The sequence below is a fragment of the Drosophila miranda genome (assembly GCF_003369915.1).
Source record: "Drosophila miranda strain MSH22 chromosome Y unlocalized genomic scaffold, D.miranda_PacBio2.1 Contig_Y1_pilon, whole genome shotgun sequence".
In the NCBI taxonomy this organism is placed as follows: domain Eukaryota; kingdom Metazoa; phylum Arthropoda; class Insecta; order Diptera; family Drosophilidae; genus Drosophila; species Drosophila miranda.
The window spans coordinates 11,455,217-11,511,672 of NW_022881603.1; the positions used below are offsets into that span (position 1 = coordinate 11,455,217).

The window sequence follows — 56,456 nt, forward strand, 5'->3', positions numbered from 1 at the left end:
CCCCAGATTTTCGTCCTTTGCGGGGGCGGAAGGGGGTGTGGCGAAATTTTGAATTGCATTTTTGAGCTGGGATACATTCTTTTATTTAAGTTATAGTACTTTAACATTAGGTCTATAGCTTCTGCTTTCTTATTTGGTAGGGTATGACACAGGCATGTGTCAGGTCCGTCCGTTGCATCGTCATCACTCCAGGGGCATAGCTTATAATGAAAGCCAAACTTGGAGTACTGAAGCTCCTTTTCCTCCAGATCTTCCAAAATGCTCATCAAATTTTCAAGAATTTGTACGTGCTCCTCGAAGATCATCTCCTCGAATTGCATTAAAAAAAGTTTTATTTGTTTGGCATGCATCTTGCAGCTGACTTCTTGAATCTATTACTGATAATGTTTCAAATAGCAGGACTCTTTATATCCACTTCTTTGCTCTGTTTCCCTTATATTTTTCTTTACCCATGTATTGGAAATGATAAGTACTATATCTAGCCATCTCTTTTTTACATATGTACATATGTATATTCTTAACCTTTTTCTTTATTTTTGTCTTTACATGTATAGTTGTCTCTTCTTCTCTTACATATATATAATGGGAACTCTTTATTTACTCTTTACATATAAATTGGAAATGGGCATCTCTTTTCCTTTATATATAAGATGTGAGATTCCATGCTCCTTCAACATCTTAAAGGGTGTTTTTGTGGAAAATTTGGTAACATAACTTTTAGGTAAAAATATCCAAAGCGGTTCGTTGTCCTTATCAGTTAAATAAAGGACTACTTTATTTCCAAATGATGTTTTTTTGATTTTACATCCATTGATCTTGTACTCAAATCCTATGCACAGGTTCTCAACCTTGGTGTATCCAACCGGCTTTGTCTCGTTAAGTAATTCTAGGAAAGCCTAGGTATATATTTGATTAAGTGCTTATCATTTTCTTTATAGAAATTTAAATATTCTTACATACCATTATAGTAATAGAAACTATTCAACCTACTAACGATTTTATACTAAATTATTTAAAAGATTGCATGATCTTTTATACTCTCATTAATTCAATTTTATACAAATGTGATCTGAGCAGATTGGTAGTTGAGTGATAATAAGTAAATGGTTTTAAAGCTGTAATGGCCAGATGTCTTAAGTCTGATTGGTGGTTGAGTAATAAGGGATGAACTATGGATACACTGCTGTATATTGGTTCAAATATTATATTTACATTTTTGGTCTTATATAACAGTCAATATGAAAAAATTATAAAACAGAACAAAATGCATAGAATTTTTGTTTATATGCTGATCACTTCCTATATAAGAACTGTAAGTTACTGAGATAGGTTAGTTCACTTTTACTTCGAAATGAGGACATTTCATTGCGAGTTGTGCAATAGCACAATAAAAACATCTTTTAGTTCCCGCAATGAACTGAAAAAACACACCTTAAAAATCCACAACTTTAGTTATTCAAAATCAAAATCATCATTTTATCGATGTTACTTATGTCCAGGAACTGAACTGTTTTGGTTGAGAATTGACTTCAATATGCATATTTTATTTAAGCATAACATGGAATTAAAGCGAAAAATATGAAATAAATATTCAAAAATGAAATAATCTGTGCGTTTTTAAATATAAATACCTTTACATAAATTTACCAACTAAGTTTAATATGATGTAAAAATGACTCAATAAATTCATTCAAAAGCATCAGTATTCTACCTGAAATCCACTTATTCTTTTTGTGTAATCCTCACTTGGAAGAAACCTGTTTCAAACGAATCCTATGATTCTCTTGTAATAAGAGGAAGTGAAATTCAACCAATCAAAAGTAAAACAGCAAACATTTAAAATAAATAGTGGTTAAATGTGTTATATTTATTATATACATATGTATATATTATTTTTAGAAAAATACATAAAATATTCTTATTATATAAATATGTATTCGTATTATTAAAATTTCGCCTCAGCTAATTTTACCGCAGCAATTAAGTCATCATCATCTTCATCCCGAAATAGTTCCTGGAGTTGAGATCTTTTATCATCATCCTGATTATCTACTAAATCGAAAATTTTGTCATCATCCGGGAAAATGTATGATGGATTATCATTATTAGGCGTTGCATTCCTTGGGTCATCGTCGTCATCATCCCATTTAATGTCACTTAACCAGGTCAAGTTGCTCTCGAGATAGGTTTGGGTCTTAATCCCAAAAATCAAGGACAGGTCTACGGAGCTCGGCTGAGAGTCCAGATTTATGGTTGATTCCGGTTGGGAATCGATAAAAAATGATTTCGAGGTCATCCATCGTTGTTGAAAGATTACTAGTTTATGTACTAGCTGTTAGCTGTGAGTAGTTATTATATAGGCACTTTTCTATGGGACAGTGTTAGGTACACAAAGGAGGAATATAAATTATAGAGAAAGTAGAAAGGTTCAAGGGCATCGAAACCGTTTTTCAGGAAACACTTAAAAAATACCTCTAAACTATCACATTAGATTCATTGCAAAGGGATGACCTACCTGTTTGAGGGTTGTTTGAATCGCAACACGGGACCAATCGTAAAAACAGGTTCATTGACAGTAAGAGGGAGGAGAGAGAATATAAATAAGTGAAGGATCGATTTGAGAGGATTTTACATGGTTGAGAAGGAGGATTGAGATCGAAGTTAGTTCACATTATCACCGATAGGTGGCGCCACCAAGTAGTAAGGATAAGGGACGGCCGTATATTTACTATAAGTAGCTTTAATTAATTTTATTCTTTGTGTGCTCCTATATATATCTCCATTAATTTGTGTTCTCTTACCATTCAACCCTCTATACGGACATCTAGAAACCCAGTTTTCCAACCTATGTTTTCTATAGGATGTAAATTTCAGAAACTACACACATTTGTTTTCCCAATTCAATGTTTATAAAATATCCTATAAGTATTTATTTAGCTTGACCAGTTAATAACAAAGCAGAAATTGTTTCCCAATTCAATGTTAATAAAATATCTTATAAGTATTTATTTCACATGATCACGTAATAACATAGCAATATGATGAACACTTACATTCAACATGTTGCCAAGCTGCACATGCTTAAGCACATGTTGCTGCAGCATGTTGCGAATTTGGTAATTCAGTATAAAATGCGAGCGTCCCTTATCCTTACTACTCACGTCACTCGACTCGAGAGTCGAGAGTAGAGTCGACTAGTCGTGCGAAGGTTACACACAGAATCTTGAGACGAAACGAAAAACACTTTCAGAGGCGTGTTCTGTTCCGTTCGCCGGATCTCAATTTCAAATCAGAGAACGGACACGACTCTGTCAATAAGTATTTGTCTGTACACCGCGCGTGTTTAATGTTAATTGCAGCTCTACCCATGCATACATGTATCCCCTAAATAGTATCTGTGTGCATATCTGTAGCCTTATGCAAATCTCTTGCTGAAAGCAATAGAAAAGCATTTGCCAGCCTGCCTCTTATTGGGCTTTTTGGAGCGTTGCAAATATGCATAGAAAATATTTACCAACTGTGAAATATGTTGCGTTTTTTTGTTTTGTGGACGGAGCGGGAAGGAAACCCCACAGAAACTAAAGAAAAAGAAAAACTGATGATTGCTTGATTGGTATTTATTCCTGGAACTGTCAGAGATTGCGATTTGAAATATGTTATTAAAGATGCAGATAGTTATTTCATATATGTATCCATATTTTGTACATAATTTCCTCTCTGTATTCTATTATTATGATTATCTCTAGATCTGCATTCAAGTTTTAAATTTTTAACAAATTTCCATTGGGGAAAACTGCCAATTACTCGCCTCTACTTTGTTGATCTTCTCTACCAGGGCTAACCACATTCCATGCCAACTCATGCTGCCACATGTTTCGACTGCGTCGCCTCGCGAAATTCCAAAAGCTAATTAACGTCAAAGTTAACGAGTCCAAGCCATTTGGCTTGGGTACAGTAAACACCCCCACACTGACTCCCAATCCCTTGCCCCCATAAGCAAATCAGTTACTTAGCCTCGATCTGCAATTAGCACACAAATGGCGACCGAGGAGCCGGCAATGAAATGGCGAAATGCCGGGCCGAAAGGAGTTTCCTCGGGCCACTGTGGGCTTATCGATTAAACACCCTGAAGGGAGGAGCGAAAGTTCTCGGAAAACATGGCTATAAATGGTATAATGACGCCAGACATTAAAGCCGCACCCAGCTGGCCAGTCGGCGGTGGATGTAATATCCTTTGGCCTGGGGACTGGGGGTTGCCCCGGGTTGTTGTTGTTTGTGCTTCCGTTGTTTTCTGTTGTTGTGCGGCAAACAACTTTGAGTGGACTTGTTGTGCCCGGCTGGGGCAGCGGTGGCCATGGAGCGATTCCATCCATATGTGGATCCAGTTGTGGGTTGCCATGTGTTGTCCCTACTCCTTTTATCTGACCAAATACATCTGATCCTGCAGGGAAGCACCCACTGATTGCCTCCTTGCATGCCAACGGTGACCAAACAACCAACCCAAACGAGAGCCTACCAAAGCCAAAAACTAGAGCAAGACTTCCATATACCCCACAAATATATGGTATGTGTGTCCCTGGCCATATCTTATCGGATAGATAAAAAAAATGCATGGTAGTAGGCTAAAATCAAAAGAGAAACTGAGCGACCGGAGAACCTTATCTCTACGCTGGGCTCTGTCCGAGCCTATCAAGATGAAAACAAAATACCAACGCGGATGAGGTATGGGAATTAGCCTAGGAATGGGAATCTCTATATGAGTGCTGGATAAATACATTTAATATTTTGTTTCCAATACCTGCGCTATATTTATTCGACTCAGGGGATGATAAGGCAAATTCAAGGTGGAGATATGTCTGGAGAAAGAATAAACGATGATAAGTTGAGGCTAAGATGTATGGGTATGAAGAGAATGGAAAGTTGAACAAATAGTGAATGAAAAAAGAGGTAAATAAATAGAAAAGAGCAATAGAGCACTAGAATAAATAGAAGCTACAGAGATATCCGATATCTTTAGACTCGATCTAGTATTCCATTAAAGAAATTACACTCTTCCGCTACGAAACCTTTCCCATCATTAGATAGATACTTCATCTATAGTACTGTCTATAGTACTGCAAAAATTACGATCTTAACTTGAGAGAACCACTTGGTGTTTACTATAGGAAACTATAGCTAGAGTTTTACTAGTTGTTTGCTCTCGAGTTCTAGATGTTTACTTCTCCATACGTGGGTCTCTCTGTATGCGTAATGTTCAAGTGTGTTTACCTTATCGATACAGAAAAAACTGCTAATGAACAATTCATGGCTATAATGGTGACTAAATAATTGGCTATTAATATAGCTATTTAACTTATCAACAAATTCCAATCCGAAATGAGCTTCAAACTTACCTTGGGGCGGACGAGTATTCCTTTGGAAGAGTTGCTGGCGCTCTAAGTAATTGAAAATTCTCAAAGTCCGGTCAATGGAGCTCCCCCTTGAGATGGATTAAAGCCCTCTCATATCATATATCATATCACAATCACCCATACACACAGACACACGCACTCACACAGGTAGAACGGAAAAGTGGGATCAACCTTCTGGGCGCCACTTTCCCCCTTCCCCTTTCGATAAACTGCTGGCCCCAACAATGAGGAAAGTTTTACTTCAGCGAGTTTTATCGGGCTTTAATTTTGAAATTTATGTTATTTATGCTATTTTTAAAAGAAATCAAGTTTTATTTTTTCTCAGAAAAATATTTATTGTCTTATTTTATTTTTTTGTTTGCTGCACACACGCGACGACAACGACAGCGACGACGGCGACTCCAACGTCTCGGCGATTCAACGAGCGCACAACGAATGAGCCGCTCCGCGTCTCTGAGGCCATTGGGTGCTCTCTGCCTCTGCCCGGCTCTCTGCTCCGCCCTCGCTCAGCTGCGCGTCGTCGTCGCTGGGGCCCCGTTCAGAGCTGCGTCACTACGAAGTGAACTTTTTTGGCAACCCGGTTTGAGCCGAATTTGTTGGGCCCATAATGCGAGCCCATAAGGCCTGCAGGGAAGACAGAGGATTGGAGGGCAGAAGGTGGGGTAGCAGGGTGTCAGCGTGGGCATCTTGTTAATGTGACAGGTTTCGCCTTTGTTGCAGTCCAAAATGAATGCCTCCAATTGATCTCCACCTCCGCCGAATGGCACTTGTTGCTCGCTTTTTAGCTATTTTTAATTTTTTCGAAATTTCTCCTGAAAAAATGACACTTGACGCGTGTCCACGGGATTCTGGCTGGCAGTCGTTTAGATAAATGTTTCCGCTACTGAAATTTATTTGAAACAATTTGAACAGAGCCCGAGAAAACCGGCATAAATTACACAAAGGAAATGGGCGTGTCAGGAGGGCAACAGCTAAATTAAAACGCCGACGCGTGGCAAAGCGTCTGACAGATCGCACCAGATCGGTTCAGATCCGATCAGACCGGAATGCAGGGGCCCACGCTAAAGCAATTACGAGTATGGTTAATTGTTTGGGGAACAAATGTACACGACAATCGAAGAAAAAGGCAACAAATTGATCAAGAATCGAGAGAATTGAGATCAATTCTTAATAGACTGATGAGTATACAAAATGTACTATACTTATATTTTTCTAACACTTTACACAGAACAATCACTTTAATAAAATAGCTCTTTAAGGAAAGACTGCCTCCGGTTGGTAGGATTATATCGTAGACAGAATCAACTTTGTTGACGACGCTTTTTGTACCCTCGATTACAGCTCTAATTGCAGGTATATATAAATATTGCTTGGATAACACGGAGTTCTAGGTGATTCTAAAAACAGTAGCACTGCAGATGAAATGCTTGCATGGGTGGGAGCTGTAGGAAGAGTAGCTGAGGCAGATGCCTACTTCTGGCTGGGCGTGTAGTACATGGAGTGCAGGAAGAGGCGGGTCACCTCGCCAATTACCGAGCGGTCGGGTATGCTCTGGGCCATGCCGTACAGGGCCATCTTTCCGACCACGGGCTGGCCAGGATCCTTCATGATCTCCGCCGTGCAGCTGCGAACGTCGGCAATGAATTTGTCTGCCACTCCGGCCTGGGTGTGCATGTCCGTGACGCAGATGTGGATACTGGTAGACAGAATACCAAATTTTAAGCATGGTTAACTATGGTTTTAATAGATCTATCATACCCAGAGGGGAACTTCAGGGCATTCAGGTTCCAGCCGAGCTTGCAGAGCGAGTCCGACAGTCGGAAGATATCAAACAAATTCGATCCAAAGGCAATGACGGAAGTGGCTGGCTTGCCAAACACAAACAGGCCATCGATGTCGCGAACACTATGGAGTTTCGATAAGGTCAGCCGTAGTCCAAGTGCATTCGTACCCAGTCTTACCCCCTCTCAATGTAGCGAGCCGTGTCCACAATGCGCTTGGTAGCCTCCAAATAGCCATCGAAGCCGAAGCTCATCATGGTGGCCCAGCAGGCGGCGATGATGCCTCCGGCACGGGAACCATTTACAGTGGGTGAGCCGTAGACGCCGCCTGGCCAGTCGGTGGTCACTGTGAACTGGTGATCCTTGAACTTCTCTCAGAGTACAGGATCAAATCCGTATTTGTGCGTGTCGGCAGAGATGCTGGTTACGCCCTTAACGTCAAAGTCAAAGGGACGCAGCTTGTAGCCGGCATTGCGGACCAGTGCCACCACAAAGCTCCCCAGGCAGGCGTCTTTACTGTCGTACTTTACGCCCAGAGCGGCGATGGCTTCGATGTCGTCGATAGTGCCGTAGGGGAAATTGGGAGCAGAGCCAACCAGCTGGAGCGGCATAAGGCTAGAATTAGTGGGGATAAATTGGGGAAACATGGGTCAATCCTCACCAGAATGGTGTTCCTATTGATGGCACGCTTGAACTTCTTCATGTCGACCTCGAAGGTCTCCGGATCGACGTCCACAGATCTCACATGGATGTTGAAGTATTGGCCACCCTTGTCGAAGGCCGCATGCGCGGTGCGTGGCACGACTATGTTCGGCCTGGTGATTCCCTTGTACTCGCGAGCGTAGTCCCGGTATGCCTTCATGGCCATCACAATGGACTCGGTGCCGCCGGTTGTCATGGTGCCGCAGCTGTCGTTGCTTCCATGGAACAGATTGCAGGCCATACGCACCACCTCGGCCTCCATTTTGCAGACGCCCGGGAAGAGGTCCGCATGGAGGGGATTCGTGTACGACGCCTTGCCATACACCTCCGTCACGAGCTGCACCAGCTCCGGGTTGTAGCCGTACACGGCACCAGAGACGCGACCGTCGCGCCATTCGTAGTGACCTGTCTTTAGATGGTCGTCCACCAGCTTCAGGATCACCTCCTTGCTCAGACCCTTCTCGGGCAGCGTCACCGTGTATGTGAGGTGTGCGTTGCTCTCCGATTCGAAGTCATTGTTGGCCTTGGTAAGCTCCGCCTCCACCTGTCGCCGAACTGCGGGTATTTTCTTGGCGAACCTGAAGAACTGCCGCCTGAGTGTAGAGACCTGCAACAAACAAAGCGATGGAGGAATGATCGCCTGATCAACTAATTTCAATATTCCCCTATCGAATAACCTAATGCATGCTTATCTAAAGGCGTATCGAACCATGAAATAAAATGATGAATCATTTTATAATGAGAATGTGTCGATCGGTAGTCGCTGGAACACGATAGCATATCGTGGAAGCCAGACAGGTCTTTTGCGAAGTTTCCGAACGGAAAGGAACTTTTTCCAAGAATTCGGGTTCCAACTGGTTGCTTTAGAAAACCGATTGTAATTCCAATTTTAGAATTCGTAGAACGTTTTCCATTTAGGGGATTAGTCATAAGAAATCTCTTGTGCTTCCAAACAGGTGCCACCTGACTGATAAAGGAGCTACAAGGGAGAGCCCATTGAAAACTAAATTCCAACTAGCGGATTAGCGGATATTCTTATCGAAGCCAGAAGCTATGCCGTTTGGCTATATATAAATTGTTGTGTATATATAAATTTGGTTTCTAATCTATTGTAATCTGTTCCCAGATTAAACGCAAAAGTTCAGGAAGGGCACACAACGGGTGCATGGCACTCGAACTCTATTATATAAGGCACAAAGTACATAGTACATGGGTATACATAAGTACCGATTTCGATTTCTTGAGTCAAACTACAAAAATGGGCCGGCTAGGCTGGGTATTTACTTGGTGGGCTGCGTAGGAAAGTGCAAGCCGTGGCAGATAAGATTGTTTGATGGATTATAATTTATGACGCCGCCGACAACGGCGTGAAAGGAATCGACAGACACTAGGTGGCCTGACTTTTGCCTACGAGTGCCTACTTGTAGATAGTGATGTATTTTGAGAAGACCTCTCTCTCAGTGGAAACTCACTTTCATTCTGACAGACAAACGTCCAGAGCCAGACACCGCCGAGCACTGTGGTGGCGGTGATGGTGGCCACCTGCCAGGGCTCCCGGGCACCGAAGGCGCGATTGATGCCCTCGGTGACGGGCTTTAAGCAATCTTTGCCGGAAAACGGGCGCATCTTTCCGCTGCTGAAATGAGAATCGGTTATGGATTTTGCCAAACACTGCCGCACGCGCACGCCTCTGGCAAATAACTGATTCGAAGCGTGAATGTGGGCTACAAAGTGGTCGACTAAACGCTGATAAAGGTCTGGGCATGTAGTATCTCTCGAATTTAGTTGATACGATACGCCACTATGCTATATTATTGCACCAGCTGATGCAGGCACGCAATGAAAACAAAGGCTCGGCTAAGTGTTTGATGAGGCGGCTGGTGCGTTGTCGGTTATTCACCTCTGTAATCTGTAATCAGGCTTGTTATAATGCAATTAACTTTATCGTTGTTTTCGCAACAAAGGTTTACAATTGAAAAAAAAGGAAATCAACTGTGTAAACAAATGGATTTTCCTTTTGCCCGTGCGTTCACCGCTGTTTACCAGAAAAAATCGTTGGAGAGAAAACTTACACGGTTACTACACATTTACTACTCACTTTCCACATAATGGAAGAAAAAAGAGGGTGTGGACAACGGCTAGAACGGCCTAGAAAATCCAACGGATTAAGGTAAAATCCATCCCATTGGCCCAATATACCTTGAAGAAACAAAGCCGATTGTCCTCACACGAGAGGTGCATTTCCTACGAACCTTGCAATTTGCATTGGCTGTTTTTGCCTGTTGTCCATACCCTTTTTTATAGACCATTCAAAATTACGGCTAATTTTTTCGTTGCAGGAGAGCTGCAGTGTGACCGTCTGAAATACTGCAAACATACCAATGAAAAAAATGAACTTAGCGCCCGTGAGCCTCATTTATTTCAATTGGATAACAATTTGAGTTAAACCGTTGAAAATATTACCAATAATAGTACAAATAATTACTCTTGTGGGTCCACCCCATCCTTAATTTGTTCATATAAAAATACCACGATATCTTGCTATGATCCGCCTCTTTGCCACCCTGGCCTATCGTTCCCAGCTAGCTCACGGGGAAGTCAGGGGTGTTTCCGACCCGATAAGCCAGGGGACGGATTGAACAAAACAAAAACAAAAAAAAACATACAAAAAAAACAAATCTAATTTGTAGGACAGACTTGTCCTCTTTGGCACTTTCGTCAGCGGGGATAGTTGGTTTCGTTATCCCTAGCAGGGTCCCACCCTTCCATGAGCGCCACCTTTTGAATTCGCTCCCTTTTCATATTCAGGGTCCCGCTCTTCTTCTCGCTCTCGTCCCACCCAAGTACCGTTTTCTATTCACTCATGACTCTTTTCAAATTTTCATTTTATATCCATTATATTTTCTTATTTATCTTCTTGAACATTATTAATTAATAATCTAGGTTTATAAAAAGGAAACAAATACTAACAAAAAAATACTAACAAAAAAATAAACCCTATTTCGGCCGAGTTGGCAGCGCCCTTTGATAGAGGTTGTTTTTTTGTATGATCGTGATATTTTGTTTAATTGTGGGTCGGACGGGTGTAGATGTGTGAAATGTGGTGATGTTATGTGATGTGTTATGAATGAGGGTATACATGCGTGGGTTGTGTGTGATGTGGGTGGATGAAGGTGTGTGATATTGATTCGCGTGGGTGTATTTCTGCTTTGAAGTGCGGATTCTTTCCCCCGAGGGGGGGGGGGGGGGTGTTTGGTATGTGGGGACACAAACGTGTCTCCAGTCGGTGTTCCGCTGGATTCCTTGGTGCCGGTGCTCCGCTGACGGTTCTCGCACCAGGTTTTCGGCCTGGCCAGTACCGGGCTGCTGCTGCCGATGTCCGCCGCTTCCGCTGATGTTGATGCCTGCCGCTGATGTCTTGGTGGGATCGTCGTCTCCACGATCACCAATTTTGCGGCCTCCACTATTCTCCACCGGAAAACCTCCCTTTTTTTCTTCCTCGCCCCGTTTTCTTTTCTCCCACGCAACTCTGCCACTGCTTCCCAGGTTCCACTATAGATGGAACTCGGCTCTCTCCAAAACCGCCCATAACACCACACTACCGTTTCCAGGATTACTCCGCCGAAACGGGAGTGCCAAGCAGGCGGGCTTTTTCAATTAAGGGGCCCCAAACGTAGGCCATCGCCCACACCCTGAGATTGAGAGTCTCTGGCTCCATCGACTGAGATGCCTGGGCTACTGCTTCAGATCCTTTGCGTGAAACACCCCAATACGTGAGCCTTGCAACGTCTCCAGCTCGTACAGACTGTTGCCCATACTCCGGATCACTCGGCACTTGACGTATTTTGGGCTGAACTTCGCGTTGATGTTGTCTTTAAATTTGCTCAACACGAAATTCCGCTTATATATCTCCTGACCCGGTGAGTACCTAATTTCTCGAACTTTTCGATTATACCTGTTCTTCGCTCTGTTGTAGGCTTCATGAGAGTTTCCTCGGACCTCATCTCGGACCATTTCCATCTTGTCACTCCTCGCCAAGGGGGACATTTGTGCATCATTTAGGGCGCCCAGTCTGCGTGCCAATTTATAATCTCGGCCGCTAGTAAACATGTGTTGCCCAAACAACTCAAAGTATGGCGACGTCCCGATACCCGTGTGTATAACGCTCCTAGCCACACACTGGATCTCCGTCAGCTTCTCGTCCCAGCGCGTGTGATCCTCACTAGCGTATGTCCTTATTGCTGCCAGTACAGTCTGGTTCACTCGTTCGGCCGCGTTCGCCTGCGGTGCATAGTTCCCCGACTTCAGGTGCGTTATGCTTCTCCTATCCAGGAATTGAGAGAATTCAGATGATACAAATTGCTTTCCATTATCGGTATGCACTATTTCAGGCACGCCAAACTGCGCGAGACCTCGGCGTGCAAGAATCGGATCACGGCCGAAGACGTCGCCTTAGGCAAAGCCATCAACCAGACATATCTGGACATGTGATCGAGGACTATTAGTATGACTACATTGCCACTTCGAGTCCTCGGATATGGACCCAGGAAATCCAGGTACAGTTTTTGAATCGTCCTCTTGGTTCTGGTTTCGGCCCCCATGAGTGGACGGTGAACCTGTGTTGAATGTTTTGTTTCTTTGCAGGTGTCACAATCAGCCACATATGCCTTCACCTGCACGGTCATCCGGGGCCAATAATAGAACTGTCGCAGCCGTCCCAGTGTCCTCGCGATTCCTCCATGCATTGCCACATCGCTGTCGTGAGCCTGTTGGATCAGTGTGCTCGTCAGGGCTTCCGGGATCCATAGTGTTCGGGCCAGCCGCTGAAGAATAACCGTAACTTTAACATTAGTATTGTATGAGCAGAGAGAGCCGCCTATGTTGTAAAACGTTGACGTTCTGCAGAGCTGCTGCGCTCTCCCGCTAAAGGGGCTCTCTGCCGCCGCCACTTCGGCAATCACTTTGATCTAACGCCGTCGTCTATAGTTTAGTTCTATGCTAACCCCTCTGCGCATTGGTTGCATATCGATCTCGCATAAAGTTTATCTGGCAATAGCAAGCAATCGGCTTCCGCTAAGCCACCAAGATTAAATACGAATTATAAAGTTTAACCCGAAATCTCTTTTCATTTTTGAAACACATAGGTGCCAAAAAAGCTTGGCATCTCAAACATTGGTGACCCCCCGACGTAATATAAAACCATTGCTTAATCGCGTTCCGTTAAAACACTTATTATTTATACAATATTTTGCTGTTGGGTAGTTTAACTACCAACAAATACATTTGGGTGCACGTTGAAAAACAGTTTAAAGTGCAAATTCAGTGAGAGTGCGGATGGAATATTTATAGACAAATTCCGGTACTTTAAGCGTCGAATCTCTCATTCTCTGCGCAGCTGCAGCCGCGGTTCTTGACTTTTCGTGTCTTGCATTCTCGCTCTCGCGTTTATACATCGTCGCTTAAGCGGTATTTCATTTTCCGTTGTTGTGTCGAATTGCACAACGGTTAACATGGACAACGATCCGAATACAGGCGCGGGCGGAAATATTGTGGTGGCTGATTCCAGACTGAGTCTGTATAAGCGTAAAAGTCAGTCATTATATGATCGATTGCACAGGCTTGGCGAATCCTTCGCGGGGAATAAAATCGATAAGCTGACCGCCGCGGAAGTCGAGGTGCGCCTTGATATGTTGGCAGAAATTCGAGAGGAATTTAATAAGGCCCATAATGAGTTGGAGGCTCTCGATCAAAACGAGATTGGGAGTGAGCTGCGCGAAATCTTCGATACTCTTTTCATATCGTTGAAAGCTGAGTTGCTGGCTGCTGTTGAAGTAAGCCAGTCACACGCCGCTGCCCATTCTACGACTCTGCCAAGCCATTCCGGACATAGTACCATCATCATGGCTCACAAGCAGCGACTTCCTGAGCTGAAGGTGCCTAAATTTTCTGGTGGATACGTCGAGTTCTCGGATTTTATGGCAATGTTCAAATCGGTGATTGAAGCGGATGCGGATCTCAGTGACATCGAGAAATTCCAGCACCTTCGCTCTTGCCTCGCTGATGCGGCTTTGGATTCGGTTCGATCGTTAGAGCTCTCCAGTGCCAATTATCGTGCGGCTCTGGATATACTTAATAAACGCTTTAATAACAAAAGACTTGTTTTCCAGGCACACATCAAGAAGATTCTTGGGCTAAAGAGGGTAGACTCGCCTTCTGCTAAAAGGCTTCGGGAGTTTTCGGATGCAGTCAATTTACACATGCGAGCGTTGCAGACATTGGGAACTGCTGAGGAGATTTCAGGATTCATGGTCATCAACATGCTGCTGCAGAAGTTGGATTCGAAGACGCAAACCAAATGGGAGGAGCACACATCGTCGGATGCTATACCTACCGCAGAGGAATTCTTCGAATTCTTGCAGCAACGCTGCCAGAAAATGGAGCGGTTGGAATATGCTACAGCGACACACGCTAGTAGCGATCAGGTGGGAAAAAACCATTCCTATACGCAGGTTAAGAAAACGTTTGTAGCTTCCAACTCTTCCGCCGACCCGTCTGTATGCGTCTTTTGCCACTCAGCGGGCCATGGAATATACTCGTGCAAGATATTCGGAAATCTCTCACCGTTGCTGCGCCACAAAGAAGTGAAGAAGCTTTCCCTATGCTTCAATTGCCTAAAGCCGGGGCACCGGAACCGCGCATGCAATAGTGGAAAATGTCGAGTATGCGGCGGTAGGCATCATAGTTTGTTGCACTTCGATAGTATACAGCCCACAACACAAGGCTGCCCAGGTATTACTCCTCCCGATCTGGCCGTTCAACCGGACACTCTTTCCGTTGCTCAAAATTCTGCTAGCAGCTCGTCTCTACCTTCGTCTACCTCTCTTGCTGACCAAGGTCTTCACTCTGATGTCGTGCTTCTGGCTACAGCCGTGGTTCTCGTAAAGAATCGGTCTGGCGTTTTAGTTCCTTGTCGTGCCATCTTAGATTCAGGATCGCAGCTGCATCTCGTCACATCCAGGTTCGCCCAGCAGCTTCAGCTTAGGAGAACTCAATCGTCTGCACTTGTGTCTGGGCTGGGCGATACCAGCGTTTCTACTGAGGGATCCACCATAAGCATTTGTATGCATTCTCGCACCTCTGCTTACACAACTACACTTACTGCTCTCATCGCCCCCACGATTACCGATTCTCAACCAAGTATGACAGTAAATGTATCCGATTGGCGTATTCCATCTAACATTCAGCTCGCTGATCCTGCATTTTTCAATCCTCAACGGGTTGATCTTCTCATTGGTGCGAGCGTTTTTTATGATCTCCTCTGCGTAGGGCAAATCAAACTCACCGATGGACTGCCTCTTCTGCAGAAGACCCGGCTTGGGTGGATCGTATCTGGCGGTGGACAGAAGGTATCAAGCTCGGCGCTTTTGGCTACGCACAATTGTCCAGATTCGATAGCTGAGATGGAAGCAAGGTTGGATAAAACTCTTCGTATGTTTTGGGAAGTCGAGAATTGTGTGGAGGCTGGTTTGAATACCAAAGAAGAAGACGATTGTGAAGCACATTTCGTAAGCCACCTTTCACGGTTGCCATCCGGGGAGTATGCAGTTCGTCTGCCGCTAAATAACAATACTGATCGTTTAGGAGAATCTTATGCTCAGGCTTATCGACGGTTCATCAGTCTGGAGCGAAAACTGGAGCGTAATCCTACACTCAAGGAGCGGTATTCCGCCTTTATGAGGGAGTACATTGATTTGCATCATATGCACCAAGTCAACCCTGATTCCCGTAGTCTCTGCAAATATTTCTTGCCTCATCACTGTGTCCTAAAGGAGGACAGTACGACGACAAAACTCCGTGTCGTTTTCGACGGATCCGCAGCTACATCAACTGGATATTCTCTAAATGATGTGATGATGACAGGCCCTGTTATTCAGCCTGCATTGTTTAACAGATTGATTCGCTTTCGAACATATCCAGTCGCTCTCACTGGGGACATTTGTAAAATGTACCGCTGCGTACGAGTGTCTCCACCCGACAATTTGTATCAGTGCATCCTATGGCGAGATTCCATCGAGTCCGAGGTTCAAGTCTACACATTAGACACCGTCACATACGGGACGAGGGCTGCATCATTTTTAGTGGTCCGCGCAATGCACCAGCTGGCCATCGACGAGGGTGAGTCCTACCCTCTTGGCTCAGCTGCTCTGCGGCAGGAGTTTTACGTGGATGGTCGCACAGGTCATGGACAAGATGCACCAAACATCAGCTTTACTGTCCCGTGGTAATTTTAGACTTAGGAAATGGTGCTCCAGTCACCAGGTAGTACTTGAGGGAACCAATGAAGATGACATAGAGAAGTTCCTAAAGTTTTATGATGGAAGCGATATTGCCAAAACTCTCGGCTTAGCGTGGGACGCTGCTTCGGATCAGCTGCTTTTTGCCTTGTCCGCACTGGACACAAACTCAAAGCCGTCAAAGCGGTGGGTTTTATCTACGATTGCGCGGTTCTAGGACCCTCTTGGATTGATAAATCCAGTCATTGTCCGGTGCAAAATCTTCCTTCAGCAGCTTTGGAGAGAAAATTTGGATTGGGAGGAAAGCCTACCCTCAGAGTTGCATTCAACTTGGATGGACTTGAGAAATAGTTTGGCAATCATTTCTCGGATCTCATTTCATCGCTTGGTTCTTCGTTCTAGTGTGGCTACAGAAGTTCACGGATTCTGTGATGCCAGCTTAGAAGCATATGGTGCTTGCGTGTATGTCGTGTCCAGGGAAGCCCAGTCTTCGAGCCACGTTTTGTGCTCAAAGTCGCGAGTGGCGCCGCTAAAGACTATATCGATTCCTAAGCTGGAATTAAGTGGAGCCCATTTGCTTGCGAAAATCATGCAGAATGTAAAGGACATGGGAATCTTTACAGGTCGGTTCTATTGCTGGTCGGATTCGTCAACAGCATTATCTTGGATTAGGGACGAGCCAGCTAAATTTCAAGTTTTCGTGGTAAATCGAGTGGCATCAATTCAGGAGTTGACGGCAGCCATGGAATGGCGCTATGTTCCCACATCGTTAAATCCTGCTGATATTCTCTCGAGAGGCTCGCTCCCCAACCATCTTACCCAGTCAGAGCTATGGTTTCACGGCCCATCCTTTTTGCTAGGCTCCAAGGATAAGTGGCCTGTATCTCCATCTAACAACATAGCAACTTTGGAGCTACGGTTTCACGGCCCATCCTTTTTGCTAGGCTCCAAGGATAACTGGCCTGTATCTCCATCTAACAACATAGCAACTTTGGAGCTTCGCAAGAGAGGATTGCTAATCACGTCTCCACATGCCGATCTCACGTCCGGATGCAAATTTGCGAATTCATTCTTTCGCATGGAGCGCACATTCGCCTACATGCATAAATTTATACATCGTCTTAGGCATCCAGGACTCACCGTTTCTGATATTCGGCAAGGAACGCATCTTCTAATTCGACACATTCAGCTGGCAAATTTGTGGATGGACATAAAGGAGATTCGGCGCAATGGTCAAGTCATGAAATCCAGTTCTATTAGTTCGCTCAACCCGTTCATCGATCATTCTGGACTACTTAGAGTTGGAGGTCGTCTTGGCAACTCATCGCTAGGATTTGACGCTCAGCACCCGCTCATTCTGCCAAAGGGACATTCCATTACCTTTGCGCTGATAAGATATTATCATGAAAGAAACCTCCATGCCGGACCTCGCGCCTTGCTATCCAAAATTCGGCTGGAATATTGGCCCATTGGAGGTGTTAAGGCAGTGTCAAGGGTCGTCAGCAGATGTGTGAGATGCTTCAGGACTAGGCCGCGTATGGTCGAACACATCATGGGAGACCTACCTAAGGAACGTTTGGAAGGATCTCGAGCTTTTGAAGTCACTGGAGTAGATTACTGTGGACCTTTTTTCTACCGATCAGAAATCCGCACGAGGTCTCCGATCAAGTGCTACATTAGCGTATTCATCTGTTTCACTTCTAAGGCTATACACATGGAGCTCGTAAAGGATTTGACCACCGCATCGTTTCTAGGCGCACTAAAGCGTTTTACTTCCACTCGAGGAAGGCCAAGTGAAATTTGGTCGGACAATGCGACAAACTTCGTTGGGGCCAAGAACGAGCTTCTGGAGCTAAAGAAGCTTTGTCTGAGCGAACCGCATATGAAGGAGGTCCACGAATCCTGCTTGGCTGACTCGATCGACTGGCGTTTCATCCCACCTCGTTCTCCGCATTTTGGCGGGTTGTGGCCGTGAAGACCGCAAAATATCACCTGTACCGCTCAGTTGGACCATCTGTGCTTAGCTTCGACGAGCTGCGCACTCTGATCTGTCAGATCACTGCAATTGTTAACTCTCGCCCTTTGCTCTCGCTTTCAGAAAATCCTGATGATTTAGACGTTTTGACTCCTGCTCATCTGCTTTTAGGCGGCCCCCATGAGCAAATCCTCGAGCCTGACCTATCGAAGCTGAACTACAATCGTCTGGATGGCTGGCAGCGGGTCACCCAACTACAGCAAATATTTTGGAGCCGTTGGCGCGAAGAGTATCTCACTCTTTTGCAAGAGCGCGCGAAGTGGCGTACCCCCGCGCAAAACATCTGCAAGAACGACCTCGTTCTGGTGAAGGACGAAAATCTTCCTCCAATGCGTTGGCCACTGGCTAGAGTGGTCGATGTCGTTTTGGGCAATGACGGAGTGTGTCGCGTCGCTGACCTGAAGACATCCTCAGGAAACATCAGGAGGGCCGTCACTCGGCTATGTTTGCTGCCCCTTAAGGAATCTGTTGAGAGACTAGCTCCCAACGGGGGGAGTATGTTCGGGCCAGCCGCTGAAGAATAACCGTAACTTTAACATTAGTAGTGTATGAGCAGAGAGAGCCGCCTATGTTGTAAAACGTTGACGTTCTGCAGAGCTGCTGCGCTCTCCCGCTAAAGGGGCTCTCTACCGCCGCCACTTCGGCAACTACTTTGATCTGCTGCCGCCATTTCGGCAATCACTTTGATCTAACGCCGTCGTCTATAGTTTAGTTCTATGCTAACCCCTCTGCGCATTGGTTGCATATCGATCTCGCATAAAGTTTATCTGGCAATAGCAAGCAATCGGCTTCCGCTAAGCCACCAAGATTAAATACGAATTATAAAGTTTTACCCGAAATCTCTTTTCATTTTTGTTAGGTATTATATTAATATCTATATACGGTCACACCATCCAAGGGATATAGAATAAAAGAGAATCTTGAAGACAACGCGTGCTTAAGTCTGAGTGTCAATACACTACATAATTGGCGACGAGCATAAAATAAAACGTATTAATATACATACACATGTTAAAAGTGCATATAATATATGAATAGCAACATGACGAAAAATGAAGCACCAACATTCTATCAAATGGCAACAATTGCTGAGTTTTCGCCACACCAAGAAACGTTCTGCATTTGGAAGGAAAAATTCGACATACATTTGTGCGAATTGAATGTGAAAGAGGAAAACACAAAAAAGGCAGTTTTGTTGAAGTCGATCGGTACAGCGGCTTACACTGTACTACATTGTGCAATCCGGTATCACCCGTATCAAAAGCATACAAAGAATTATGTGAAATTTTAAAAACACACTACACACCACCCACACTCATATTCAGAGAAAGAAAAAAATTTCACATGTCCACAAAAAGTGAAGATGAGACTGTAGCGGAATGGTATGCTCGAGTTAAACAATTGGCATTGGAATGCAAATTTGGCTCAAATCTGGAAGCGTTTGTATTAAACCAATTTGTGATGAGCCTTCCCAACCCTATATATGAAAGAATATGTGAAGAAGACGAAAATCTAACTCTGGCTGATGCACTCAAGAAGGCGATGATCATGGAGACGAAGATCAGCACAAGGAAGACAGAACACAACGTCAACTACATGTATCAAAAGAACGGGACTAGTCAATGGCAGAGGCAAAGAGGCGAGAACAGAGATCAAGCAAAGAGCAACGGCAGAAGTCATTTCAAGGGCAACCGAAACGTGAGTTACAGAGGCGGCAGAAGCGACGGTGACGGCGACGGCGAAAACGACTGCGACGCTGGCAGAGAAAAGAAGCAGCAGCCATGCACACACTGTGGCTGGCGAAATCATAACTCAAACAATTGCAAGTATAAGGCATGCAAATGTCACAGCTGTGGAAAAACAGGTCACTTGGCGAGCATTTGTAAAAATAAATCAAAAAAATCCGTAAATTATGTATCTCAAACAAAACATGACACCTATTCTGATAATAATTTTGATAATGATAATTATAACTTTTCTATCTATAGCGTTGATACAACCTCAACTAATGGAGTATATTATTTACCTGTAAAAATTGATGGAAACATAACGAAAATTGCTTGCGACACTGGTGCACCGTGCACATTGGTTCCAAAAACATTTTACGAAAGCTTAAATACCAGCAGACCACTTAGAAAATGTCTAGTTCCATATGTAGATTACAATGGAGATTCAATCAAAGTTATTGGTGAGTACGATGCAACGATCGAATATCGAGGTCTAAAAAAACAAATTGTTGTTGTTGTAACCAATGCAGTGAGTCCACCTTTGCTAGGTAGAACATTTTTGAGAGCTTTTAATTTTGAGTTAATGCAGGTGAACAATGTGTACGTAAATGAACCAAATTCTGTAATTACAGAACAGATTAAATCGGAGTTTGCTGAAGTTTTTGAGCCTCGTTTAGGTTCATATACTACGAATACGATATCGTTACTATTAAAAGAAGATGCAAAACCAATATTTTTCAAGCCTAGGTCAGTACCATTAGCATGGAAAGAAAAGATTGAAGTGCAGTTACGAAAATTCATAGATGATGGAATTTTAGAGCAAGTTGTTAGTTCTGAATGGGCAACACCTTTGGTACCGATTTTAAAACCAAACGGTGACATACGAATTTGTGGTGACTATAAGGTTACATTAAACCGGTCTTTAGTCGACGTAAAGTATCCACTACCTCGAATAGACGACATTTTTGCAGCGCTTGAAGGGGGTACACTGTATTCAAAACTTGACCTGTCAAATGCTTACAATCAGCTAAATTTAGATGAGCAATCTCAAAATTTGTGTACTTGGAGCACACATATTGGACTATTGAAAGTTAAACGCTTACCATTTGGTATAAAAACTGCAGCAGCTATTTTTCAAAAAACAATGGAAGGGTTGTTTCAGGGTATGCGAGGAGTTGTGGTTTATCAAGATGACATAACAGTTACAGGACGAGATCTTCAAGAACATATTTCAAACCTAAAAGCTGTACTTAGAAAACTGAAATCAGTTGGACTTAAATTAAATGACAAGAAATGTGAGTTCTTTAAATCCAAAATTTGTTACCTAGGATTTTCAATTGACAGGATAGGACTGAGCAAAAACAATGATAGAGTTGCGAGTGTATTGTTTGCACCGGCTCCGGAAAACGTATCACAGCTTAGAGCTTTCATAGGCATGGTAAATTATTATTCAAAGTTTATCAATAATTTCGCTCAGATAATGAGTCCTTTATATGCATTATTAAAGAAAAATACCAAATTTAATTGGACACGCGAATGTCAGAGTGCATATGAAGAGGTAAAGAAAGAAGTAACTTCTGAACAAGTTTTAGTTCACTACAACCCAGATCAACCGTTAGTATTAACGACTGATGCTAGCAGTCATGCAGTTTCAGGTGTTTTATCACATAAATGCAATGAAGATATCAAACCAATAGCATTTGTATCAAGAGCATTATCCAAAAGCGAGCATAATTACAGTACAATCGAGAAAGAGGCCCTGGCTATAGTGTTCTGTGTGAGTAAATTAAGACAGTATCTTTTAGGAAACAAGTTCATCCTTCGAACAGATCACAAACCATTACTAAGCATATTTGGAGACCTGAAAGGACTTCCATTGATGGCCTCTGCACGAATGCAAAGATGGGCACTGACTTTGTCAGGTTTTCAATATACAGTTGAACACATAAAGGGGACCTTAAATATAGCAGATGGACTCTCAAGAATGCCTCAATGGGAAACGGCTGTACCAAACGAAGACTATAATTACATACATTTTATACAATCCCAAAATGGTGTTCAAAATTAGCTTCAAAGAAATAGCTCGTGAAACACGACGTGACCCAATATTATCAAAAGTTTGTGAGGCAATTAACACTGGTTCGAAGACAAGATTAAAAGGCAGCGAGTTTTCTGCCTACATCTCTAAAACAAATGAACTTTCAGTGGAATATAATTGTATCTTATGGGGACACAGAGTAGTAATTCCAACCAAACTGAGACAAGCTATTTTAGCAGAATTTCATGCATCGAATTTGGGAATAGTAAAAACCAAAATGTTAGCACGTTCTTATGTGTGGTGGCCTTGCATGGATTCTGAAATTGAGAAATTAATTCGAGATTGTATTCCTTGTCAGGAACTACAATCAAGTCCAGAAAAGAGTCTGTTAATACCGTGGAAATCCACAGGAAAGGCTTGGAGTCGAGTACACATAGACTTTGCAGGACCAATTAGAGGTTTTCATTTATTGGTTATTATAGATTCTTATACAAAATGGGCAGAAGTATTCAAAACGAAGGAAATAACTTCATTGTTTACTATCAACAAGCTTAGAGAAGTATTTTGTCGATATGGTTTACCAGACGTGTTAGTTAGTGACAATGGACGACAGTTTACTTCTGATGATTTTAAAACGTTTATGAAAAACAATGGTGCTAATCACATTTTTACTGCTCCAGGACATCCAGCGACTAATGGTCAAGCAGAAAATTTTGTAAAGACTGTTAAGAAATCACTATATGCAAACATAAAGGCTAATGAAAGACAAGATTTTAATACAATTTTAAATAGATTTTTGATCGATTACCGAAATACGATTCATTGTACTACGGGCGAATCTCCTGCTAAATTATTTTTTGGTCGTACACTAAAAACAAGATTTTCGTTGTTAAAACCACCTACGGTCGAAAGCATAATAAATAAAAAACAGACTGAGTGTGTTGTAAATCACAAAGGTAGACGAAGCACAGAATTTTTAAAGGGTCAAAAAGTTATGGTTAGGGACTACAAAAATCCTAACAAAGCAAGCTGGACTCAGGCAACTGTAAAACAACAACTGGGCCCGCGTTCGTATTGTTGTATTTTGGCGAACAATCACAGAGAAATTAAACGTCACCTGGATCAAATTAGAAACCAAAGCACTAACAATCATACATCGCCTAATGCGAAAACACCTGATGTCGAAAGCAATTGTTCAGTAGATGACAATTCCAAAACCAACAATGAACAAATAGTTTCTCAACCAACACCCACCAGGAGAGAGTTGAGACCACGTGAGGCAGGGAAGGTAGTAAAGCGTATTTAACAATAAAATAATATAAAGAAAGGAATTATGAAATCAAATTATGTACAAATTAAACACTGAAACAAATACTAAACAGATTAAGAAGAAAGAAAAATACGAAATCACATAAATTTTATATACGCTAATTAGATTAAGTACACAAATCAAATTGTTATAAGAAAATAGATTTGTAAATGACATGTATATTAAACATCTAAGGAGAGGCGTGTTAGGTATTATATTAATATCTATATACGGTCACACCATCCAAGGGATATAGAATAAAGGAGGATCTTGAAGACAACGCGTGCTTAAGTCTGAGTGTCAATACACTACAATAAGGTAGTGTAAATATTCTTATTTCTACTTCTTTCCTTAGGGGTATCTAATTTAACGTTGGGGGGCCTATCTATTGGCTGCTTCGCGGCGACGTGGAACTCGACTCCTCCAATTGCGTCGTGCTCCTTTTCGCTTTTCCCGGCCGACATTTAGGACATTTAGGGAGGATGACCCCGGCCAGCCCGCACTTGTAGCAGTACAGGTTACGCACGGCCGACTCACACTCAAAATAGGTGTGACCCGGCTGAGCGCAATTCCAGCACTTCAGCTGGGTGCGGTCGCCTCCGGATTCCCTTGTCCTATGGACAGCATCCAATGCCTCGGTCTGTTCCTCCGGGTCGTGAGTGTTCGCATCCAATTCATATACTTTGTGATCTTCCCTGCGCCTACTACCCCCATGGTCTGGACCGCTCCTTGTCCATCGCGTCGCCAGCAGTTTCTCGGCGTCCGCACACTCTTCTCGCAGCTTCTGTAGATTTGGTATCTGCATTGGATAAATCACCCTCGAAATTGCATCCCTAATATTGATTGTGGAGATAATGTTTTTTATCCCCAATCGGCCGACTAATTATTTCGAATTAAATAAAACTCGGCGCAGAAATAAAATTACGATATGTTCTTTAATGCGTGACATCCAAATTGCAAGTGTGGCTTGCCTGCCCTTTACATTGCCGCTCCGATCGCTAAGCGCAGCTTCGCTCGGCCGACGGCGGTAGGCAGACGCAAAGCGGAGATAGCGAAGAGCGAGCTGGCAGAGAGCGTTTAGCAGGGCAAGCAAGCGCAGAGCTTTAACAAACAAATGAGTGACATAGACATAAGTAACAAACAAAATAAGCGGCTGAGGGCCAAGAATTAGGTGCTATTTGGCAAGCAGCTAATCGGCTGGGTTCTGCTCCGAACATTCACCCCCCGTTGGAAGGCAAAGGCTTTCAACAGATCCATCCTGAAGGGGCAGAACCGCTATTTTTCCAACGGCCCTCTTGAAAAGGCCTTTTTGAGTGCGGATGACGGCTACTCTGATGGTTCCATCTTTTCCTGGGATGACGCTCTCAATGCGGCCAAGCGGCCACCTTAATGGTGGCAGCGTTTCCTCCTTGATCATGACGAGCGCTCCTAGCTTGATGTTTGGAGACGATGACCGCCACTTGCTCCGCTCCTGAAGAAGCGAAAGATACGCCGTGCCCCATTTTCTCCAAAACGCCTGCTTCATTTGACACAGCCGCCTCCGTCGACTAACTAGGTTGACCCGGAGATGCGCCACATCTGGCTCGTCGAATGCAGCTTTCGGGGCTCCATTGAGAAAGTGATTTGGCGTGAGCACATCTAGATCATCGGGACTTTCTGTAATTGCATAAAGCGGACGGGAATTTAACAAAGCAGAGATTTCACAAGCCAAGGTCTGAATTTCATCAAGAGTAAAAATGTAGGTCCCGACGATGCGATGAAAATGATATTTAGCTGCTTTAACAGCCGCCTCCCACAAACCCCAAAATGAGGTGAGCGAGGGGGGATGAATTTCCAGTCGATTCCACTAGAAACGCAGAGATGTGACACAGCCGACGTATGAGGATCGCTAAGGAACATTTGCCGAAGCTCCAAAAGCTCATTTTTTGCTCCTACAAAATTTGTAGCGTTGTCTGACCAGATGATTCGAGGTTTGGGACGTAGACTTATAAAACGCCTTAATGCTGCCAGAAAGGATTCTGTAGATAGATCCCGAACGACTTCCAAATGAGTTGCTTTGGTGCTAAAGCATACGAAGACAGCGATGTAACATTTGATAGGAGGCCTGCTTCTGACTTCCGACTTGTGATAAAAGGGTCCGCAAAAATCAACGCCCGTTGTGTGGAATGCTGGATTAGTCCTTACGCGATCCGCAGGCAAGTTTCCCATGATATGTTCCCTCAGCACTGGCTTCAAACGAAAGCATCTAACACATTTGCGAATGATTCCCGCAACATATTTGCGTCCACCAATAGGCCAGAATTTTTGCCGAAGCAGTCCGAGCAATCCTTGAGCTCCTGCGTGGAGAAACCTTTCGTGAAAGAAGATAATAATAGAGACAGTGACAGGATGTCCCTTAGGAAGCAGGATCGGGTGCTTCGCGTCGTAGTCCAAATCGGCATTTTGGAGGCGGCCTCCAACACGCAGCAATCCAAAGCTATCCAGAAATGGATTCAGTGAGGCCATCGTGCCTTTTGGGGGTAGGGCCTGTTTGCTGGCGAGGGCCCTTATCTCTTCCGAAAATTGTTGCTGCTGTATTGCCCCTATGAGCAAATTCGTACCATTTTTGATGTCGATTACGGTAAGTTGACCCTTCGACCGCGCTATGCCTTTGTCCTTGAGAATGTAGAATCGATATATGTAAGCAAAGACGCGCTGCATGGATCCGAATGAGTTTTGAAATTTGCAATCGTACGATACATCCCTTTCGTTTGAAACAACCAATGCTGCATGACGACGTTCTGGTACATCGGTCGGCAATTGCAAGCCTGCAGGCCACTCTGAGCTCTCAAGACGCAAAAATGGTGGTCCAGAGATCCAAAGGCTGCTATCCATTAGTTCAGCGGGCGTGGATCCACGTGATATGATGTCGGCAGGATTCAACTTTGTGGGCACGTGATGCCAAGTCATTCCAGCGGTGAGCTCCTGAATCCGCTGAACTCGATTAGAAACAAATATATTAAAATTCAATGGTGATTCTCAAACCCAGGCAAGGGCTATGGACGAATCCGACCAGCAATGTATTTGGCATGGAGCTGATAATTCCTTCCTGCAAGACCCAGAGACTGCCTAGAACATTCCTAAAGTACGCATCTGTTTGTAACCATTTACTTTAATTTTTTTTTTAATTTTATTTGTATTATTTGTCTATCTGTAACAGTGGGCTGCTCTTGCTCTTGCGGTCTTTAAGAGCTGTAATAAGCGCTCCATTTATTTCACTGTAAACGAAAGGAAAAGAATAGGTATTATTTGAGAAATTCCTCGGACCGGATGAGTAGTTCCCATGAATGGATGTCGTTTGGTACGCTCAACCGGATTGATAGTTAGATGCAATTGTGTAAGCATTATCATTTAAAGTATATATATTTAAGCAGTGTCTCTATATAATTAGTAATCAGATTATAAAGAATACAATACAATGGAGTTGCTGCGTTAGTTTTCGAAAAAAGTTTAAAAATAGTTACGATCTTGCTTGCGGAGGAGCCTGTCATTCATTTAATTTTTTTGTCCATCGCCTATCGTATAAATTCGTTCAGTCTTTGTTAATCAACAATTTTACTTTTTTAAAGTTTTTAATGGTTTACATTTGTTTTGAGTCAGAGAAATGTGCACTTAACGAGAAATGCAAAGTTAATTAGAGAAACCTCAATTTAATGAACTTCTTCTGCAATGACTGTCTCCGTTCGTTCGATATAAAAATTTGTGTTCGCATTTTTGGTTTATAATAAAATATATATATTAAATATTATTATTGTTCTGTGTGTAGGACATATCAAACGCTCTCCTTAGCTGCCTCGATTGCGTGTGAGTAACTACATTTGGTATACACTTATAAAAGACCCCGACCCCAGGAGGCGACGCTCTTCGTCACCATCATCAGGGTGAGTGTGTTGCGATGTGATTTTGTGAGTGGGGGATGGGGTACAACAATATCTACGTGGGGTTAAGACCCGAGATTAGAGTATCATTCGCCGCACGCCGCACTCCATGCAGAACTTGGCGTGCTCGATGATGAACCTGCCGCCACACTCGTGGCAGAACTTGGACATATTCATACTCGAACTTAGGCTGGACGCGGAGTTACAGCTCAGCAGGGAATGCTGCGATTTGGTTGGAGTCAGCGACGCCTGCCCATTGTTGTTGTTGTTGTTATATACTGGCTGGGATTGCACCTGCTGTTGCTGCTGCTGGTAGTTGTAGTTGTTGTCTGGTCTATTGTGCTTCTGTTGTTCCTGCGGCTGCTGCGTGGACATTGTCAGAGAGTGCTCCGATCCACTGGAGGATTCTGCTCCGTCGGTATTGCCATTGCCAATGCTATTGATAGCGCCGCCGCCGCCGCCATAAAGCCTCTGACGTGCCTTGAGAGTGCCATAGGCAGTGTGCGCCTGGGTCGAGACATCAGTCATGGCGCTCGGCAGCTTGGCACTGGCCGTGTGCGGACGCAGCAGATTCTGGTTGCGTGGTGTACCCGGTTGTAGGTCACCGGACCGCTGTCGCGACAGGCTGTAGGGGGAGTTGGTGCTGCAATAGAAATGCAAGACAAATTATTCAATGAAAGTCATCATGGCAGATTACTCACCTGCCATAGGCAGAGTCGGAGCTTAGCTTGGAGCTAGCGCCGCGACGAGACGAGTGGGACGAGGACATGGTATAACCATCGAGACTGCTTAGCTCGTCGGAATCCGCTGATGCTGAGGGTGTCAAGGGGGAGCTGGCCTTCAACTGATGCTGCTCCTGCTGCTGAAGCTGTTGCACTGGCTCCGGATCCAATTCCCTTGCTGTACCCTGCTCTTCGGGTCTTCTGATGAACAGGGTACGGATTGAGGCGCCGGCATCCTCGCCCAGTTGCCGAAACTCGCTCTGCATTTGCTGGATCAGATTTTTAGCGTTATTGACCTGGACGGAGTCGCTCGATAATAGGGCCAGTCTGTTGGCATTGCCAGCCAACTGGCTGGCCCGATCCTCAGGCCCGCCCTGGGCGTCGACATAGGCGTCCTCTGTATCGCTGATCTTTCTGAACCGAGCGTGCTCCGGCTCGTTGCCATTCTCGATGTGCAGCACGTCGATGGGCGTCTGTGAATTGCTCACCATGTGGCGCAGGGAGTCGGGTGAAATTGGGGAACGGCCGTGGGCATTTGTCTCCGTCTCGATACTGATGAAGATCTCCCGCTTCTGCTGATCCTCGACTGGCCTCTTCCCCACCATCTGCACTGGCATCTGCTGCATCTTTTCGTCGTGGCTGCTAGCACTGGATGCATTCGATTGCTGGCGCTGCATCTGCATCTGCAATTTCTCGCCTCCCTTGCTATTCGAACTATTCGAGTTGGATCTGTGGGTGTGAGGGTCTTTAGTGGGCTGTGACTTGGGCTGAAGGATGCTACTGGTGGTGGCCTGTCTCAGTGTGGCTGTAGTGGTCTGTTGTGGGGTCGAAGTCGCTTTATGGAACGAGCGTTGCCTGCTCGTCGTGCGATTCAGCAGGAATTCGCGACAATCTTTGAACAGCGGGAACTGCTCGTCGTCATTCTCGTTCTCGAATGAGGAGAGAAACTCCTCAAAGTCAAAGTCGTCGAAGGTGGGCATGTTGCCCATCGGCACGACCAGGGGCAGTGGATTGGCCAGCAGTTGCTTCTGCTGCTGCTGCCAGCACTGCTCGTCGTACTCCATTGAGGACCGATTGGCCTCATCGTCGGCGGAGCACCCCGACGAGGCATCGGCATCCTCCGGCGAGGCATCGTACAGAAACTGATTGCGTCCCAAGCGCATCTTTCGCTTCAGCAGATTCCTGGCCTCTCCGGACTGACGTCGCTCGTAGGTGATGGTCGACTGAGAGCTGTTCCGACTTCGGCTCTGCGACAGCTGCTGTGGCGTGGAACTGGCATCCGAGGCTACGCCGCTGGACACGTGCAGATTATCGCATGCGTTGATCAGCTTTGGGTCGATGAACTGTCCGCCGCCCGCTGCGGCCGGACGGCCAAAGCCGAAGATGCTCTCCAGCTTGATGGGTGTTAGGGTGTTCGCCCCACCGCTGACGGGCTGATGGACTGATGGCGTCGCCGTCGCTGGTCTGCTGATGTGCTCCAGCCGCAAGGGGGTGGCAATGGGCTGGTAGTTGTTGGGCACCCTCTTCTCGTTATTCTCCTTGGCCGACACGGCAACTGGGGGTGGGGCTGTGGCTGGTGCTGATTCTGGTGTCACCGTGGTCAGCGCCAGGGGCGGCAGCTGGCCGGGATTGCTGGACGTGGTCAGGTTCTTGGCCGAGTTCTGCTTGCTCAGGTTGTTGCTCTTATCCTTGAGCTCCTTGCTTGTCAGCTGACTGGCGGCGGCCACCTCCGCTGCCTTGGCATTCAGCTCTTCCAGCTCGTGTTCGTATTTAAGGAACACCGCCAGGGATGGCCACGTTACGCCCGGGCAGTGCCTGAGCTGTGGTCTCGCTGGCAGCGCCAACGCCCACCCATAGCTTCAGCATCTGTTTGCGGTTGGACGTACTCGTATCCCGGCGGACCACGCGTGGACTGTGGAAGTCGTTGACGCAGGAGGCGCGCACCGGCATCTCGTCGTACTCTTCCGGCTTGAGGAAGTTCGTGGAGATGGGACCCTCGTCGGAGAGGCCCCGCTGTATGGTGGGGCGATAGTTGGTCGCAAACAACGGACGACTAGGCAGCAGCGGTGTGCGCCGGGGGCCCCGCAGAGAGGAAGTGCGCCGGAAGTTGGAGGCAGGTGTGGGTTTCGGTGTGGTCGGCGGTGCCTTGCTGCTCGGCATGGTCAACGAGGTGGTCATGGAAAGACTTGGTGTGGCTGTTAGTGTGGCTGTTGGGGGAACCGAAACCTCCTCCTGCTCCGGCGGCGTGCCGGGGGAGCAAAGCTCCTCCAGCTGACGTTTGGCCGAGAGGAAGGGATCGTACTTGTCGCCGCGGACGCTGACTCCACTCAGGCCGCTATGCAGGAGATTGGAAAGGATGCAGGAAAGTGAGAGAAAGAGCGCAAAATGGTAGAAAGTTTCTGTGGGAAAGCTATAATGGTAACCCGCCCGTCTGTGCATAGCCTGGCTGTCGTCTGGGTGAAATGGCATGAGGAGGAAGAGGAGGAGGGTGAATCAGATTAGCAGGCTACAAACCTCTTGAAGGTGCCTCCGCGGCGGGAATTGGGAAGCGAGTGGCTGTCGTCCTTGGCAGGCGGCTCCTTGATGTACATTTTTCCATCTTCGTCCTGCTCGAGCATCACCAGGCAGCGACTGATCCTGCTGCCGCTCTGCTTGGCCACAAGAGGCAGCTTCGTGACAGGCCGCTGATCGCTCTCAGCTTCTACGTCGCTGTGCTCGACCTGCGGGAACTCTCCGCTATTCGGACTGGAGGTGCGTTCGAGGATCTTCGCGGACCTCCTCATCATATTTTCCTTGCTACATTCCAGCTCACTCGATTCGTTGTCCATTTCAATGACATCGCGCTCGAACTGCAGCCGATCGCTGCCGAGGTGCAGTCTGGGCAGCTTGGTATGGCTCATGGTGTGGCCGAGGGCCTCCAGGCTTTGCTGCAGCTGGGGCATGGGCAGGGCCCGCATGGGTAACGAACTGTTCATCTCCATGGTGGCCTGGCCAGTCCGCTTCTTGGGCCGGCACACAGTTCGCGTGGTGGTCGTTTCCATTTTGATTTGGATCTCGGCTCGAGGCGAATCGTCCTCGTAATCGGAATAGACAACACGCGGTCTCCGCGACAGAGGCACAAGACTGCAATCCATATCATCTTCGGTCGATATCTGCATGGAGTTCGCTTTCTTAGTTGGCGATGATGGCGACGGGAATGAGGCATGGGTCAAGCTGGGATGCTCCCTTGTGCGGATGCGGCGACGCGCCTGCCGCACTAGCGATGTGGAGGAACGCACCTTCACTTTAACCACCTCCTGCGGTGTTTCATCCATTTTAGTTGCTTTTACGATGGTCGTAGGGCCTGACGTGGGCAGCGTGTGGGTGTATGGGAGGTGGCTTCAATTAGCTTATAGTTCGATAAAAAATCCTGGTATGAATGGGTTCTATTTTCTCAAAGTTTCTATCTAAAATCGAAATGCCATGATCCTATAGGAACCTCTACAAGACTACTATATATATTATTTTTATTTGTTCTATTTCTATCTCGAGACTCTCGCGTTACCCTTCACTTCTCCCTCTAAGAACCCATCCATTGGATACCATAGCTGCACCTAGACAGCCACTTATAGAGCTTAATGCATCGGTGATCTTTTTGGAATGCTTTTGAGGCGGCGGCGCGCATTAATTACGAACCATGAACAAGTTCCGGCTTCTTAGATCCGACAAGTACTCGTAAGCCAAGTTAATTGGGAAACTGCACGCTACGGTCAGTGGAACCCCATGGCATCCCATATATACAAGGTATATCCCTACATCTGACTATAGAACCCAAACCTATACCTTTTCGCTTGATCAACCGATTGAGATCCTCGAATTTGAGTGCCGGCAACATTTCCTTCTCGGCAGCATCGACCCTTTCCCGATTGGTCATCCGTTTGCGGAGCCTGGCGGCTGGCTTCAGCGGTGCCGCCTCCACACAGTCCAGCTGGAGGGTTTCGCCACTGGATTGGCTTCGCAAGCGATCCATGGTTTCGGTGATGCGGTCACAAGTCTCGATAGGCTTGCGTTTGGCGCGTAGGACGCGCTCCTTTGGCGGAGCTTGTGCTGCTGGTGGATCGTCGTCTTGGGTCACGCACAAGGTGACTGTGTTTTGAGTGACTTTTGTCCTGGCTCCCTCGGCCTTGCTGCGGACTGCGGGCGTCCCGTTCTTTGGTTGGGGGCGTGCCAGCTTATTTGCTTTAGGAGGGCTGAGTGGGAGGAGCATGAGTGGAGTTCGATGATGGATATATATGCTCTCACTACAGTGAGGTGCAAGGCGCAATACGAAGTATCTGTCTACCACAAGGATACGTTTACAATTACGGATACTGGTGGGGATACGGGGGATTAGTCAACGACAACCAAAGCAACGACAGAGGAGCGATTGGGTTAGGTGTATCTAAGTATCTCTAGCCTCTATATCTATAACTATATCTATACCTTGGTACTCACTTATCACTGTGCACGGACGAGGTCATGGAGGGGAGCGACATCAGGCTCTGCTTGGGGGCCGTCATGTCGCCGGCGTCCAGCAGATCCTCGTGGTTGCCGGAGTACTTGTTCCGGTTGATTGAGCGCTTCGTCCTATAATTATTCATTGCGAGTGGAAATTGAAACGGCAAACAGAAAAAATAATTGGAATAATAAATTGGTAGTGTCTGGGTTTGTGGCAAGTGTGTGACTAGTGTCAAACAAGAATACATATGTCGAAGGACATGTCATCGAAAACCAGGCTTACTTGAGATTGGGCGGCCTGTATTGCTTCCTGGCGTCCAGCCGTTCCTTTGCTTTCGACGTCTCCTGGGTGTTGGTCAGCTTCATGGTGGCCTGAATCGCCTTCTCCTTGCACCACTCCACATGCCGGTCGAAGGCCTTCACGTTGAAGTTCCGCTCGCAGTGGGGACAGTGCTCGGAGGCCACACCATTGATGCGCTTGGCCAGCGAGCGATCGCGGGCTGGTACATGGTTTGGGTCGCCTGCGGGCGATGTTGCAGCACCTCCTGTTCCTGTTGCTGTGCCCCCTGCTCTACGCACGGAAGCTCGTGCCGTAGAGCGAACAAGCTCGGTTTGGGAGTTGCGACGAATGGGCAGAGGAGAGCCCTCACTCTGAATATGCAACAGCATCCAGAAGAGAAAAAGAGAAAGAGAGAGAGAGAAGGAGTTGAGCGATGGCTCGATTGATTGGCAGATGTACTCACCTCTGTTGGTATTGTGGATCCCGTGCCGACGGGATCCCGACTCCCAGCGGTGGGGGTGTGAACTCCAGACACCTTCTCAGCATTGGGCAGACCAAAGTTTTTGGGAAGGACATACGTGGAAAGTGCTGTGCCCTCGCGGCGCTTCTTTGAGATCTTCTCGCAGACGACATGCTTGCGCAGGGCATTCACGTTGAAGGTGCGGCTGCAGCACGGACAGGGCGTCAGATCGCTGGGGTTGATGGCCACTATCTCGGGCACGGGCAGCGGCAGTCCTCGGGTGAGCGGCGGCGAAGAGGGCTCCTCCTCCTGCCCGCATTCGGGCGCTTCCAACTCGGCCTCCGTGTTGAATGTGGCTGCGTGGTGCGGTTATATGGAAGTAGATAATGTAAGAAATCAATTCTGTTTCTGCGAGCACTTTGACAATGTTTTGTATATGCTGTATATTCACAAAATATGTATATAGTGACATGTCCATAATTCCCCACATCCCATACACATTATGTTTATGTACAATTCATCCACCCCATCCACACAAGTAACAGGACCCCACTCAAGAATCAATAACTGTTTCTTCCCATACTCCAAGCTAGGGCCCCCCATAATATAAACAATGGACCACATTGTTTCATCAACATTAGAATCACGCCACTCTCGAGAAATCGATTCTTTAGAATCACGCCACTCATAAGGACCAATCAAAGCTAGACATAAAACCAAGGAGTATCACATTCCTAGCTCCGTCATGTAATGCAACACCGATCGCCAGCAGTGGATGCCTTTCATCAAAGCCGACGCATCCCCAAATATCGATCCAGGCGCGTACGCCACCGACACGAAGATGCAGCCGAGGAAAGCAACGCCCGAAGCCAGAGTCGGGAGTTTCAAGAGAAGGGCTCATGGAAACTAGCCAGCAGCAGAGAGATCAGTTCCGTTTGAGACTAGCAGACGTAAAGTTAAGTCGGGGAATTCAACCAATCTTGTGACATAAAGAAATTAAGTACTAAAAATAAAATCTTTTTTAAAAACTAAATTTCGAGTTGCGGATATTTAACTATATATATGTAAATATATGTATGTATATTTTCGCGGTTGCAAGCCAATATTTCGATTTCGATTTTCAAATCATGGAGCTATCAGTGATCGATAACTAAGCAGTGCTTACACCATTATTTAGTTTTAATTGTGAAAAAATCTTTCTCGGTTGTGTGTGGGCATTAAAAACTAATAATTAACATCACATTATGGGGTAAGCAAAAAAGACCATCAATCCAATTACAATGCGAGGCCAGCGGAGCACCCACGACTGGCTGCCAGCAAAGATTACATCAATCAACGGCACGCATGAGACAAGGGGAGCAGAAATTTCCGCAACATCTTGGGAGTCCTCCCACCTCCCCCTTCGCGGGGACAGATTCTCTCGTTTCAATTGAAATCAATGCAAAGTTTTATGTTACGCATTCTTTTCCCAAACCAGCAAAGAGCCGTTGCACACGACTGCTCTGGCCCGTGTCGGTGCTAATGACGCCCGCAGAATACAACAGAATCAAATCCACTGCTGCATTATATGAATCCACTCTTCCCACTTGAGATCTATAATAATAACAGCATCCCTGTCCAATGGGAGCCTGAGCAGATCTGACTGCATGGAGAGAATAGAGAATGGATGGCAATGATTCGGCCAAGTGATTTCAGATGGTCAGGAGTTTACTAGATCAAAAGTTGAAAGCCCTACAACTGAGTGATGAATGCAATTACCAATAGACTATATATGTGTCTGTTCCTTCTTTCATAATCAAACGATTCCCTATCCACATCCATTCCATCCACTAGTCCGCGTCTAGTCGGTTCCAAGCATTTTCCATAGTCTTTCATGGGTCTTTTCGTTGCAGCTGTTGTCGGTCCGCTGTTGGGCAAGCTCTATAAGCCACTTAAGACATCAGGCCCATAAATGTGTTGTTTTCTGATGTGCAATAAGGTAAAGCATAATACAAACGGTTTTCTCATTCCAGTTCTTGGCCACACTTTGAACTTCCAACTGTTTGACACTTGGCGATGCTTCCCATGAACCAAAACAGTGGGAACCTAATGAAAGGGCCACGTCCTCTCTTAGTTCTCAGTAAATCATTCAGATTTTCAATTTCGCTTTATTACGAGTATTTGGTCAAACGGGAGGTGACATCATTCGGAATTGATAAGAATACGAGTACTAGAAGGAGTCAATGAAAAGGTCGTCTTGGCATTGGATTCTTCGAAGCAGATTAAGCAGCTGTTCCAGCATTTACATTTTCCCCCCACTTAGCGCTTTCACTTGGTCAATTTTGTAGAAACTAAAACGGTTCATTTAGCATTTGTGTATTAGTTGATAATTTGCATTGGAAATTACTTGGCTTAATTGCTGGGGCTGTTGCTGTTTCTGATGGTTTGGCATGCAAATGATTGTTAGTTGGTTGGTTAGTGGACAACACGTCGATCTTATTGACAACAATCAGAATGCGTTGCAGTTGATTGTTATTGTTAGTTGCTGCTGCTGTTGTTGTTGCAGGTTCAGTGGGCGTTGCTGCGCCCACACCTGGAGGTGTGTCCGACTCACTTGACTTGGCATTGGGCAGATTTTTCTTGCCTTTATTGCTGCTGCTGCTGCTGCCGTTGCTGTTGCGTTTGAGGGAAAACGTATTGCGGACGCGCGAAAATGTGGACAGCTGTTGCTGCTGATGCTGCTGTTGCTGTTGCGGCAGTGATTGTTGCGCCTCAATAAGCTGCAACGAGTTGAAAGAACTCTTCAGCGGCTGCTGTTCAAATACGTTAATGCTGCCATTTCCACAGCCATTTCCATTTTCGTTTTCGTTTTCCCTTTGACTGCAGAAATTCAGTTGAGCTTTTTCGCTGACCAGCAAATCGTTGAGTTGCTGGTACTCCTCGTAGATGCCCCTACTGTGCCGCTTATTGATTTTGGCCAGTGGCTGAGGCTTCTGCGACTTTGATTTAAAGATCTTGTTCCACATTTTCTTGCTCATCTTGCTCAAAATTATTATTCACCTTCCCGATACTTCGTTATTTTTAAACACATTTCACGTTACCCCGTCCCCGCACCGTTTCGCTCTTTCCAATTGGACTTTTTCTTGCGCCGGCGTCTGGTTCAATTTTGAGCGGCAGCAACATCGCCGCCAGCCCGCCAGCAACATTAAGCTCTCGCAAGCAACAAGCTGCCCGCACAGTGGGCCTTTGGACCTTTTGGCGTTAAAAATCATACTGTGGACCATACTTATGGCGGGGCTATTTTGGATGTTTTTCCTTCGTAGTTGCGACACATAAATACGTACATATGTCGCTCTAAAACACAAATCGTAGATTGGTGAACTTTAAGTGTCCATATTACCTAAATTAAATTTCCTGGAAATTTGAATTTTTAAAATCTCTGAAAGACTTATCATATGCGTGAATCTGAATATTATTCGTATTATCCAAGCCGCTCATAGGATTTTTGATTTTGGCCCCTGATATCCACTGTGCGACGTGCCGGCAACATGTTGCCGTGCACATTTTGCATGGAATTAAAAATAGTTGCACTCCAGTTTTGGCTTTAGCTGCGGTGTGGGTGGGTGGGTGTGGGTGTAGCTGCTACCAGCAACAAAGGCCACCATTCTTTTCCAACTTATTCCCTCCATTTCCACTCTGGGTTGTCTGTTTCCCCTTCTCTTGATATTCGCTTGGTGAGGGTATTGTGGTTTTGAGCAGATATTTGCCACAAAGAGATGAAATCATAAATTATGGTATATCTTGATCAATATAGCACATCATGTCAATACAGTTATGCCTGTCTGTCTGTTGAAGGTTTAAAGGCACTACATATATCTTATAGCTGACATTGCGAGTTTATATATGTAAGAGTATCAACAGCTTCGGAATTCGTCTTTGGACTTCCTTTCTTGTTTGTCTTGTCTTTACGGCTGATTTATTTAAAGCCGTCGCCAACACTGCCGCCCGTTCCGCCGCCAAATGTTGCTGAACCCTTGGCTGCTTAGACCGTAATTCATTCCACTCTGAAATCGGGCAGAATGACTGCCAATTCCCCCCATTTGAATATATTCGAATTTCTAAATTGAAGTAGTCTTTGGCGCGACTTCCTTTCGGGCCATCAGTCAATCAGCCTAAAGACTAGACATCAAAGTGGATCGTTTCCTGGCCAGTGGGAATTGGGTCCACGACTGGTACTGGGTGTAGTAAGTATGTACATATGTACAATAATATGTAATTATGTCCACTTATGGCACTCCAAAGAAACATCAACTTACTTGCATAAGTTGCATAAGTGCGCCAAAAAAGGTAACCGCCATCGGAGTTGCATGTGACAACGGCAGCAGCAACATTTGGCGAGCTCAGCAACATTTGGTGTTGCAGGCGGATTACATAAATAAACAGCTGGGAGGGGATTTGGAGGCGACACATTTGGCTGAACTGATGAGGACAGAACTCTTTAGAGAGTCTATTAGGTAGCTCATGAAATTTGCCGCAGATATATAAAAAAGATATAGTCAGTAGTAGTCGTAGGGAGAGGCGCCCGGGGTTGTGGGCGGCATCGTTTGTGGTCGCCCACGCGTCTCGACTCTGACTTGCCCTCAACATCCTGATAATCTCTTATAATTCTCACGCTCTGAGAGCGCAGCCGAAAATAGAAGATATGTTGCAGTTGCATATACATATGTGTGAGGACCCATACTGGGACCCTCACATAGTAACAAGAATAATAATAATAATATTGATAATTGGATTACTCACAACCATATGCTATAGTAGTAAATAAGCTAGTTATGTTTTGCATAGCCGAAATCCCGCCAAACGGCCAGCTCACACGGAACAACCGCAAAGAAGACGGCGAGGAGAGGGAGCCATGCTCAGCCGGCAGCAGAGCGGAGCTCTTTCGGAAAAGTCCCGTTGGCCCGAAAACGAGCGCGAGGCGTGGCGAGAACGTCGAGCGACCGTAGCGAGAGGAGGAGTCGATTCTGGGAAGTGAGCGAAGACGGAACGTCGCGGACATCGAAGTGAAGAGAAAAAAAAGTGTTGAACGGCCGCGCGCCAGAGAGGAGAGAAAAGCATGGAGGAGCTGCGGGAACACAGGCGCCGGATCCGCGGGTGAGCTGGCCGCTGGCCAAGGTAGTAGTAGGAGTAGGAGGGAGTGCGAGGGGAACCAATCCAATAAAACTTCGATCATAGAATTAAGAACGCGTTGGCTTCCATTTATTTTCTCTGGTCGGACCACCGACTGCGGTCATCTCTCCACCCCCTCCCCACCCGTTTTCCTGACTGTTCTCGGTCACTACGCTCCCGCTCTGACTCTGGCAACAGGGTTTTACCCTGCTGGAGTGAGAAGTGGTACGCGTTTCGACAGAGGCCCCCCCCCTCATCCTTTTCCTTCACCTCCCCGGACCCGAGGCCCACTTCGACCTTGGCAACAGGGGTTTTACCCTGCTGAAGTCGGGGAGTGCAGCGTCTCGGGTGAGTTTCGCGCCGCCCGGCCCAACGCCGCTTTCCCTCCCCCCCCCCCTCCCTAATTTCTCCCGAAGGCCCCGTCGTTGACGGCGGCTCGGCGATCCCTGCGCCAACGACCCGCCTCCCCCCCCCCAGTCTCAACGTCTCAGCAACTTACAAATAAACTGTAGGTGACCCTGGGCAGACTGAGACTGACCCCAGCCTAGGATCACTACTTTACAGATGGCGCCCGAGCAGGGACTGTTGAGACAATTCAAACGATAGTTTTCTGGGGGGATTTCACCCTTCGTGGCCTAAAGATCCACAAGTAGATCGCGTAGGTAGCGCCGCATCAAACCGAGGAGAAATTTATAGGGTATCAATAAGAAAATACGATACGAAGGTACAGGCCAGCAGCGAGCAAAGCGTGGCTGAAAAGCTGTACAATCCCCGTTAGCCGTCGGCAAATGAAGAGGAGAGAACGGGAAAGAGGAAATGAGAGAGGAAAACGACAGAATGAAAGTACAGCCCGCAGCCAAGCAAAGCATAGTGATGCCCTTCCCATGTCCAGCAGAAAGAGAAAAAAAAATCCAAGCGAAACACCAGCGACGAAGCAGCACGCAAAGCAGAACGAAAATTCTGTGGTCCCCGTTATCCTCAGGCAAAACCATGCGGGATCATAGCGCCCGGTACAGTGGGGAAAGAGCCAAGGGCAGCCAGACCTCTGTTACATCTCAGTGGGGAGAGAGGGGGTGAAGACCGGAGAACAGTTCTGGGCGTCGGCGGCGGGCATGAGCCGAACGACCCACGAGTATAATACATGAAATTATCCCTTTCTCATACTACCCGCACCCCCCGATCTTCGACTATTTACCTAACCATTCGCCCGCGGCTCTCTCGCGTGGTGTTCTCGGCCGACTCCGAGACGTCGACGTCGGCAGAGGCTCGGCCGTTCAGCCAGACCCAATATAAGCCGGGTTGTATACAACGCAAGAGACAGTCATCCTCAGCATTCGGTCAAACATACAACGTGTGAAACAGAGTGATCCCCTGCCTTCGATCAGTACACAACGCGCAAAATACAGTGGTCCTTATCCCGCAGCATACAGTGGTCCCTATCCCGCAGCATACAACGTGCGAAAGACAGCGATCCCCGCGTCTTCTGTCCACCTCGCGCTCCCCCCGAAACTGAACGCGAACCAACGGATTCTAACCGGAACAATCCTGCAGAAACCAACGACTGAAGTACCCCTGAACAAGCGCGTGTTAATTGCCAGCCCCCGTGTCCAGGCCCACGACCAAGACGGCCCACCGGTAATTCACTACCGAATAGCCTCGCACGCGTCCTCGCCGTTTAAGGATTCAGAGCCCCGTCTTTCGCCGCGTCCTTAGCTACGTTTTTCGACTCCTCGGGCGACGCTCCAGACATTTGATCGTAGACCACGTGCAGCAACAGTGACCCGGACCAACTCAACATGGGAGTCAAGTGGATTTCGGTCAGGCGCAAGAACGAGTTGGAGATGATTACCGCGGAGCTTGGGTTAGACAGCGCTGGAACTGTCGAAGAGTTGAGACGTCGACTCGCGACCTTCGCAAACTCGGCCGATTTACCAAGTACGGCGCGTTCTCGGTTGGAGGAATTGGAGGCCCAGTACGGAGTCGCCGTGACTCCAGAGGTTAAACCACTTTCTCCCCGCCCTTCTACACTCGCGCCTCTTAACCTACAACCCCATCCCCCGGCTGCGTATGATGTCGTACCCGCCAGTAGCCGTAGTATCGTGGCGTCGGGATCCGCTGTGCCGGCAGAGAGCCTACTCCATGGCATCGACGTCGGTGCCGCGCAGAGAAACCTGCACGGTAGCAAGGACCCACCAACGAAGGGGTCCACCTGGAACGAAGAGCATTTTAACGCTGCGATCACCGAGAAAATGGTCCGCTGGGGAATCGTGTTTGATGGGTCCGGCGATCCGTTAAGTTTCCTGGAGCACGTGCAAGAGAGGGCAGCCACTTATAAGATAGATCTACGCCACTTATCACAAGGAATCCTCGTGTTGTTGACCGGTCGGGCCGAGAGTTGGTTTCGAACGAGCCGCCTTAGTGGAGAACCATGGGAGACCTTTCGCAAAGAGTTTTCAGAGTTTTTTTTGCCTCCCCGGTACTTTCAACGGCGAGAAGACGAGATCCGAACCCATTTTCAACGACCAACAGAAGCGTTTAAAACGTACCTCGTGGACATTCGACTAATGATGCAGCGCGCGGGATACACCGAGGCTCAGGAATTGGAAAGGATATACGATAACATGCTCCCGGAATACCAGTTGTTTACGAGACGAAAAGATTTTGATTCTCTCTCCGAATTAACGCAACTGGTTGTGAACTTCGAGGTGACGCGTAACAAGGGACCGTCGGAGCTCACGGGCTACGCGAACCAAGCACGAGACACCCATCCGCGGGAAACTTTAGGGCCAACGGCTGGTCAACGAGGACCAAGGAATCACGCGGCCGCGAGGACACAGGATCTCCGGCACGATAGAACCCAGGTGAGGGATTGGTCGACGGACTCGCAGCAGCCGGATGTCAGGAATGGAACCATCCTCCAAGACGCCGACCCCATAATCGACGTGCAGCATGCTTGTAGGAACTGCGGCGGGTCCGGACACTTTTCCAGGGAGTGTAAACAGCCCCAAGTCTTGTACTGCTGGGACTGCGGCCGTCGCGGGCTACGCACCATCGAATGCTGTCGCAGGAATTCGTCGGGAAACGGACAGGCGCTTCACTCGGCAGGGGACCGGGCGAAGACCGCCAATCCCACCCCGAGGCAGTACAGGGAACCCTGCGGCTGGAGAGAGGACGAATTCGCGCGCAAGTAACCATGGAAGGAGAGGACCTACTCGCTACTCTGGACACAGGCGCCACACGGAGCTTCGTTAGCGAACGCAAAGCCCTGGAGCTGGACAACGGACAGAGTATAGCGATGGTGCGAACGACGATCAGATTGGCGGATGGGTCCCTCCGGGAATTGACTCAGGCGCTGATGGCAGACATACGACTAGGAGATCAACAAGTAAAGATGCCGGTGCTAGTAATGAAAGACGTGCTGGATGACGTCCTCCTCGGGATGGATTTCCTATGCGGAATAGACGCGACCCTGCAGTGTGGAGGAGTCCCCTTGCGCCTGCAATTTAAACACAGCCATGATACCAGGACTCAAGACATAGGATCCCCAGCCCGCCTGGATCAACCTACGAATCTCAGCCGAGACCGGGTCGCCCAGCATCAAGAACCGACGAGGAACGACGTGCCGAACGAGGAGCGCGTGGCCGATCCCCTGGGATCCATGATGGTGAGGTGGGGAAAATTTGCGAGGGACGACGTACCAAACGAGACGTGCGTGGCCGTTTCTTCAAGGAATTCTAGGAATTCGGGCGAGGTCTCGACCCCGGCAGGATACCAACCCGGATGGACATCGGCGCTCCCCGGCCTCGACCACAGAGCCATGCTGAAAAACCCCTTCCGGGTACACGAGGTACAGCAGCGATCCAAGAAACGAGTGCGATTCGAGCCCGGCATCGGCGACAACGGGCCCCGCCGTAGGCGCACCAGGGAACGGACACAGGGAGCAACAGTGGCCACCGTGAGTATATCCCAATTGCCCGACGTTTTGGCCCCTGGATTCGAGCCCGAAGACGACGAACCCCTGGAACCCCGGATCACCGAATGGTTGCAACAGGAACTGAAACAATTCGACGGCCTCAGCGGAGTGTCCCCCATTGCAGAACACACCATCGTGATGCGCGACAACAAGCCTATAAAACAACGTTATTATCCAAAAAAACCCCGCTATGCAAGCCGTCATTAATAAACAGGTCGACGAACTGCTTAAGGAAGGGCAGATTGAACCTTCGAAGAGTCCACATAGCGCCCCAATTGTCCTCGTGGGCAAGAAAACAGGTGACATCAGGATGTGCATAGACTTCCGACAGTTGAACGCGCGATCAATCCCCGACGCGTATCCCCTCCCCAGGATTCACCACATATTGGAACAGCTGAGAGATGCCAGGTACATATCGACCCTGGACCTGAAGAGCGGCTACTGGCAAATTCCGCTTGCCCCAACCAGCCGCGAGTGCACGGCGTTCACCGTGCCGGGCCGCGGGTTGTTTCACTGGAAAGTGATGCCTTTTGGCCTTCACTCCGCCGGCGCGACCTTCCAGCGAGCACTGGATAGCGTGATTGGCCCCGACATGGAACCACACGCATTCGCCTATCTTGATGACATTATCGTCATCGGGCACACCGTGGAGGACCACATGCGGCATCTTGGGACAGTTCTACAGCGGCTGCGCAAGGCTAATCTTCGACTCAACAAGGACAAATGCAGCTTCTTCAAACGCAGACTGAAGTATTTAGGACACGTCATCAGCGGGAACGGCATACACACGGATCCTGACAAGATCGCCGCAGTGCGCAACCTGAAACCTCCGGCAGGTGTCAAGGAACTTCGCCGATGCATCGGTATGGCCTCCTGGTACCGGCGGTTTGTACCCAACTTTTCCGAAATAGTAGAACCCATGACGGCGTTGTTAAGGAAAGATCGGCAATGGAAATGGTCGGAAGAACAGGAGAAAGCCTTCGAGGAGTTGAAGATCAGGTTAACCGAAGCGCCGGTCCTCGCCTGCCCTGATTTTTCTGAAAAATTCTCATTGCAAACCGACGCTAGCGAACAAGGATTAGGAGCCGTCCTTACACAAAAGATAAGGGACGAGGAACGAGTAATAGCCTACGCGAGTCGACGCTTGTCCAAAGCCGAGGAGAACTACTCCGTTACTGAGAAGGAATGCTTGGCAATAGTGTGGTCAATCCGCAAGCTGCGCTGTTACTTGGAAGGATACCGATTTGACGTGATCACGGACCATCTCGCCCTCAAATGGATCAACTCGATCGACAACCCCACTGGACGGATAGCACGTTGGGCTTTGGAGCTGCAGCAATATCAATTCGATATTCGCTATCGCCGAGGGAAGCAGAACGTGGTAGCAGATGCACTTTCCCGCCAACCCTTGGAGTTACTACATCAAGCTCTGGAGGAGGAGTCACGGTGCAAGTGGATCAGGAAAATGTTGGCGAGAATTAGGCAGCAGACGGGCAAATATGAAGACTACCGAAGCGAGAGTGGACAACTGTATCGGCGCCTGCACACCGTGCCCGAAGAAGAAGACTCCACCCCATGGAAACTCTGCGTCGCTGCAGAACATAGACGACGCGTACTAAAAGAATGCCATGACCACCCGACGGCCGGACATCTAGGAATCCGAAAAACAAGCACACGAGTCGCCCAAAAGTACTACTGGCCAGGCCTGTTCCGAGAAGTCGCCAGATACGTTCGCCAATGCGTAGTGTGCCAAAAATACAAGGTGAGCCAGTTCAAACCGGCGGGGAAAATGTTCACCAGACAAGTTGACGAACCCTTCAGCGTGTTATGCGCCGACTTTGTTGGGCCGTTGCCCCGCTCCAAACATGGAAACACCGTCCTCCTGGTTTTCTTCGACGCATTTAGTAAGTGGGTCGAACTGGTGCCTCTACGCAAGGCAACTACGCCACACCTGGAAAGATCATTCCGAGAAAGAATCCTAAGCCGCTTTGGTACCCCTCGTACCTTCGTTTGCGACAATGGGGCACAGTTTACCAGCCGATCGTTCAAAGGATTCGGCAAAAGGCTAGGGATGGAACTTCAGCATACTGCCCCGTACACTCCCCAACAAAATCCAACAGAACGCGCGAACAGAACAATTAAAACGATGGTGGCGCAATACATCGACGGAAAACAGAACACTTGGGACGAGCTCTTGCCAGAAATCACGCTCGCGATCAACTCAAGCGTGTCCGATTCGACGCGATTCAGCCCCGCGTTTTTGATCCAAGGTCGCGAGCCAAGACTGCCAGGCGCCTTGTACGACGAGGTTACGCCAGGAACGGGAACTAGCATCGCCGACCCGGAGACCAGGGCACGACAGATGAGAGAGGTGTTCGAAATCGCAAAAACAAACTGCGACAAAGCATCAGAAGAGCAAAAACGACATTACAACCTCCGCCGTAGGGAATGGAAACCGGCTATTGGATCCCAAGTGATGTTACGTCGCCACACTCTGTCCAAAGCAGCCGAAGGCTTCGCCTCCAAGTTGGCCACGAAATTCGAGGGACCATACCGGGTGACCAAGTTTCTCTCTCCGAATCTCGTCCGATTACAGGTTCTAAACGGACGTAAGCAGCGATCAGCCAGTTTGAACGACCTGAAGGCGTTCTACCCGACCATCGACGAAGATGACGAAAAGACCGACCAGATCAGGACGGACAGTGAAGACGACCCTGACCGAACCAATATACAACAATCTTGATTACAACGCAGATCTACTCAAACCGCCACGACGATGCTGACACCCCGGATACACAGAGACGAAACCAATCAGGAACCCGGATATCTTGCGAGGAACGACGCACCGAACGAGGCGTGCGTCGCTGCTCCTCCTGGACACATCCGCTTCGGGAACCCGGATATCTTGCGAGGAACGACGCACCGAACGAGGCGTGCGTGGCTGCTCCTCCTGGACACATCCGCTTCAGGAACCCGGATGTCCTGCGAGGAACGACGCACCGAACGAGGCGTGCGTGGCTGCTTCTCCTGGACCCATCCGCTTCAGGAACCCGGATATCCTGCGAGGAACGACGCACCGAACGAGGCGTGCGTGGCCGCTTCTCCTGGACACATCCGCTTCCGGGACCCGGACATCCTTCGAAGAACGACGCACCAAACGAAGCGGGCGTGGCTGTTCCTTCAAGGGCAAACCGCAACCGTGATTGTACCGAAGGGACCAACCAAGGCCGACATTTTGGAGATTCTCATTAAGTCTATAACCGCTCCGCCGCACTCATAGAGTATCAAAGTATTTCTTGCCTGTAGTCAACAAGTCCATGCCTATTCACAGCTCATCGAATGCGAGAGACCCCCGCCGTCGGAGAACTACGACAAAAGCCAGGCCGGAGCCCCAGTCGACTGGGAGATCATCGAGGAACTGATTCTTCGCCCCACTCCACGAGAATTCCAAGTCCACCCAGAGGTCCTCAGCTGGGAAAATTTATGCGGCGACGTCGTAAGCTGGCCCCGCATCGACCAGATCATCGAGGGGCACGATTCAGACCCCGATCACGTCAATATTACAGGAGACGTGGCCCAGACGTACAGGGACCCAAGCCCTGGCAACGCCGCCAGAGCCACGTTCACCCATGCTCAGGGCCCCAGCCAGGTCAACCCCGACCAGGTCGCCGAAGACCACGCGCAGGGCCCTGGACACGCCACCGTAGGAGAAGCAGCCGACTACACCGCTCCGGGTCCGAGCCCCGACGAGGGGGCAGAGGCCATCACTATCCCTGACGGGCTGCCAAGTGCCACCGCACGCGGATACCGCCAGCAATTCGAGCCGACGGAGTTCGAAAAAGAGGTGCTCCGCTGGGAAGAGCCACCGCTTCCGGCACTCTTCGGGGCCCTTGATACGCTCAACCTTCTCGAACGGATAGACGGGTTGGACATCGCCCCCGAAGATGCAGGACTACCGGCCGTCAGCAACTTTGACGCCATCCTGCGTCCCGAAGACATCGCCACCGAAGATGCAGGACTACCGGCCGTCAGCAACTTTGACGCCATCCTGCGTCCCGAAGACATCGCCACCGAAGACGCAGAGCTACCGGACGCCTGCGATCTGGACGCCATCCTACATCCCGAGGGCGGCCGTCCGGAGATACCAGAAACGTCGACCCCCAACCCAGCCGTTCGTTGGGTGACTGGGGAGGCGGATTGGAGAGTACGTACGCCCGACGGCCGGCTGCCAGACACCCTGAAAGCCCGGCTCCTGGCACAACTCGTCAACCCGCGGCGTAAAGATGTCCGATTCTTGGCAGAGGCGGACAACACCTTCTTCCAGGTCCACATCAGCAAGACGAGCAAAGTGACTATTCGCTCACGGGCCCCCCGAAGTAAGGAGAGGGTGTGAGGACCCATACTGGGACCCTCACATAGTAACAAGAATAATAATAATAATATTAATAATTGGATTACTCACAACCATATGCTATAGTAGTAAATAAGCTAGTTATGTTTTGCATAGCCGAAATCCCGCCAAACGGCCAGCTCACACGGAACAACCGCAAAGAAGACGGCGAGGAGAGGGAGCCATGCTCAGCCGGCAGCAGAGCGGAGCTCTTTCGGAAAAGTCCCGTTGGCCCGAAAACGAGCGCGAGGCGTGGCGAGAACGTCGAGCGACCGTAGCGAGAGGAGGAGTCGATTCTGGGAAGTGAGCGAAGACGGAACGTCGCGGACATCGAAGTGAAGAGAAAAAAAAAGTGTTGAACGGCCGCGCGCCAGAGAGGAGAGAAAAGCATGGAGGAGCTGCGGGAACACAGGCGCCGGATCCGCGGGTGAGCTGGCCGCTGGCCAAGGTAGTAGTAGGAGTAGGAGGGAGTGCGAGGGGAACCAATCCAATAAAACTTCGATCATAGAATTAAGAACGCGTTGGCTTCCATTTATTTTCTCTGGTCGGACCACCGACTGCGGTCATCTCTCCACCCCCTCCCCACCCGTTTTCCTGACTGTTCTCGGTCACTACGCTCCCGCTCTGACTCTGGCAACAGGGTTTTACCCTGCTGGAGTGAGAAGTGGTACGCGTTTCGACAGAGGCCCCCCCCCTCATCCTTTTCCTTCACCTCCCCGGACCCGAGGCCCACTTCGACCTTGGCAACAGGGGTTTTACCCTGCTGAAGTCGGGGAGTGCAGCGTCTCGGGTGAGTTTCGCGCCGCCCGGCCCAACGCCGCTTTCCCCCCCCCCTCCCTAATTTCTCCCGAAGGCCCCGTCGTTGACGGCGGCTCGGCGATCCCTGCGCCAACGACCCGCCTCCCCCCCCCCAGTCTCAACGTCTCAGCAACTTACAAATAAACTGTAGGTGACCCTGGGCAGACTGAGACTGACCCCAGCCTAGGATCACTACTTTACATATGGTTCATACATATGTACATACATGTGCACGATGCATCTATCTCGCTCTACCGATTTTCACGCTTTTCACGGCAGAGCCCTCGGGACAAAAAAAGGGGCGCGTGCGTATAAATAGTCATCTCGAATCTAGATGATGTGTTGTATGGATGGCAAGGCGGCGACATGACACAAGCACAAAAACAAGGCAAAAAAAAGTGAACTTAAAATTTAATATTTCCTATGCACTGAAAAAAATTAGGAGGAAAAATGTAAGAAACCTGACAGGAAGTCCAACAAACCTCATATCATTCTTTAATATGATATTGTACTGAAAAGCATTCTGATTTAAGAATTCTTTTGTACTTCGAACCATGTAGTTTATATTATACGTGGCATTATATACTCCAAGCTAGTATATTTACAGATAAAATTATAGAGCAACCCAATACCTTATCCATTCAGAATTAACCTCAGGTGAACTCTAGAAGTTCCCACTTCTGTCTTCTCTTTGAGAGCACTTCCTTTCTTATGATGGAATCTTCTAAATATATTGCGCTAGTGTATCAGAATCGAATTAGACTTCCGAATGGTACTATGAGTGACATTTAGATGGCCCCTCTCTATAGCTCTTATAGCTTCTCCCCATCCTCTCTCTCTTCACATATCAACAACATCGGTGCGTCGTATTTTCCACTAATTAAGTTTTATTTCTTCCAGTCGTCTCCACTCCACTCTGCTGTAGTGAAATCATTTCAGTTCATTGGCGCGATTTGTGGTCGGAGGTGAAGCCAAACGATTAGCGAATCGATTTGTGAGTGGCCCACAACGAATTGAATGTTGAGCGAAATTGAATTAGATCATTTATAGTAGATTGAAATCAATTAAAACATATCTTTTAGGGGTATGTCATGAATCACTACGAGCTTGGAGTATTTTTTTCCAGTCAAAAGAAGAAAATAGAGGACTGCCGTTCCTCTACAACGAAATACAAACATTGCTCATTACTTAAAAAAACGTTAGTTTAGTTGTTTAAATAAATCGCTTGAATCAAAAACGTAGTAGTTTTTCATCCAAAAATATCAGCAAACTTGAAGCACAGCAACACTGACCGTAGCGTAGTTTCAAAGCTTAAGCAAAAGCTTTATTTTGCACTCGAGGGCTAGCTTTTAGCCGTTGCCGCTTAAAGGAAACTTTGCGCTTTACTCGTAAATTCGTACTTTAATTCGAAAATAATATAAAATTAAGAAACAGCTATCCGTCAATGACAAATTTGCTGATCGAAGAACTCATCTCATCCTAACAAGAGAGTGACTTTGCGATTTCGGCTGGAACACAGTAAATGTTTTGAAAACTGGTTTCGAGCCAGACAATGAAATTCATCTACATATATATAAATTGCGTTTTGCACAAACTGGTTGGATATTTGACTTTGGAATTCATTCTATAAAATAAGCATTGTGTTCGGGCTTTGCTTTGCCACTAAATGTGGTTCAATGTCAAGGAAATTCCATGGCAGACAGAGAGGCAGAAAAGGAGGAAACTCAAGTGTGGGCTGCTGGCACATTAAGCCGAGGGAAGTGGGTCATATGCCCCCCACTGGAGACCATTTAGGCCATATAATCTAAATCAGTCAGACAGCCAACCAGCAGCTGGAGAGTGACAATGGAATACTCGTAGTTTTTGCTCGTACGAATATTTATTATTTATTATCGGAAACTTGTATAAACTGGCACGCAAAGCCTCCCGACGTGACCGACATGGCTAAGGCGGAACGCCCGATTTATGTCAAGCTGCGAGTATATTTATCTGCCCTATGAATATAGCATATAAGTCGAGCCTAGTTTTATTACTTTTCGTTTCAATTGCAGCTCGAATTCTATTTAATTCTGCTTTGTCTTTGTTTTGTGGCTGATTTTTGCCAAAAGTTAAGCTGACATTCCTGTTTTGGGTTTTTTTTAATTTAATTAAGATTGATTTAGTTTAGTTGACGCTGCTGACTGCAAATGGAAATTGACAAGAATATGTCAGTGTCTCTTGTCTGTTGCTTGGCTTCTTTTTTTTTTGATTTTTTGTAGAATTGTATTTGTATTCATTTTCAGTTTGTTGAAATGCCTTCCACGTTTTTGTGTTCGATTTGGTTTGGAGTTTTTATACCCGATACTCAAAATGAGTATTGGGGTATATTAGATTTGTGGTAAAAGTGGATGTGTGTAACGTCCAGAAGAAATCGTTTCCGACCCCATAAAGTATATATATTCTTGATCAGCATCAATAGCCGAGTCGATGAGCCATGTCTGTCTGTCCGTCTATCCGTCTGTCCGTCCGTCCGTCTGTCCGTCTGTCCGTCCCCTTCAGCGACTAGTGCTCAAAGACTATAAGAGCTAGAGCAACGATGTTTTGTATCCAGACTTCTGTGATATGTCACTGCTACAAAAATATTTCAAAACTTCGCCCCGCCCACTTCCGCCCCCACAAAGGACGAAAATCTGTGACATCCACATTTTTAAAGATACGATAAAGCCAAAAACGCAGAATCGTAGAGGATGACTATATGTTCTAGAATGTAAGATCTCAACCAGATCGTATAATTATTATAGCCAGAATCAAGAAAACAATTTCATTCTTTCTCGCTCTGTCTCTCTCTAACACACAGGTTTCATGGTCGGCTTTGCCAATTGCAAAGTATGAGTTCAAGGATCTCAGAACCTATAAGAGCAATAGCAACCAAATTTGGTATCCACACTCCTGTGATATCGGACCTTGACCGTTTCGTGTCCAAATTTCGCCACACCCCCTTCCGCCCCCGCAAAGGACGAAAATCTGGGGAATCCACAATATTGCAGATTCGAGAAAACTAAAAACGCAGAATCATAGATAATGACCATATCTATCAGACTGCTGAACTGGATCAGATCGGATCATTTTTATACACAAAAGGAACAAATCAATTTGCACTGGCTACGCAGCGCCCGACGTCACGCTCAGACTGATTTTCTGTCTCTCTCCCACGCACTCTTTGTCGTGTCGTTTAATATTAGCGGCGTCTGCTGGAGGAGAGCCATACTGACTAAGTATCGGGTATAACCGTAGAGTTGCGGTGTCCGCAGCAACTCACAACGTTCCCCCTCGTTTGTTTTTGTCTTTGTTGCTTCTTTTTTTGCAATCAACAAATAATTTGCAATAATAACTGATGTCATCTGCAGATTTCAAGCGATAGATTCAAGCATTAATTATTATATTTGTTTCCCCTTAAGTGGTTTCCCAAACACTTCCTTCAACACCGAAGAGCTGCCGCAGGGGGCAGCACTTTGTGCGCCTGCGCGGAAGTCGACTCAATTTGAATTTTGCCGCTGTCTTTGTTTTCGAAACTCGAAATTCGAAAATTGCAGAGTTCGACAAGCACTTAAGACTTAAAGGTACAAGAGGTGTGTTAATAAACGGTTAGGCCTGCTCAATACTCCTTCTTTCTCTCGATCCCTCACAACTGAGGAGAGCTACTTCTACAGCTCAACAAGTCGGGAGAGGAGGCGGAGACGTTTAAAAGCCTGGTAGCCAATACGCTGAAGGAGCACGCAGAAGTCCGTAGCCTGTCGCACCGGGTAACCGTAGAGTGCAAGGACCTGGACGAAATAACCACCACGGAGGATATATGCGAGGCTCTGAGAAGCCAGGTGGAATTGGCGGAGCTGTCTGCGGATGACATCCAGCTGAGAAAGGCATACGGCGGAACCCAGACGGCCACAATCAGGCTGCCAGCGGAGAGCGCTTAAAAGGCTCTGAAAATAGGAGTCCTAAAAGTAGGCTGGGTAAGATGCAGACTGCGTGAGCGAATCAGCGTCACCAAATGCTTCAGATGTCTCGAGTTTGGGCATATGGCACGACAGTACAGTAGCAAAGTAGATAGGTCCAAGCTGTGTAGAAGATGTGGAAAGGAGAACCACCTGGCAAAGGACTGTAGCCTGGAACCACAGTGCATGCTCTGCAAGGGAACGAGCGCAGACTGGAAGCACGTGGCCGGCAGCGGTAGATGCCCCCAGTTTAGGAACGCCCTGACTTAAAGATCAGCATGAGGTGTACTCAGATGAACTTAAACCATTGCGAAGCTGCTCAGTCTCTCCTGAGACAAGCAGTCAGAAGGAGGAAGACCGAAGTCGTGCTCATCTGCGAGCCATTCAGGGCGATACCAGGAAGCGGTTGGACCAGCAGCAGTTGCGGCAAGGCGGCCATCTGGGCCGTACAAATCCACCCCCAGGAGATATGCGCAGCCAACGAAGGATTTGTTAGAGCGAGGCTTAGAGAGGTAACCTTCTATAGCTGCTATGCCCCGCCGAGCTGGGACCTAGCGGAACAAAGTATGCTAGCGCATACTTACCCGTACCCGTAATAATAGCGGGAGACTTTAATGCGTGGTCCGTAGAGTGGGGCAGTAAGGAAACCAACGCCAGAGGCACGTGTCTGCTCTAGGAATTTGCGTCCTTGGACGTAATACTCGCAAACGATGGCAGGAAGCTAACCTACTTCAAGGCGGTTCGAGGGTCCATTATCGACCTAACCTTCATGAGCGTCTCACTCCATAGGGGATCTACGTGGAGAGTAAGCGAGGAGTTTACGTTCAGCGACCACCAGGCGATCCACTTCGAATGCGGAGCAGCAACGAAAAGACAGCTAGACAAAATTACCGGACCTAAATGGAAGGGCGACCACCTGGATGTGGAAACCTTCACGGAATATCTGCGCAACGCCAGCTGGAGCCCTGCGCGAGAAACGGCACAGGGCCTGGCTCAGAAACTGGCGAAGCTCATGGAGGAGGTATGTGATGTGGCAATGCCAAGAAGGAAGCCTTGCAAAAGAGGAGCGCCCTGTTACTGGTGGAATGCGGACGTTAACCAGCTAAGGAAAGCCTGCCTACGAGCAAGACGGTGCTACCAGAGAGCACGAGGTCGGCCTGAGTTCGAAACCAGGGGAGAGGAACTCCGATCAGCGAAAAGAGCCCTTAAACGTGCCATAAAGGAGAGAAAGTCAGCCTGCTTGAGGCAGATATGCGAGGAGGCTGACGTCAACCCTTGGGGGACTGCATATAAGGTCGTCACCAAGAGGATAAGGAGCCAGTCAACACCGGAAGTGACCTGCCCGATCCTGCTTCGTAGCATCGTGGAGGCCCTATTCCCACAGCACCCGTATAGGGAGGAGAGCGTCTCGAGCCAAGACTCCGAGCTGTGGCAACAGATTTCTGTTGAGGAGGTGATAGCGGCTACCAGGAGAATTGGGGACGTAAAGGCACCAGGACCGGACGGTATCCCAAACAAGGCATTGAAGCTTGGAGCAACCACCAGACCAGAAGTATTTGTTGACACGTTCAACAAATGCCTACGGGAAGGAGTGTTTCCAGAGCAGTGGAAAGTGCAGCGGCTAATAAGGAAATAAGGAAATAAGTCCCCGGAGGAACCATCAGGATACCGCCCAATATGTTTGCTGGATACGGTCGGCAAAACCCTGGAGAGAATCGTCTACAACCGACTGCAAGTTGTGATCCAGGAGAAGGAGGCCTTATCGGAGTCCCAGTACGGATTCCGGAAGGCCAAATCAACGGTCGACGCCATCAAGGCAGTCACCGACATTGCATCCAGAGCGATCGAGGGAATAAGATGGAGATTTGGCACAAAGGAGTACTGCGCGGTGGTGACCCTGGATATCCGTAACGCGTTTAACTCAGCGAACTGGTCTCGGATAAACGAGGCGCTCGGGAGAATTGGAGTTCCCACCTACCTGCTTCGGATAATAGCCAGCTACCTGTCGGGTAGGGTACTGAGGTACGAGACGGAGGAGGGACCAAAGCTCTACAGGGTGACAGCCGGAGTTCCACAGGGATCAGTCTTAGGACCTCTACTGTGGAACATAATGTACGACGACGTCCTGAGACTCCAGCTTCCGCAGGGATGCACGCTTGTCGGTTTCGCTGACGATCTCGCCCTGGTCGTGGTAGCCAAAGAGCTCCGAGATGTCGAGGCGACGGCCAACGAGGCAATCCGGATCGTATCCAACTGGATGGAAAACGCGGGATTGGACCTGGCTGGCCACAAAACGGAGGCTGTACTCATCACGAGTCGGAAGAAGGTGGAGTACGCGACGTTTCGCGTGGGTAATGCGACTATTAAGTCGCAGGAGTCAATCCGGTACCTAGGCGTGATGCTGGATAACCGATTGAACTACCGGGCCCACATCGAGTACGTGAGTCAAAAAGCCTCCCGGATGCAGGCAGCACTCGCAAGGATGCTCCCCAATATTGGTGGACCCAAGGCAGGTCGACGCTTACTCCTGGCGAGAGTAGTGGCCTCGATCCTACTGTACGCTGCGCCGGTGTGGTTTTCAACCCTATCCGGCAACATGAGTCTAAGAAGAAAGATGTCAGTGCCATATCGGCTCTGCGCTCTTCGAGTAGTGTCTGGATATAGGACGGTGTCGGATAACGCAGCCCTGGTCCTCGCGGCCATGATACCGGTGGATATACTAGCGCTCGAGATGACGCATGTATATGAAGCGCGCGCAGGGATGCGAACTAATGCGTCGCTAGAGACCATCCGTGCGTCGGAAAGGCGGGCGTCGATAGAAAAATGGCAGGCAAGATGGGACACGGCCACAAATGGACGGTGGACCCATAGACTAATCCCGGACATTGAGTCATGGATAGGGCGGAGAAGCGGAGAGATGAACTACCACCTCACCCAATTCCTGACGGGTCACGGAGGATACAGGAAGTATCTACATAGGTTCAAACACGAGGATACTCCCGAGTGTCCTGAGTGTTCGAATGAGAGCGAGGATCCGGAGCATGTGATCTACCACTGCACGAGGTACCGCTCAAGTGCAGAGTATTTCCCACGACCAGAGGAGCTAATGGCGTTCATGACGGAGTCCGACGAGAACTGGCAGCGCGTTAGCAACACCCTAATAGCCATCCAGAGCGATCTGAGAAGATGCGAAAGGGAGCGACGCGTAGAGGAGAGTGTCTAACGTAGGCAACCCATCCCCGCGAAGTAATACTTTGCGGTGATCCCGCGGGGAATGAGGTGTGCAGCTGTGCGTGGTGGTGAGTTTAGCTGGGAAGCCCCGAAGGGGTAGTCCAGTTCGTTGACTGGTACGGGCCGGTCGCGTCTCTTAGAGATTCTCACCCACCGTGGCGTATCCATGGAAAAAAAAAAAACACACACACACACAGCAACCTGTGTTACACACACAGTAACGAACCCGTGTAGTGAGCGGGCAGTAGAATACCACCACAGCATGTCACAGCTTGTCGTATGAGGCGACTAAGAAGACACGGGGATGTTCTGGTCCCTCTACAGAGCACTAAAGCAACTCGTAACCGCCGGCACATGCCAGGTATCCCCCGGATAGGTCTAACACACTTGTGAAACACCTAGCTAATACGAGAAGGCGACTAAGACGGAGACCAGTAAAGTCTTAGGATAGGAACTGGACCCCCCATTTTTGGATTGATGACCCCAGGGCTGACGGAAGCCAGCATTCTAGCACTTTAGTACGCGGAATGAAACCCCGCCGAAATGGCTGCTAGGTTAATGCTGCTTCTGCCCCCGTCTCGTGAAAAATTGGCTAATCTCTAAGCACGCTCCTTGTTCCGTAGCCATTAAATTGGACGTACAGGCTCAGTTGAGTCACTCCTGACTAGCGTGGATCCGGCTCTGAACTCCCGACCCCATAAGGGCGGGAGTCAACCCTCGCATGGCCTCCCTGCTTGCATAGACAACCATGGGATCATAACGCGACTGTACAACAGACAAGGACAACGCCTTACGAGTTGGGACCCAACAAAATGAGTAAAAATATCACACCCATAACGACGAACGACTCAGAAGGCTTCAATAAAAGCAAAAAAATGGCGAGAACGCCAACTGGTGAGCGGGCCGACGCCCCGCTGCCGGCCCTCCCTGGCCCGGAGCAGCCCCAAAAAGCTCAGGGCAGCACAGCGCTGCGCGATCTAGGACGAGAGATCACGCAGCTAGTGGAGATGCTCGAGGATGGCAAGAGGCGATCCATACACCAACCCATGCGGGACTCGATCGAGAGCATAAGGGCTGCTGTATGAGCTGGTTGCTATCCAGCAGCACGACGAAGGAGCTAAGGCGGGGATCAGGACCCACCAGTCCTCTCAGACGTCACCGATTTTCAGACCTCTCCCGGAGCCTAAGAGGAAACAGGCGGCAGGTGCACCAACACCACGGACAAAGAGGACCAAGGCAGCGGTCGAGGTCCAGACCACACCAGGAGTAGCAGTTGAAAAGGACGCCCACGCTGAAAGGGAGAGAAAGGAGCCGGAGGAGACCCCATTTCTGACGGTGACCAACCGGCGCAGAAGGAAGAGGCCGCAAAAGCCGACTGGAGTGCTCGCGGACAAGACGCGACCAGACGCCATCGTCATTGTCACCAAAGGTGAAAAGACCTATGCAGAGATACTGCGCAAGGTTAGGACGGACGAAACCCTGCGTGGACTCGGTGATGCGGTCGCCAGGATCAGGAGGACCCAAAAAGGAGAGCTACTTCTACAGCTCAACAAGTCGGGAGAGGAGGCGGAGACGTTTAAAAGCCTGGTAGCCAATACGCTGAAGGAGCACGCAGAAGTCCGTAGCCTGTCGCACCGGGTAACCGTAGAGTGCAAGGACCTGGACGAAATAACCACCACGGAGGATATATGCGAGGCTCTGAGAAGCCAGGTGGAATTGGCGGAGCTGTCTGCGGATGACATCCAGCTGAGAAAGGCATACGGCGGAACCCAGACGGCCACAATCAGGCTGCC

At 47.9% G+C, this 56,456-nt stretch overlaps 2 long non-coding RNA genes and 2 pseudogenes across 2 annotated transcripts; 2 read left to right on the plus strand and 2 right to left on the minus strand.

The window, feature by feature from the left end:
• Nucleotides 1-6,596: 6,596 nt before the first annotated feature.
• On the minus strand, nucleotides 6,597-9,924 carry LOC117191975 (annotated as a pseudogene).
• Nucleotides 9,925-11,414: 1,490 nt separating this feature from the next.
• LOC117191977 lies at nucleotides 11,415-12,759 on the plus strand. Its single transcript, XR_004474123.1, has 4 exons — nucleotides 11,415-11,814; nucleotides 11,871-12,202; nucleotides 12,286-12,450; nucleotides 12,539-12,759. It is a non-coding gene; the product is annotated as an uncharacterized LOC117191977 (long non-coding RNA).
• Nucleotides 12,760-26,387: 13,628 nt separating this feature from the next.
• LOC117191988 lies at nucleotides 26,388-27,079 on the plus strand. The gene is made up of 2 exons (XR_004474136.1): nucleotides 26,388-26,421; nucleotides 26,497-27,079. It is a non-coding gene; the product is annotated as an uncharacterized LOC117191988 (long non-coding RNA).
• Nucleotides 26,811-36,197, minus strand: LOC117191970 (annotated as a pseudogene).
• Between the last annotated feature and the right edge of the window lie 20,259 nt (nucleotides 36,198-56,456).